The sequence below is a fragment of the Nannobrachium achirus genome (genome assembly GCF_963921795.1).
Source record: "Nannobrachium achirus genome assembly, chromosome: 4".
Lineage (NCBI taxonomy): Eukaryota > Metazoa > Chordata > Actinopteri > Myctophiformes > Myctophidae > Nannobrachium > Nannobrachium achirus.
This window is the reverse complement of record NC_137813.1, coordinates 61829121-61895999: the sequence shown is the minus strand read 5'-3', so window position 1 is coordinate 61895999 and position 66879 is coordinate 61829121. Positions and strand designations below refer to the sequence as shown.

The 66879-nt window shown below is 42.8% G+C and overlaps 2 protein-coding genes across 2 annotated transcripts; one reads left to right on the top strand and one right to left on the bottom strand.

The window, feature by feature from the left end:
• Positions 1-6489: 6489 nt before the first annotated feature.
• Positions 6490-9574, bottom strand: tmem100a (transmembrane protein 100a; the record flags this gene model as incomplete). Its single annotated transcript, XM_080723444.1, has 2 exons — positions 6490-7090; positions 9552-9574. 2 exons carry the CDS (start codon positions 9572-9574, stop codon positions 6490-6492), a joined length of 624 nt encoding a protein of 207 aa, XP_080579570.1.
• Positions 9575-18982: 9408 nt separating this feature from the next.
• Positions 18983-34639, top strand: pctp (phosphatidylcholine transfer protein; the record flags this gene model as incomplete). The annotated part of the gene is made up of 6 exons (XM_080724292.1): positions 18983-19120; positions 21139-21256; positions 26623-26702; positions 28078-28249; positions 31506-31573; positions 34514-34639. The coding sequence occupies 6 exons, from the start codon at positions 18983-18985 to the stop codon at positions 34586-34588; spliced, it is 651 nt and encodes a 216-aa protein (XP_080580418.1). The 3' UTR covers positions 34589-34639.
• Positions 34640-66879: the final 32240 nt, after the last annotated feature.

Here is a 66879-nt window from a genome sequence, read left to right as displayed (position 1 = left end):
GGCCTGGGGGCACACCTGAATCTAACACACTCATTATTAATTTGACGAGCTGCAGCTGGGTTGCTCACTAACCTGCCATGTGTTTAATCTGCTGTAGCTTGTAACCTGAACTGGAAAAACAAACTACAAAAGCAGTCTAGGGTTTCCTTCCTCTTTGTCCACTTACAACACAACAACTCGACACGTTAACATTTTGAACTTATTTATTTGTGTTTCTTTTTTCTGCACATGCCCCAAAATTCGGGAAGGCAGGGCTAAAGTGGTTAAGTAGCAACAACTTTTCCTTCAGTGCAGGGCTTTTGTTTTGTTGACAGGCCGGCCCCCCAGCAACTTGGCATTCCCTGGAATGACAGGCATGTGTTACTGTGTAAAGGCACAAATAAGTGACGCACGCAGGGGCAGCGTGAGGTGCCAGGCGCTCAGGAAGAGGCTATGGCGGCAGGCAGGGAGCACCTGTCAAATCTCATATCGCATGGCCCCTTTTTCCATCTTCTCCGTCCGTCTTAGCCCCGGCTTCTGGCTGAAGCCCAGTGTATCCTATACTTTGTCGCGCGACGGTGTCGCATGTCAAAAACGGCAGACACAGCGCGTCGCTTCCACGCCGCGTTGTGAGCTTGGATGTCTGCTATTTTTCGACATGCAACGATGGAGCATGATTAGGCTTAAGCTTCCATGTGGGGGGAGGGACATTCCTAAGGATAATTCATAAGCGTACCCTAATTGCCACGAAAAAGGAGTCGACACTGAAAATATGCTGCGGAAAGTATAATAAGTGCTGTACTTGAGCTCAATTTTTATGGGGGGGGGTTCTTTAATTTTAGTACGTATTTCTTATATAGGCCTACTTTTACTATAGCTGGCATCTCGGAAGCAAATATTATACATTTTACTCCACTATTTGACAGCCTTAGTTACTAGTTACTAGTTACTTTCCAGATTTAGATTCTTAATACAAAATGTGCATTAAGCGATAAATAAATATACATTATTATAGGTGTATAATGTACCAAGCAGCAGATAAAGTCATTAAAATCACCACCAGCTGCAATTTTAGTACATATGTCCATTTCTTATATAGGCCTACTTTTACTATAGCTGGCATCTCGGAAGCAAATATTATACATTTTACTCCACTATTTAACAGCCAAAGAGTTACTAGTTACTTTCCAGATTTAGATTCTTAATACAAAATGTGCATTAAGCGATAAATAAATATGCATTATTATAGGTGTATAATAATGTACCAAGCAGCACATAAAGTCATTAAAATCACCACCAGCTGCAACATTAAAACATACTAATGCATTACTAGGTCTGTGAAATGGACAGCTCTGCGCAACGAGTACGTTTATGCTTGGTACTTTAAGTAGCCTATATGTTGGTGTCAATCCTTTGGTACTTCTACACTGTGGCACGTTGCACAACGTTTTTAATTGAGTGAAGAATCACGGACACCCCTTCAACCCGCTGAAAATAAGTCGCTTTGAACGACTCACTCACCCAGCGTAACAATAATAATGTGATCTGACAGTCAGCTGTTGAGCGAGTGACGCCACGAGCCCAGGCACACGGAGGCGCCCCTCCGCTCCCCTCGCCCCTCCCTCCCCCCACCCCTGCGTCACGCAGGGACGTGCAGAGAATTTTAGAAAGGCAGGGGCTGAAATTTCTAAAAGGGCCTTTTTGGTGAAAATATCGAAAAAAGCAGACCTCCAAGCTCACAACGCGCCACGGTGCAACGCGTTGTGAGCTTGGAGGTCGGCTATTTTCGACGCTTGATTTCTACACAGAGTGAGAGGGCAATTATTTCAACATAAGATGCTGCATTCAAATTCAGAAGCGTTTGGACAAGGCAATTCTCTTGAATGCTGCCTTCAGGTATGGCATGGAAAGGGGGGCATTTGCTTTTCTTTCACCATAGTAAAACTGCATTCGTGGTCTGGAGAGGGCACTTTTTACAGACAGATAAAAGGGCATGGGCTCAAGTCCCCAAGTTCAGGAGAGTTTGGACAAGGCAATTCTCTTGGATGCTGCCTTCAGGTATGGCATGGAAAGAGGGGGCATTTGCATTTCTTTCACAATAGTAAAAACTGCATTCATGGTCATGGAGAGGGCACTTTTTTACAGACGGGTAAAAAAAGGGCAGGGGCTCAAGCCCCCTTTGATGTCTATGTGTGCACGTGCCTGGCGCCACGCGCTCCCCCATAAGCGCGTGGCAGGGGGGGTGAACTCCCAAAAGTGACAAAGTGTGTTGTAGGACGCTCCTCTGACGCAAGCAAACCATTTAGTTGTGGTGTCTGGTGTCACAGGGACGCATAGCAACGCAAATGCTGACTTATAAATATCACTTCCACGTCCAGGCGGTCTATTTTAAACACACACACACCCCGAGTCAAGCCCGAGAGTTCAACTTCCTTTTACCTTTTGGGAATGTATATGTCGTTGCTGGTGACGCGGGGGGGACCCATGCGAAACCTTGTATCTCCATTCAAGTTTTTACATCTTTTTTCTTCGTGTAAATTGGCGGTCAGAGGAGCGTACTGCAACAGTAGCGAAAAGAGCAGATCTACAAGCTCAGAACGAGTGGTTAATCCTGTCTGTGGGCTTTATACATATCATCGTTGTCGGGTGGAAACCTCTCCAAGTTTCAAATGTGTATGTTCTTTCGCAATACAAGGCCGTCGCACAAAAGTAGCGAAAACAGCTGATCTACAATCACACTTGTGTGCTTGTGATAAAAAGTTATACAAAAATCATTTTTAAAATGATAAATACAAAACAAACGGTTTTGGACATACAAGGTTTTCACCCGACAACGACGATATTGAACCAATTAAAAAGTATTAACAATAATGACTAAATAATAGCTACATTGGATTGGTAACACAGGGAACCTTTCTTTTTCCATTTTCTTGAAATGTAACGGTCTTGGACATACAAGGTTGCAACTCGACAGCGAAAATACTGAGATGTTGAATTGACCGTGGGTCAGGTGCCCCGGGCTCGCTTGATTATTTAGATTATTATACAAAAACCTGCGTATTAAACGGGGCCGGGAGTCTGTTAATAGAACCTGACAATCCAAATACACAGTGCTATTGTACACGCTGAGGGACGCAAATAGCAGAAAACTAAACAGATTATGACTTGTGTAGCAAGGGATTAATCAGGGTGTTTTCCTTTAGAGGAAAATGGACAATGGTTGGACATGATGAAACTTTATAATAACTAAACCACTGTTCATTTATAATGATATCTGATTTAAAGATAACAATATAATCAAACTACGTTAAAAAAGGACTGAATTTCACAGCCGTGAGTATGAAATGAGCAGTAATTTCTTGGACTAAACAAGCAACAAAAAGGCAAAAGGCAAGCATAGTGCATTTGTCTGCATACACATATAGGACCCCTCCCAAAGCAGAGGGATTTGAGTCCACCACTGCTGTGTCATAAAGAGAAAGACTGTTCCTTCTATTCGGCACAGAAAAGGCCAATCTACAAGCTAACAGCGCATCACAGTGCAATGGTTTGTGAGCTTATAGATCGGCTATTTTTGCTATGTCACACATGGCATACTGTCACTTCTCACCGTAATAATCCTGCACAAAGTGATCTTTGTACAAATACAGCTAGTGATTTTCGGAAAAGACTGAATTTTAATCTGGCTTCAGAATCTGGCCAAGACGAATGAAATTGCATCTTGAAATGAGTTTATTAAACCTCATCGCGTCATATTAACAAGTAAGTGTGCTGCCGGAGTACATACAGGCAAAATGAATGGTTACATTAAAACACAATACACTTCAGCGGTATGGAAATATACCACTGACATACAGTAAGTACAGTGAACATGATGTATGTTGGAGTCAGTGGCAGTTAACAAATTGTGCCTTCAAACTGATATGGGTGTAACAGTTCTCAACAGTCATGTGGATGATATGGTTGAAATGGTGAGCAATGTTACGAGAGAAAAATAACCATTTGGGGGCGAACATTCGCCAAAAATAGGCGATCAACAAAATCAACTTTGCTGTTTTTGGCCAAGGGATTTGGTGTAGAGAGAGCAAAAAAAGGTGCAGAACAAGTAAAGAGCCCTGGGGGACCTCGGTCAACAACGTGTAGTGTACACAGTTTTTAAAGGAATAGTTTAGCCAAAGAAATTACTTATTTTTGATCGATTACACACCCCACAAAGCCTTTTGTGGAGATTGATTTCGTTTTCGTCGCATACCTAAGCCAATCATTTGATGACCGGGTGGCTGAGTCCTGAGACTCAATTGAGTCTCCTGTCAGCCATCAAATTATTGGCTCAGGAATGAGACAAAAACGAAAAAAAACAATCTCCACAAATTCAAGGCTTCAAAGGGTGTAAAGGGCTTGGCCCGTTGCGTTTTTTCCGTTTGCTGCACGATTAAAACACACTGGATTTGGTGTGCAATGTAGTGTGGAATCCTCACTGCGGATCCGAAAAGGAGTCATAAAAGGAGTCAATGATTTTTTACAGCATGCGAAAAGACGAACAAATCGAACTTGGTTCGATCAAAAACAACAACAACAAAAAAATCATCAAATTCGGAGCAGGTGTGCATGCGGTCATAGAGAATCATTGGTTTCTTTAAAAAAAAATGGAAATTTCTGTGCGAAAGATCGCCTGTCTGCAAAGCCCTTTAGGCTTAGAAAATACGATTTTTTTGGACAAGCTACTCCTTTAAGTGGTTAGATGCCTGTAAGAGGCCATTCATTTCAAACAGCTTTGTCATCAAAGTGCATTAAGAGAATACATATTTAAGGGTAACTTACAGTATAAATGATATGCCCTCTATCGTTGTAGTGTCCACTACAGCAACGCTCCTATTATGTGCAAACTAGTCTCGCTTAGTCTCGCTGCATAGACCAGTGGTTATAGTCCAGGGGTCCTTGGGGATCCAGGGGGGTCCCCAGCTAAACCTGTTAATACAGCATCACAATCATTTCAACCCCTTTATCCAAATGTTATACGTTGGCTATTCAGGAATAGCAGATTCGCAAGCTCTCAGCATGCCACTTCGTGCCGTGCTGCGAGCTTATACGTACATCTGCTATTTTGAACATTTTGAACATTTTGGAAAAATCTTGAAAGTGTTTGGAAGATTATCGTTCAAACACAAATCATCTTCTTTTCTGTGGGTCTCTGGCACAACAGCTTTTCAAATTGGGGGGGTCTGAGGCCAAATACGGTATACCGTATATCAATTTGGGGGTCCTTGGCATGAAAAGGTTTGACAAACCACTGGCATAGACGACCCAGTCGCCAGAGAAGAAACATCGTCATTGTACGTTTCTGCAAACCAGGCCTCTCCAAGGCAGGCGCACCGTCAATGAGGAAACCCTGCGCTCCCAACCCATTCTAGCTGCATACTGATGGGCGGAGAATAGAAAACAACTTCACAGTTATAATGTGCTCCAAAAACAAACAAAATATATGAAATCTAGGACTGATTCCACATGGTCCTCATTTAGAAATGTTGACATCTAACATTGTGGAGATATATAAAAAAAAAAGAAAAAAAAGTCCAATTTCTGCATTTTCTTTTTTGGTGATTTGCAGAAAAGTACAATGATGTACACAGAACAGACTTCAAAACATAATGCTTTTTGCGTCCACGGGTCCTCCTCCACCCACCCAACCTACAAGTTAACATAGTTTAAGTACCATACTTCCATGGCAAGGCCTTTCCCTGTGAGGCGAACGAGTACGAGGCGACTTCATAAAGCGTATGTGCCGGATGAAAAATGGAAGAACGAGGCATGATTCATTGTTCTGGATTCTCTAATTTCCTTCTCCTTCCCTGCAGGCTCTTGAGAAAGAGAGAGAGAGAAAAAAAGAAACAGAAACAGTTCCTCCCGTTTCCAATCAGAGCCACCCGATACCGCAGGGAGATTAATGGGACACTTCCCGTTGCATTGCTTTGCACGGCGGTAATTCATCTTAATTGTGATACATTCGGTGTTGGCCGCGGGCCCGGCTCGCCCCAGCTGCGCCGCGTCTCTTTGACGGATCAGAACGGAGCGAACGCTGTACCATCCTCAAAGCTTTTTAAGATGTTCTGGCTCTTTGGTTTGAGCCTTTTCGAGAGTCTGTGGTTTAAAAAGAAACAAAAAAAAATAAGGCTCGCCGGGGTCAGCTGACGCCGCCACATGTAAGCCATCCGGTCCATGAGAAACATCTGCGCGCAGCTGCACAACTCCATCTGCGGGACCGACCCCCATCCAGTCACGAAGCCTGATCTCTAATCCGCCGTGCGATGCCGGCACTAGCCGAAAACAGCAGATCTCCAAGCTCGCAACGCATCGTTTTCGCAATGAGTCGCGAGTTTGTAGATCCGCCATTTTCATCCTTTTTTTTCCTCCTCCCCTCCCGGACAGCCAGCTTGTAGATCTGCTATTTCCGGGGGCCACGACGGACCTCGATCGGTGCCCTTCGCGTAGTTCAGAAAAGCGCGAGCGAGCTCAGGCGAAAAGGCTCCTCTGGTTGGCGACCAGGGCCGTCTGGCTCTCCCTCCGCCGCTCCTTCTTCCTCTCCAGCCGCACCCTCCAGCACGCCACGCTGGCCGCCAGCAGCACCAGGCCGGCCGCCAGGAGCACCAGGCCGAAGTAGGAGATGGTGGAGCCGTGCGAGTTGAAGCTGTACGCCACGGCCGTGACCACCACGCCGGCGATGAGCACCACCACGCCGAAGGGGACCGTGCAGCGGTAGCACGAGATCTCGGCGCCGCCGGTGGCCGCCGTCAGCTGGATCTCGTTGACCAGGGGAATGCTGCAGGCGGCGGACGCGGCGGGGTCGGCGGCGGGGGCGGAGAGAGCGTCCGGCGGAGGCTGGCCGTTGTTGTTGCCGTTAGCCGCCTTCTCGGCGAGGGCTCGTTCGGGGGCTGCTGCTGCCACCGGCACTGTCATGGCGTTCTTGTCGTTGGGTTCGTCTGGCATGGCAGGGACGACGTCACAGCATCCGACGTCTGTGTTTTCTTTGGTTGGTGCCGACTGGGCGGGCGCCAGCAAACCCCCGATTGGCTGCTCTCTCCTCGTCACTGGGTTACTGTCGGCGGCCTGCGGACTGTGTGGAGAGACATCAGCCAAGCATTACGTAACACTCAGGGGTATACAGTGAAATACATCAGCGCTGATAATGGTTGCCCAATTACTTCAGCACAGTTTTACGCAAAGACAAAAAGCTGTTGGGACACTTTCAACCTAGCGTCCCTACTAATGGGGAACTGCACATACTGTAAGTCCGACTGCCCATAAGTCCGGCATCTCATTACTCCGATGGTGGTTAGGGTTAGGTTTAGGCGTAGTTTTACTAAGGTTAGTGTTAGGGTTAAGGGTGCGACGTCAGTTACTTTATTGTATGAACACAGATCTCATCCGTGCTCATATTTTTTTCTTTTTCTGACTGACACAAACAGAGTGAAACGTAGGAGTACCGCTCAAAAAATGTAAACTGGGGGATCTTGAAATGTAAAAAAAAAAGGCGAAAAATGCTACTAGGCTACCATAAAAAAAGAAGAAAAAAACGAGAGCGAGAGAAAAAAGGAAAAAAAAGGTTGTATGGATGGCAGCTTTAAGTGGTTAAAGGACAGATGTTAATGGTTAGGACTGAACACTGTGTTTCACAATGCGAACCCCACACACGCAGAGCCTAAACGCCATTGACACCAGCCCACTTTTCGCGACCGAAAATAGCTGATCGTCAAGCAAGCCCCGCACAGCGCGCATAGCGAGCCGACACGAGTCGACACAACGTCGTACCACGACGCCGAAGGTTGTAAACGGTGAGGGGGATTGAGAGTTTGGATGCATGTGAATGACGCAGGAGCCCCTCAAGCCAGCACGAGCTGAGACATTCCCTGGAGAACGCCGGGCAGGGGCGTCAATTGGGTATGGCAGGGGTATATGCAGCTGCCATACCCTGGGTCCAAGGGGGGAAATAAAAGTTACTTTTAAATATAAATCCATGAATGTCTCTTTGTCTATTTGTGCTGGTTATTATGTTGTTAAATTACAGTAAAATAACTACAAATGCTACATTTAACAAAATGGTCACTTTAACAAGGTATTATAATTGTACTCTCCACGCTTGTATTCTCCCCATCTTGACAGAATGGTATATTCCCAGGTTCTGCAGGTCAGCTGCACAGGTGCAACGCATTATTGTTAATTGTGGCACGTTTACTAACATGCCAAGTTTAGCTGCATTTGAACAACCGTTCCAGGCTGCCATATCCAGCCCAAGAAACCGTAGAAACAGGGAAAAAAATTAAATGTACTTCTTAAAATAAATGTATCATGCCTGTTGCTAAGGTATGGCAGCATGATTTTCGCGCGTGTGCAAGACACCAGTCATGTTGCCATACCTTAGCTTTTTCTGAACTGACGCCACTGGAGCGCCGGGTTATGCCATTACAAACTACAGCTGGAAACTTGAGAGTGCTCCGAATCATCAGCACAATAGTTTCTTTGCATCGTTCTAACACAAAACTATGATTTTAGGATTCTTCGGTCAAATGACTGTGATGTGCATGCCAGGCTATGGCACTTGGGGAAAGTAAGGCATTTATTCAAGTAGGCTATTAAAGGCTACTTGAGTAGCTAAAATATTTTGAGGTGGAATTTTTCTGTATAGGTTAGCCTACTTAATATTAGCCTCCTAATTTGCTGCTACGCATGATTTGGATACAAAACATACATTAAGTCAGAGGTTTTCAACTGGTGGTCCAGGTATATTTCATGGTGTCCCTGGTCATCCATTCAGTAATGTATAAAGTGAAGTTGGACCAGCGTTGCAAGGCGTTGTGAGCATGTAGATTGGCTTTTTTAGCAATTTCTGTCCTAATATTTGACAATTTGGCCAATGTTTAATTTGTCATTTTAAAGGTATTACATTGTCACTTTAGAAATGTGCATAAACCCTCTATACACTTAAACTGTATGTTGGTTTGTTTACTGTTGAGTGAGAAAGATTTGGGGACCCAAATGGGGGTTGTAGATCTGTTGGGAACCACTGCACTAAATGACATGGTGACGTAAGACGACAAGTCAGTTACTGGGAAGAAGTCAAGCAATTCCACAGAAAGGGAGTTTGAATGTCATTATTAGGAAATGTGGCAGTTTAATGGAATGTGTCTGCTCACTCATAAATGTGTTTTAACATGGAAGGTTGGATTCATCAATTCCTCTTACTTTATCCAACTTGGAATTGATGGTTGGTTGGTTCTCAACCTTTTTGGAGCTCTGGACCACTAGCATATCGTCACTGTCGGGCAGAAACCTCGTATCTCCAAGTTTCACCAAGTAAAGCCCTGCTTCATCATACAAGGCTGTCGCACAAAAGTAGTGAAAACAGCCGATCTACAAGCACACAACGCCTCGCGGTGAGAGGCGTTGTGTGCTTGTAGATCTGCTATTTTCACTAGTTTAGTTCATTTTTAAAACGATAGATACAAAACAAAAGGTCTTGGACCTCCACCCGACAACGACGATATTTTCAAGCAATCTTCGAGGGCCCCCCAACCCACCTTGAACTCATCTCAGCCCACATATCCCCACTCAACACAACAGTGGACCCCAGGTTATTACCCGGTTATTACTATCCAATATAAATTATGATTGTCAAATTGACCATTCTCATGAGGAGGTTTTAACCTACAGTATATGTTTTTGTGTGTTAGGCCTACATACATGTAGGCTAATTGTGATGAGAGCTACTATTGTAATAGCCTACTTTTAGTTTTAAACATGACTTTAAAATCGAACAGTAGAGCACTTTTACCTCTTTTATTTTAACCATTATTGCATCAAATCTTACATTCCATGTCAGTGGATGTTAAGGAGATATATCACTTGCTCCTCTGTTTTGGATTATGGTCATTATAGGCAAACATAAAACAATAAAAAAACGAATACATTGCAAATACAGCAGATCTGCAAGCTCTTATAGATCTACAATGCATTCCTACATGCAGGCATAGTCTGTTCACAACCAAAACTATATAAACCTCACGTTATGTCAATCACGTTTGCACACTGCCGCACGTTTCGTATTTATTTTCGGACCAGGGTTGATTTTTCCCGATTTCCGCAGCTCTCTCTCCCTTTCCTCTCTCTCTCCCTGGCCTACGGCTATCGGATTTCCAAAACGCAACGAAAACACGCAGTGCAGTGTGCAACCACCTTTAAGCCCTTTGCACACAGGACAGTTGTGTTTTTTTTGTTTGCTGCGTGAATAAAACGCATTGGATTTGGTGTGCAATGCTGTGGATCCCAAAAGAAGTCATAAAAGGAGTGATGAGTTTGTTACCGCATGCGACAAGACGCACAAATCGAACTCGGTTCGATCGAGAAAAAAACGCACGGCCGCAGCCACTCGTCGCACGGCTAATTCGGATCCGGTGTGCATGAGGTCGTAGAGAATCATTGTTTTATTTTTTTTAAATGAAATTGTCCGTTTTATCCGTGCGGATAAACGCGCCTGTGTGCAAAGGGCTTAATCATTGCGGCCGTCAGGTCGCAAGTTACTATGAAAAGCTCCACTGGCTGTCTGTCTGTCTGTCTGTCCGTCCGTCACATCACATCATGTCACACTTTTGCCCCTACTCTTATCTCCGCCAGACCGCCACCGTTGCCCCCATCCATGCCAAACTTTGCACACACACACATACACACACACACTCCTTGGATGGCAAATCACAACCTCCACCCCTCATTTCTCACATGGCCCTCTTCTAGTTCCACCATCAGGTCGATTTTTGCAAAACACATTTTTGGACACTGCACCTACAGATTTTGGCCTAAAATCACGCAAAGATATCTTGCCCCTCGTTAAGCGACACCACAAGGTTGCTTTTTGCTGACACTTATCTCCGGCACCGTTGCCCCTATCCATGCCAAACTTTGTATACACACTTCTTGGCTGGCAAACCACAACTTCCGCCCCTGATTTCTCACATGCCCCTCTTTTCTAGCGTCACCATGAGGTTTCCGACCAGACGATTGCTTATCTCCCGATTAGGGAGTCTTAATGGTTTTGATATAGCTATTTAATTTATTCAGATTGTCTATAGCTATAGGCCTACCTATTCCATAGGCTATAAGCTATAGCAGCCTTGATTGATTGAAGACTTTATTAGAAGTTTGCATAGGAAAAGGGTTTCATTACGGTATACAGTTCACTGGTACAAGGTCTACTAAAAGGAGATCCTAGAAAAGACTAAGCTTATTTCCATAGGAAACCATTAAAGTATCTCATATAACATTGAATGACAGACGGATAGAACACTATGCAGTATATAGTCAGGGAAAAAAGATAAAATATCTCAAGTTAAACTTAATTAACTGCAATGAAAATAAATTACATTAATTAAACTATGAATTATTGATAGCCGGCATGCAGTGGTGCAACTAAGTAGCTTACATTAATTACCTAGTATACAATTTTGAGGGGTTTTTACTTTAGTGGAGTATTTCCAATTTTCAGTAGGCCTACTTTTACTTCTACATCAAATATTGTATTTTACTCCACTACAATTATTTGAAAACATAGTTTTGTAGATGTGTTGATTATTATTAAGCTACAAAACATGCATTAACCACTTCAGCCATAATAGGCTATATAGTAGACCTATGTTTATTTTTCCGGCCATTTGAAAATATCAGCTCTACAAGCTCATAATGTCTTGCTATGTAAAGACTGGTGACGCGAGGTTACTTGCTATATGCACGCATAGGCTATACATTTGAAAAGTTGTGAAATGGGACATTATGCATAATGATGAGTAAGGCTACTTTCTACTTTTGGTATAGGCTTTAGGCTAAGGCTACATTTTGATACTAATACATACATTTGTAGCCTACTTCGTTACAAGTAGTCTAAAAGTCAAAATGTAGCCTATACTTGAGTATTTCTATGCAGAATTTATCATTTTACGTATAGCCTAACATATTTGAGTATGCCTACCTTTTTTTCCACCATGCACTGCAGCATGACAGTGCGATTGAATGCCTAATTTATAAATGAAACCTAAAGGTTTACTGGTTATTTGCAGAAAGAAGGGAAAACAAGAGACAATGGCTTTGGAATAAAGAAAGAAGTCCGTTACCTCGCACTGCGTGTTCTCCATGCCGCGCAACAAAATCTTCATAAAAAAAGTCTCGTTCATCCAGTGATTGATGATCAAAAGCCGACTCACAAACACGAGCTTATATAAACATACTGTAGCCATGTGTGTTTGGCTTGAACTGAAGTCAATCAAGGCAGGTTGGTAGTAGGAGAGAGTCGTAGGAGGACTCTCTCTCTCTCTCTCTCTCTCTCTCTCTCTCTCTCTCTGTCTCTCTCTCTGTCTCTCTCTCTGTCTGTCTCTCTCTCTCTCTCTCTCTCTCTCTCTCTCTCTCTCTCTCTCTCTCTCTCTCTCTCTCTCTCTCTCTCTCTCTCTGTCTCTCTCTCTCTCTCTCTCTCTCTCTCTGGAATTTGACTCCCATTCATCGGGATTCATCGAGAACGGGGCTGTTTCGCTGCAGGCAGGAGTCTGGCTGCAGTGCGTGCTGTGCTGTGCGTCCTATATTGGCACCGGGTGGGGTGGTGACAGACAGCTGGTCGCCGCGCAACCGGTGGTTTTATTGTCCATTCTGATATGAAAAAGAAGGAGGGAAAGACGGGTCATAAATTGTGTCCGTGGCAAGACTTGTCTTTGTCCACTTTACTTGGCACTGGCCCTGCAGGCAAATTCTAGATTTTCTGTTTTACACACCATTATTGCGACCGTAGGTCGCATTTACTACCAAAACCTCCACCGGCTGTCTGTGAGTGAGTCAGTCAGTCCGTCACACTTTTGCCCTGCTCATATCTCCACAACCGTTGCCCCCATCCATGCCAAATTTTGCACACACACTCCTTGACTGCCAAACTACAACCTCCAAGGACCCCCAGAGCCCCAGGGACCCCCAGGTCCCTGGGGGACCCCCAGATGTAAAAAATGACCAAATGTGCTCACACGTCACACGTCACACTTTTTCCCTGCTTATATCTCCGCACCCGTTGACCCGATCCATGCCACATTTTACACACACACTCCTTGCCTGCCAAACTACAACCTCCAAGGACCCCCGGAGCCCCAGGGACCCCCAGATGTAAAAAATGACCAAATGTGCAAAAATGACCAAATGACCACCCCAACGGGGCTGCTCACGGGGAATTCCCGGGGACCACCGACTCCTGGTGCTCCAGAACGGATGCAAAAGTGGTGGCGCCCCCAGTGGAGGACCCCCTGCCACTGCAGCGCACATAAAATGCCGTAACTCGGGCTAGGAGCGTCCGGGAGAGCCGGGGCCGGTACCTATTCGTCCGCCAAGGCAACGCGGAGACCCCACCCCTCATTTCTCACATGGCCCTATTCTAGCGCCACCTTCAGGCCGATTTTTAAAACACATTTTTGGACACTGCTCCTACAGTTTTTGCCCTAAAATCACGAATATCACTACACAGCATGTCTACACTCATGTCATCAACATGGATCAGGAAGATTTTGGAAAAACAAATTTTAGCCCTATTTGTGGAGATAAGCCACCTACGGTCGCTTATCTCCCGATTAGGGAGTCTTACTGGTAAATATAAAGTAGGCCACTTGTTTTTATCATAAGGCCCATGCAAGAATGTCAAGTCTCTAGATTTTCTTCAGAATATGTAGCCTACTAGTAAGACGCCTCATGGGCAACATGCGACCTCGCCCTTTCGTGCTATGTCTTGGTCATCTGGCCAGTGATGTATATAGGCCCTACATATATCCAACATCGGACCCGTTGCCCATATAGGAGTACCCCTGGTAGCCTACCCATATATTGAAATCCATACTGTATGCAGATATGCTGTGAGAGCCCAAACATGCTTATGCCTCATTCACACTACAGATATATAGTTGAACGTTTTGCTTGGTAATTCAATGTAATCTCAATGGAAACCAGCTTTAAAGATGCAGCACACACAAAGAACAAAGCTTTGAAAGCTTTAAAGCTGGTTTCCATTGAGATTACATTGAATTACCAAGCAAAACGTTCAACTATATATCTGTAGTGTGAATGAGGCATTACTCAGTTATTTGTTGTGAAAGTCCTATGGCTATGATGTCTATGACATCTAGCATCATACATACGATATGCCCATACATGGAGATCCCTGTCTGTAGAACCAGCCACACAGATATGGACTGTCTTGGCCTTCTATGGATTCTGTTAGTGTGGTATGTAGCCGATGTGGCCTCCATATGGGCATTCCCATATGAAGTCATGTTAGAAATGGGCTTAATATTGATCATCAGGGATCTCCCTGTATGGGCATAAAAGGGATTATATAGTGTGGTTCCCCTGACATCACAGTGAAGTCAGAGTGTGATGTCAGAGCGGCAAACCCATTCTGTTAGAGTGGTTCCCCTGACATTACAGTGACGTCAGAGTGTGATGTCAGAGCCGGGAACCCATTGACCATATCCCTGCTCTGAGGATCTGACATCACTGTGACATCACATGTGATGTCAGTCAACTCTTTATGTGTTTCTGGTAATATTATTGTCCACTCATTTTGTACGCCTGTGGCAAAAAACTGAATTTTGACAAAAATGTCCACAACAAGCCAAAGTGGCGATGACCCCTGAGGGAAGATCTTTAACCCTTTCTAAATGAGACCAGATCTTCACACTGAAGTGGTGTGATGATGAATGAGGCACCTGGAGCCAGTGGCGTCGCCGAAATCTTGTCTGGAGACTCTGGAATACTGAAAAGCTTTACACTCAATCCTCAGTGTTAAAACCACATTCCATACAGGCTATTTGTCATGACATATCGTCGTTGTCGGGTGGAAACCTTGTATGTCCAAAACCGTTCGTTTTGTATTTATCATCTATAAAATGTACTAAACTAGTGAAAACAGCCGATCTACAAGCACACAGTTGTATCGGCTGTTTTCACTAGTTTTGTGCGACAGTCTTGTATGATGAAGCAGGGCTTTGCTTTACCAAAAGACGTACCCATTTGAAACTTGGAGATACGAGGTTTCTGCCCGACAGTGACGATATATTACCGGGGATTTGAAGGAGAAGACCATCAACAATTGCACAATCATGTAGTAGGCTATATTGTGTTATACCACTTAGCACTTGCACTTATACCCTCAATGACCACACATGTAATTCAGATAGCATTTTTTGACATGCTGAATAGGTGCCTTCGTCTACCGAAGTTTTTCCCCCCTAGATTACTATTTCTAAGCAGTTGATGTATTGATGCATTACTTTGCTTATTGTATAAGTCTCTCTGGATTAAGAGTGTCTGCTAAATGCCTAAATTGTAATTGTAAATTGTGTTAAAAAAATATTTGTTCTGGATTGCAGTTTCAATTGAAATTTCGATTGAAATGTAGACAAATGGGTCCATAACAGGGCTGTCATCATGGCTGTCACTGGCATAATTCAGAGAGTAGGCCCTAAAAGAGTAAATACAACATTTCAAAGCTTAAACAAACTCTTGTTTTAGTTTTCTGGGCTTATATGGAGACATTACGAATGGCCAACTTCATGTCTGATTTAGAACCTTCCCTTGCGGCAGACTTATTAAACAATAAAAGATTATAGGCACCGTTTATTTAAAATGTTGACAGTTTATGTCTATTTCTGTTTTCCAAAAAGGACACATATTAAAGTTCCAATAATAGCAAGCAGGCTACCCATCTTTTGTTGAGGTTCATGCCATGACTAATTGCCTAAATTGTGAATTTTACCTGCATGCCACTGTACTATATGAACTTATTTGAACTCTAATCTGACAAGATGAGAAACCCTGGTGTAATGCAATATCCTTTCCATTCTCATGACCTGAATAGTGATGGCAAAAAGCTTGAATAAAAGGGCCTGGGCCGTGTGATTTAGAGGCTACTATATCATGTAATCATGTAAGCTGATATCCTATTATGAGACACTGTCAACCAGGCATGGCCTCCTAGGCCTACACAATACAATCCTCTGTGTCTCTTCATCTAAACACCCAACCTAGGTTTGTTGTCTATGGTGTCCTATATAGTTTCAATGTGTTTGTTTTTTGATATTGTTTATACTGACTCTATAGAGGTTCTTGGTTTACCTGTGATCCTATGAGGCACTATACAACTGTCTCTCTGCATTTGATGGATGTGTCTACTTCGCTTATTGTACTGTAAGTCGCTCTGGATAAGGCAAATAGCTAAATTGTAGTCTACATTTTAATATAAAACTTAGAGGAACTCTGGGTTTGTGAAACACTGATGGTTTGCAGTGGTGAAAAGTATAACTACATTTACTCAAGTTAAGTATAAGTACAATTTTGACGTATTTCTTTTACTACTGGAGTATTTACAATTTTCAGTAAACCTACTTACTTCTACTCAGAGGCAAATATTGTACTTTTACTCCAGTACAGTTATTTGAAAACTTACTATTATTAGTTACTATGTATATTCTTATCATTACATTACCCACTTCAGTGTTTAGCCATACATTTCGGCCATTTGAAAATAGCTGATTTACAAGTTCACAGTGCTTGTAGATTATCAGACACGCTACATTTCTATACAAATCCATTGTAACAAACTACATTTTTAATTAAAACAATGTCCTATTTCGGGTGACTCATACTGCCCTCCTAGCAGGCCGTATTTTTTTCTTCTTTTTTCAATTACTGTTTTCATTTATTTTTTAATTGCGACCGTAGGTCGCATTTACTACCAAAACCTCCACCGGCTGTCTGTGAGTGAGTGAGTGAGTCAGTCACACGTCACACGTCACACTTTTGCCCTGCTCATATCTCCACAACCGTTGCCCCCATCCATGCCAAATTTTGCACACACACTCCTTGACTGCCAAACTACAACCTCCAAGGACCCCCGGAGCCCCAGGGACCCCCAGGTCCCTGGGGGACCCCCAGATGTAAAAAATGACCAAATGTGCTCACACGTCACACTTTTTCCCTATATCTCCTCACCCGTTGACCCGATCCATGCCAGATTTTACACACACACTCCTTGCCTGCCAAACTACAACCTCCAAGGACCCCCGGAGCCCCAGGGACCCCCAGATGTAAAAAATGACCAAATGTGCAAAAATGACCAAATGACCACCCCAACAGGGCTGCTCACGGGGAATTCCCGGGGACCACCCACTCCTGGTGCTCCAGAACGGATGCAAAAGTGGTGGCGCCCCCAGTGGAGGACCCCCTGCCACTGCAGCGCACATAAAATGCCGTAACTCGGCCTAGGAGCGTCCGGGAGAGCCGGGGCCGGTACCTATTCGTCCGCCAAGGCAACGCGGAGACCCCACGCCTCATTTCTCACATGGCCCTATTCTAGCGCCACCTTCAGGCCGATTTTTAAAACACATTTTTGGACACTGCTCCTACAGTTTTTGCCCTAAAATCACAAATATCACTACACAGCATGTCTACACTCATGTCATCAACATGGATCAGGAAGATTTTGGAAAAACACATTTTTGCCCTATTTGTGGAGATAAGCCACCTACGGTCGCTTATCTCCCGATTAGGGAGTCTTACTGGTAATCTTTCATGGGAAAATGAAAAATATAAAATACAATTAAAAAGTCAACATAGTCTAGACTACAGTATACTGCAGGTCCCACCACTGGTTTTACTTGCCAAACACGCACGTGCACACACATTATGATTTATGGTTATTTTTTTAACCATAAGGAACCATATATATGCCTGCTGCTTTGCAGTCAAAGCAGAGGCATGGTGATTTGTGGCTGTGTGGATAACATGAGGTGACAGTGGTAAGCCGGTATGGCCCCCAGGCACTCCACAGCAGGTCCATTGTTGAGCTGCTTACATGCATACTTTGTTTACACATGAAATATAGATGCTCATTATAGTAGGCTACTTCACACCTGACTCTGACATAATACACATACAGTGTATTTATAAAATATACATAAATAATAGGTTCATTAAAAAAATAATTATAGGCATAGGCAGAGAGAGAGAGAGAGAGAGAGAGAGAGAGAGAGAGAGAGAGAGAGAGAGAGAGAGAGAGAGAGAGAGAGGCCTATACAGTTCAGTATACAGCCAACATAGAGGCTATGCAGTAGGCCTAGTGTTTGCTTGTAGTTATCCAGTTATTAGTGTAGCCTGCCCTGCTAGAAAAAAATCAAACCTCGGTTCGAAGTGGAGCTGTGCATTTGAGCAGTTCCAGGTCTATGTTTTTGATTCTATGTGTTCAATAACTAAAGTAACTAAAATGACTCTTTTGAACGGTTCTTTGAAATGAACGGATCCCAGAGAACCGGCTCACTTCAAAGAGCCATAAATCCCATCCCAGAGAACCGGCTCACTTCAAAGAGCCATAAATCCCATACTGACTAAGACAATTTCTCACACTAGCCTGGACACACAAAGCCACTTAAAGGGAGCGTGCTAGCACAGCTCCAAAAACAGCACAAGACCAGCAGTAAGACCAGCACCAGCACAAACCAGCATGAACCAGCATAAACCAGCATAGTCAGCACAGACCAGCATGAAAATTGTGCTGGTCTGTGCTGGTTTTTCTAGCAGGGTATAAACTGTAGCTAACTAAATTAATCATGCATATGCCTACTATTACATTACTATCATGCTCCTATTCTGTTGACATGCTATGTGAATAAAATAAAATAAAATAAAATAAAATAAAATAAAATAAAATAAAATAAAATAAAATAAAATAAAATAAAAATAAACGTGGTTGGTCAGAGTGAAAGCTCTTGAGCAGTCAGGTTACGCAACAAGCAGTCACAGGAATGCCTCTGTGACGCACAGAGCACCATGCATGCAGAGCACAGCCAAGTCACATGACCACCTGCACTTGTGTGGTCACGTGACTCACACGGAGAGGAAGAGAGAGGGTGCGAGAGGGACGCACACACACATTCATCCATCCAACATGTCACTGTCACCGAGTGGCTTCACAGATGATGACTTCCACCATGCGTGTAAAGAGCTGGACGAGCCCCAGCTGGAGGGAGGCTGGGAGCTGTTCACTGAGACCATGGGCGTTCAGATCTATCGGCTTTTAGACAAGGTAAAACGTCAATGTGGTAGCGACCTGGCTAGCCATCGTCAAAGAAAAGGGAGAAACAGCGCCCTCTATGTTTTGATATTGTAGGAACACAGCCTCGGGACGTAGCCGATCTACAAGCTCACACAGGCTCTTAGCGCGTCGCTCCCGCGACACTTTGTGAGCTTGTAGATCGGCTATGTCGGGCAGCAAAGCCAGGGGAGTCGGCCCGGGACGAAATTAAACGAGTACGTAGCTAGGGTTTGACTGAACGGAACGAATCCCGGATTCCCGGTTACTGAATTATTAGGTGTTCAGGGAAATAAAGTAACCATTTGAACAGTGTCCACAGCTCTGTCTCCTTGATCACTGTCATTTATAATAACCCAAGGCTATTGGCAAATGGCAAATCATTTATTTATAATGCTCATCCATATGTTTTCTCTGATGGTGGCCTCCTATAGCGGTGAAAAACATGTGGAAATGTGTGACTGTTGAATGCAACTTTGTTAATTTGCTTTGCATTCAAAATACACATATGAAATTGTTGTCTGTCTGTCTGTCTGTCTGTCTGTCTGTCTGTCTGTCTCTCCCAGGGATATTTTGGTTCAGATTCTCGCAAATTCGCCAAATTTGGCACAGATGTTGTCCATAACATACTTAATCATTTTAAGATGGGTGCCAAGATGGGCACCCCATGGTACTGCCATAATTGAGCAATGCAATTGGTGTCCCATTAACTTTGAATTACAGGGAAAAAAAGCAAAAGAATAATCTGCTTTAACTGGTCAAACTAGGTGGTTTTCATGATTCTGAAATCCATTGCAAGCATCCGTTTTGCACAAAAAACATTCCTTGGGCTAAAAAACTGCCCTACAAGACTATGGTTTAGTGATGAAAAGTGATGAGTCAACACTTTTAACACTTTCGTGGTGTCCGTTTTAGCCGTTTTTTTTATGCATGTTTTTTTATGCAAAACGGATGTTTGCAATGGATTCAGAATCATGAAAAACCCCTAGTTTGAATAGCAAGTTATGCTACCCATATGCTACTTAAAGCAGATTCTTTTTTTGCTTTTTTTCCCCTGTAATGTAAAGTTAATGGGACACCAATTGCATTGCTCAATTATGGCAGTACCATGGGGTGCCCATCTTGGCACCCATCTTAAAATGATTAACCTGTATGTTATGGACAACATCTGTGCCAAATTTTGCGAATTTGAGAGAATCTGAACCAAACGGTCCTTTTATTGCCCTGGGGCCACTGACTATCTCTCTCTCTGCGTCTGCTCTGTCTGTCTCACTCTTTCTCTTTCACTCTCCATCCATCTCTCATCTCTCTCTTCCTCCCTCCTCCCTCCCTCCCTGTTGGGTCTGTAATTAACTCTTGACCTGCTCTACGTGTCTTGAACTAACTTGATGACTTGATTTCTTTTTAGTCATTATATTTTTAAATTTAAGCGTAATTCAAATTTGATTTATTATGAGCAAGTGCGAGTTCACCTTGATAGACACCATAGTTAGCTCAGAATTCAAAACCCAGCACAATCCTGATTCCTGAGAGGGGATTCCCGGTTCCGTAATCCGACCCGTAATACAGGCTATACTACAGGGGTTGACACTAACGGTTGCCCGTGGCAAGTAAATGGAACATTCTGGCAAGTGGAGTTTGCTTTCTGGTTGCCCGACGGGCAAGTGAGATTGAGTGGCCAGTGGGGAAGCAACTGTCTTTAGTTCCCTATAACACAAGATGTCTGTGGAATTTGAAATAAGTCATATTGTATAGCTAAATATTGAGGTGTGTCCATATGTCACAGACACAGAAAAGTGAAAAAGACAGCGTAATGAAACCTATCACGATTTACTTTTCGGGCAACCTTTGGGCTAGTAGAACTTGACCTGTACTTGTCCGACGGGCAAGTGCCCCTGAGAGCTTAGTGTCAGCCCCTGGCCTATAATAATGTTCCTGTGGTGTGGGATTAGCTGCATGCTGTGGGTGATTGTGGTAATAACGGGAGAGAACTGTGGTGTGCTTGTTTGCAGGAAACTGGCCTCTATGAGTACAAAGTGTTTGGTGTTCTGGCCAGCTGCACCCCAGACCTGTGTGCTGACGTCTACATGGACCTGGAGTATCGCAAAAAATGGGATTCATATGTCAAAGGTATACATAATATTAGGGATGGGACAGTTATACATTGTGTGGGGGGCTCACAAAACGTAAAAGTGACCCTAGACATGTTTGAAAGTGATTTATACCTTTAACATAACAACTGACGTAGTTGAAGTGCAGATTTATCTACTAACACAGGCTGTATCAGTATGACCAACTCGGTAGTGCTGTCGCCTCACAGCCAGAAGGCCCTGGGTTCGATTCCTGCTGGGGATGCTGTGGGCACTGGGGGGCGTGTTCTCTCCTCTGCGTCATCAGTGCCCATACCCTATAGGTAGGGTTGGCGAAAGGGCCTTTCTGTGTGGAGTTTGCATGTTGTCCCGAGGGTAGGTACCCTCACAAAAACATGCAGTAATCCTGGTCTCTATACTGCCTCCCCCTGACCAGCTGGAGGGGAAAGGAACTGGTTGGAATAACGTGTTCCTTCCACACGCTACGTCCAACCGGGGAAGCTCCCCCCTGTCAGGTGAAAAGAAGCAACTTGGACTACTCAAGGAAGCATGAGGTCTGTCCATTGCTCTCCCCAGGTTGGCAGAGGGAGTGTAGGGCCCAGGATTACATTAGACAATTGACGCAGGGTGAAAAAAGAAATGGGTTACAAAAATCCTGGGATAAAAATCTATATATAATGACAGAATGTCTAGACACACCTTCGTACCTTTGTAACATGGTTCTTATAATAGCGGATATAACCACTTGACTCTGGTCAACCAAGTATAGGGTTTTAAGTTTAGAAGACTTTAGAAGGCCTCAGGTCTAAATGGGAAGTCATAAGTCAAGTCTATAGAAGCAAAGCGCCAACTATTTCACCGCAGTGTAAAATAACCTTTTCATTTGTATTTTGTCTTCATCCTTAACGTGCTTCTCCATCGCATCAGTAACCACAAGGTAACCGTAGTGACAACATAGACACTCTCTGTATTAGTCATGTAGACTAGAGTAGTATTTCTCAAACCTTTACATTTCAAGGTCCCCTTAAAGGACAACTTTATTTTTTACAACAAGAGTTAATATTATTTTTAGATAGTCATTACAGAAAAGAAAAGATGAGAGTTAAAGTATTTTATTTTCATTTACTGCTTTCTATCGTCTTAGTGTGTTTTAATGATTTTGATTTGCATGCATGCCCCCAGGGTTGGGGGCTAAATATGTATTTTTAGACACAACAAGCCCATTCCCAAGATGCACCGCAAACTTTCATGGGCAGATGTGACTTATGGGGGCTGGTCTAAATAGTAACAAAGAAATTGCCGCCTTATTGGGTCTAAAAAGACATATTTAGCCACTTGTATGCATGCCCCCAGACCCACTGAAATCAAAATACTAAATCGCTAAAACAATAGAAAGCAATAAATGAAAACATTTTAACACTCATCTTTTCTTTTCTCTAATTACAATTTAATATGAACCCTTGTTGTAAAAAAACAAAGTTGTCCTTTAACTCTGTCAGAGTTACAGACTTGTTGTAAGGCTCAATTTAGACCCCCATAAAGGAACCTACAGAAGTCCCTAGAATCCACTTTGAGAACCACTGGAGTAGGATGTCTTTGGGTTTAGATCAGTGCTGGAAGTACTTTACTTGAGTACACGTTTGAGGTGCTTCTACTTATACTTTATTATTTCCATTGTTTCTTGTTACTATACTTCTACTCCACTACATCTCAGAGGCAAATATAATCTAATACATAATAATAATTGAATTGTGCCCACTATTATTAATTAATTGTTGTTTTTCCAAGTAAGCGTGCACATAAATTTACTATTTACTCCATTACGATGACATGACCGCTTTAGCTACTAGTTACTTTCCAGATTTAGATGATTGAAACAAAACATACATTGAGCAATACACAATATATTATTATAGGTTAATAATTAAATTCAGCCCCACATTTACCGGCTGCATTAAAGTGATGAACACATTAATGCATTACTAATAACAATCTAATAATACAGTATGATCGTGAAATGGACCATTCTGCATTCTGAGTACTTTTATGTTTCGCACTGTTATATGCAGTATGTTGATGCCTGTACTAAGAAAAAAGAAGGAGAAAAAAAGTACTTCCACTACTAGTTAACTCATTCTGAGCCCAGGACATTAACGGATTAGGGGGTCCAGAGTGCCCCCTCCCGGCCCCATTAACGGCCGCTGTCTTATTTTGAAGGCCAGAAGTCTAGACCGGAAGTACTTCCGGTCTGACGTCATCGGATCGTGCGCCGGAACCGATGCGTGTCCACGTGGAGTTGTGTAATGGCCGACCGGGAGCTTTTATAACTGTGTAAAATAAGCGAGCATCTGCCTCCATCCTAGCTTCTAAAGTGTAGTTTTGAGATAATGGACATTAAAGATGAGATCGGCCGTCCACCTCAATGTTATGGGATGACTATTGTGTGCTCGTGGAGCCGTGATGATGACAAATCAGCGCGGATTTCGTCTCCGGAGCGTCGGCCATTGTACTAGGTATTTTTACTCGCCGTTACAGTAATATATTACTTTTCCCGCGACATCGCGTGGATGGCACTATAGATACTCTATTACTTTTCCCGCGACATCGCGGGGTTGGCTTTTAATGAGTTAAAAGTGTTCATTTTAGTCCTAGTACTCAGGAGTAGTTCATAAGAATAAGAATAATGTAGCTTTGCACTACTCTTACTGTATTTTCTGGTGGTTGCTTGTAGAGTTTTACTCCTTTCTCCCCCATGCTAAATCCCCAGTCTTAGCTTAGCTCTGAGAGTGACCATTACGGAGTCTGAGCTAAACTAACAGGATTTTGCCGTGTGCTGTATGGTTGCATTAGCTCAGGAGGTAGAGTGGTTGGCCTTGGAATCAGGAAAGCCTGAGGTTCAGACGGTGCCTGGTTCGATGCTTGAATGCCAAGTTAAGGCCCATTCCCACTGGGCCAGATAAACAGATACAAATATCTTTCTCCATTCAAGTGGATGGTAAGATACAGATAATAAAAAAAGAAAGATATATATTTTTTATCTGTTTATCTGGCCCAGTGGGAATGGCCCTTTATGCTTCGCGCAGCGCTGCAAAAGCCACAAAGCATGAATTGGCTTTGACACTTTGTGCCAAACCCAATACCCTGGCCCTACCCTTCCGTTTTGCAGGAAGGGTTACCCTTTTGCACATCGAGGCTAGCCTCCCTTCTATCCTTCCTTTTAAAAGGGACATGGTGCAGACTTCAGAGGTGGGGGAGAAGACTTCACTATCCAAAATGGGCGTCGGACCCATGAGCACGGCATCGGCCGAGGTCTACTTTTTAAAGTCGTCCCAAGTCTGTCTGCTGTCCTTTTGTAGAACCATGCGGGACGCTGATGTGTTGTAGATGACTAACAGCCCCACACACATGCCTCTGTGACTCGTGAGCCGGGGGAAGATCGTTTTTGTTTCCTAAGTGGAAACACATCCTTGGCTCCAGCTCTTGGATGTCTGAAATCACTTGAAAGAGGCTTGTGTTGAAACTGAGAGTACATCAGTTTCATTTGACAGAGATCATCTGAAACCTGTTAACAGTTACACTGGGCCCCCTCCCTAGAGACCACCAGTGTGTTTTTTTCTTTCTGTTTTTTTGTCTCTGATTTGGAGCGTGGAGTGCAAAGAGAGTTGAGCGCCCTGTTAGCCAGTGTTGATTTCATGGACTAAAACTATGACGAGAAATGTTCGTTGTCTACTAGGGCTGTCACGATTGTGACATTTTACATGACGACTAATTGTCACTCAAATAATTGCGATTAAATAATTGTGTTTTTGTCGTTGACAATTACATTTCTGTTTGGCTTTTAGGCTTTGAATTTTCACATGGTAGATATGACACATAACCTAAATATACAAAGAAATTACTGACACATTTGTCAACTTTATACTTAAAACAGAACATTGATTGTGGAATTAGCCGATCTGCAAGCATCGCAACGCGTTGTGAGCTTGTAGATCTGCTATTTACACTATTTTTTTACTTTACAAAAAAGTATATGAAAATCTTTCAACATGGAAACAATTATGACGATTATGAAAAATAATTGCGATTATACGATTATGTAATAATTGTGACTGCCCTATCGTCTACCTTCTTTCACTGATGAAAACCTAAGATCAAAAGAAGATATTGTCATTTTTTTCAACAAATACAAAATAGACTGAAATGTCAGGGAGGGACTGGTGGAGAAGAGATGCAGTAGAACTAAAAGACAAGTCATTTTATGTTTGGTTTTGCTCGGGTGTTGCACTCTGAAAATAGCAGATCTACAAGCTCACAACGTGTCGCAGCCGTGACTCGTTGTGAGCTTGCAGATCGTCTATTTTCAGAATCAGCCTGCAACCAAGTGTAAAATCTGCCATCATGACGCCATCAAAGCACCGCCAAAATACATTTCTGTCTAATAAAATCGTATGATATTTAGGCGACTAAAACTAAAACTTTCCACATGACTAAATCTACATTTCCTGTTAAGTTTTATTAAATGGGTTATGCAAATATAATGTACAATCTTTGGAATAAAGCACTATAATGCACCATAATCATTAAATAAGATCTTATATGTTCTTAACACCTTCTAAGCCAAGGGGAGCCCCTTAATGTTAAAACCGTACTATATCGCACATCCCCCCAGGGACTCTCAGCCACGTCGCACATTCCCGGACTTTGTCTTTAAAACCGGAATAAAAGCTTTTGATCCGAAAATCGGCGATCGTCTAACCTTCCCTAGTCACCACTCGTGCACTGATGGCTCATGCAGACCGTGCATGAAGCAGAGGTGACGTCAGTGCCTCTCCTTCTCCAAGGCACCTTCCACCCATCCGTTTACTGTCTACACACTCGAGCTCCTCCTGCAGCCATGCTTGGGGCTATGCTAGCGAAACTTTTCAGGTCTGTTCTTCAGTCACACATGGACTATTTGCGGGGACATTTACGTGAAAGGATCGCGCACGCGAAACGCACGGGGACATCGACGATCGGCCAAAACCCCCATTCTATCCCAACGGAGATCGAGAAAATCATGGTGAGTTACTGGCCTGGGGGGAAAAAAAAAAGAAAAAACAGCGGCGCTGTTCAAGATGGAGGGGCTGCGGGGTCATGTTTATAAACATAATATTATGTCTCAGATCACAATACAATAATAGAAATTTCACGGCTAATCTACCAACCCCCATTCTATTTCGGACTGCAACGTGTTAACTATGTTCAGAAATTGTGTGTTTGTTTTTGTTCAACAAAGTACATGGGGCTTAAACTGGGTTCTCTGCATCTGTTTTCTGTTTTGTAGCCTCTAATCGTGCTGTGATTAAAGTCCACCGTACATCTGATGTTACAATTGCATTGTTTTCAACCATATGTTTGTGTGCGCAGAGCTGTATGAGAAGGACTTTGATGGGCACCCAGCAATCTACTGGGAAGTGAAATACCCGTTCCCTCTGTCCAACAGAGATGTATCCTTCTGGTGCTAATCATTTGCATGCATGCACATCGGCACCACATCAAATACAATGTTACATGGAGGAGATCCTGTTGTGCATTGGTTCTCAAAGTGGGGTCCGGGGACCCCCAGGGGTCCTTGAGGGAAGTTCCAGGGGGTCCACAGCTAAATGATAGTTAGGAACCAAATGGACCCTTATGGGTACTCAAAGAGTGTACAAATGGACCATAAAGGGTCCATTTGGTTCCATTTGTACACTCAGAGTTAAATCAACATTGATTTTACAATATAAATTGGGATCTCAGAGATAGAAATACCATTAAATGGGGGGTCTGTAGCCCAATGCATCAAACTGAGGGTCCTTGAAATTAAAATGGTTGAGAATCACTGCTAGAGATGTACAAATCTCTTATCTCTTATGTGGGGATCCCTGGCATATCTTTTCAACTGGGGGTTCGCTGGCTAATAAGTGTAAATTCCGGGGTCCTTGACATGAAAAAGCTACCATTGCTGTTGAACACAACATCATAATTACTTTTTCTTTGACTTTTTTTTTTTAAACGGCTACAGTGAATTGTAGTGACAAAGTGAGTGCATGGTTTAATAGACTTGCAATGAGCCAAGACTTAGCTTGCTCCCACAGGCTGAATCAATATAGGGGTGAGATTGTCTCCTCAAGAGGTAACTGATCCCTTTACACAGAGGGGAGGGCGCGGACCACATTTCCATCTCCCCGTCTCCCTTAACTCAGTGATTCTCAAACATCTTCAAACTACTTCTAGGTTGTGCCAGGGACCCTACATGAGGAAAGAGGTTTGCTGTTCCATTAGATTTGGTCAAGAATTCTATGGGAAAGTGACAGTGGAGAGAGTGAAAGCTTTGAGATGGATAGTTATTCTTATGTCCAGTATTCCAGGGGTCTTCAACATTTTCAGGCCAAGGACCCCTTAGCTGAGAGAGAGAGAAAGCGGGGACTCCCAATACATATTGTATAAAATTGTCTCAACCAAATTAGATGTTTGCTCGGGCCGGGACCCAAACTAGTGTAAACAACAGATCTACAAGCTCACAATGTGTTGCTTCGTGCTCCGTTGTGAGCTTGTAGATTGGCTATTTTAACTACTTTCTTTTTTTCTAATTTAATGGTATTTCTTCGATTTTTGTACATATTTATTAATGAAATTACTTTAAAAAAAAACATTGCATTTATATTCATGAAAATCTTACCTTTTTGGGGAATGCTTTTTGAAAATAATTTTAAATAATAAATAAAACTAAATGTAGGAAACAAAAAGATTAAGGGACCTATAACAATGTCTCCGCGACCCACAAGCGGGTCCCGACCCAGTGCTTGGGGAACCAGTGGCCCTTAACGTGTCCAACCTCAGTATGTGTACATGAGGGAGCGGCGAGACCTGGACGTGGGCGACAGGAAGATCCGGGTGGTGCTGGCGCGGAGCTCCTCGAGCACGGCCTGCCAGGAGAAGAGCGGTGTCATACGGGTGAAGGACTACAAGCAGAGTCTGGCTATGGAGAGCGACGGAGACGCTGGCACTAGAGGTAAACTCCACCAGGCACCAGGGCATTCACCAAATATTCGAATATCAAAGTCACTATTCGACGTTGTTCACCAAAGTCGAATATTCGCTTATTTTTTTATTTTTTTTATTGTTTTCTCTTTAAAAAAATCTATAGTTTATAAAGCTTGGCGAGATAGGAAGTCATAAGAATGAGTTGTCAATAGCTGATCTACATGCTCACAACGCCTCGCAATGCGAGGCGTTGTGAGCATGTAGATCGGCTATTTTCACAATGTTCGCCTCTTGCTTACTTAATATTTGACAGTTTGGCCAGTCCTGTTGAATATTCGTCTATTCGAATACTTTGAGGTTGAATAATTCTAATACTAAAAATCACTATTCGTGAATGCCCTACCAGGCACGTGCACGCATAGACATGAAAGGGGTCTTCAGCCCCTGCCCTTTTACCCGTGCCCTCTCCAGACCATGAATGCAGTTTTCACACTGTGGTGAAAGAAATGCAAATGCCGTCTTTCCATGCCATACCTGAATTGCCTTGTCCAAACTCTCCTGAACTTGAATGCAGCATCTAATGTTGAAAGAATTGCCCTCTCTGTGTAGAAATACAAGCTGTACGTATTTACAGTATTGATTTGATTATGCTTAATTTCATGTGGTATCAAGTATCGAAAATAGCCGACCTCCAAGCTCACAACGCGTCGTGACACGTTGTGAGCTTGGAGGTCTGCTATTTTCAATATTTTCACCAAGAGGCCCTTTTAGAAATGTCAGCCCCTGCCTCTCTAACATTCTCTGCTCGTCCCTGAACTCCACTTACATGGAGACAGCGGCACTAGAGCTAAACTCCAGTGGTGTAAATTAACCCGGTACTTTTACTAAGTGCTGCGCTTAAGTACGATTTTGAGGAATTTGTACTTTACTTGGGCCTTTCCAATTTCCAATACTTTTACTTCTACTCCACTACATCTCGGAGGCAAATATTGTACTTTTACTCCACAGCAATTATTTGACAACTTTAGTTACTTACTAGTTACTTGGTAAATTTTGATTGTTATCACAAAACATGCATTAACAGCGGGAGCATACACGTGCAACGCACCGGAAATTACTGATCAACAAGCTTACAGCGCTGCCATGTTTGGTGTGTGACGCAGCATACAGCCATGGGGCTGCTAAAGTCAAGCCCCTTCAGTAATAATGTATTTTAGTTTATTAATTTAAGATTAAACAACATTTCAACTGGTCAAACTAGCAACAGAATACATGTTTGGAAACATCTTCCATAAAACCCAAATGGTCTGAGATATTTCAGCAAACGCCAAACATTAAATCCTCAATCTGCGATATCTTCAACTGGTTGGCATGTGTAGAACAACAGGAACAAAATGCCAAAACATGATTTTACATATTGTCCTATTTGTTTAGGAAACAAACGCTTGTACTGGAGCTCCTAGCAGATCTACTAAGATCACAAGTTAAAGAGGTGGTGCCATGATCCCCCCCCCCTCCCCCCCCTATAAAACATGATTATCAGGTATTATGATTATACTAGGAGGACGATTTTTTCCAAAAACGTATACAGAAAGAGTTAAAATTGGGTTTTTATGTGGCCACACCCCCAGTTAATTAAGTATGCATGGATGTCATCGTGGGTGCTGACCCAGCTGAAGTTAGCCACACCCCACAGTGTTGGGTGAATGGTAATTAGGGGAGGAGTTGATTCTGTGATGTAAAAGTATCTGTGTTTTTTAACTGACACTTTTGACCACAAGGTGGCAGCCTCCAAGAGAAAACAAACAAATACCAAGAGAACACATAATTGCTCATAAAAACCACACCAGGGGGTCCAATGATGTACTTTCAACCTCCTAGACGCATGAAAAACAGAAAAAGTACAAAACTATGGCACCACCTCTTTAACGCTTCGCACTGCAAGGCGTGAGCTGGTAGATCGACTATTTTCCAAGAGTTGGTGTAGAGGGGGAAAAAGAGCAGACCAAGCACAGAGCCAACGGTCTAGTTGACTAAATATTGAGGGTTTAAAAGGTCTGAAAATACACATGCGCAAGAATCCAACATAGAAAAGATAATGTGTCCCAAACAACAACGTCTAAGAAGCTATATGAAAATCTATGTAAAAGTTTAATCTGCAACATAACTTTATACAATATATAGTGGGGATCCTTGCTTCATCTCTCTCTCGGCTAGGGGGGTCCTTGACCCGAAAAATGTTTGAAGACCTCTGGCCTAACGAAACATTTCAGTCGTGATTTATTCCTCTCTTTTCTTTACTTCCCCTCCTTGCTTTTGCTACCAGGTACTTTGTTTTCCACGGCAGTTATTCCATCGATGGTGCTGGTTGCCATAGTGTTGTACCCTCTGTGTACAACACTAAATCACAAAGGCAACTTGTCTGGAAGCAAGCTCTATTTCACCCGCTGCATTCCAACAAGAACAGATTATGAAATGGGAAGTGCATTTATCATTGTACTGTACAACAATTGTAGTTTAAAAGTTGTAATGGTATGCAGGAGGTTCCATGCACTTATAGCTGCATTTGGTGATAAACGAAATAAATTTGGTGATAAACCTAAACAAAATGTATTCACACAGGGAACTTGGAATCCACTTGTCCAATGTGGATCTGGGACTTAATGTGACCAGCCTGGAATGTTGGTTGCGACCGCCAGGTCGCAGTTACTATCAAACACATTTTTGGACACTGCTGCTACAGATTTTGCCCTAAAATCACGCAAATTGGTACACAATATGTCTACACTCATGTCATCAACATGGATCTCGCCCATATAGCACCACCATCAGGCCGACACTTTTTTGGACTTCTACACATTTTGCTCTCAAATCACGCTGCAACCTGACGGTCGCTTATCTCCAGATTAGGGAGTCTGACTGGTCATCTATATTAAACCTATGATGTAGTGTGATGATGTGTTGGACCTGTTATATATTGCTGATTCAGTAAGGAGAATCAGAATCACAGACTTGATTGTCACACCGTAAAAAATACTTCTCAGTAGAGTAAAAGAAGGGTGGCATTCATTTCCCAGGGCTCCTCAGACTTGGAGTTAAAAAAAGAGCAAAAAGAAAAGAAGAACATGAATACATATAATAATAATAAAAATATACATGAGCTCCTGGCATGGCAGCCTTGCCTCTCTGTGCCATGTGCCATGGAGCATCGGCAATTGTGTGATTATTGTGATTTAATGATGTATGACGTACATTATGTAAATGAACTTGTGCTTTTATTTCAGTTTTCCTGAACTACTTTGATAACCCCGGGGGCATGATTCCTACCTGGCTTGTGAACTGGGCAGCTAAGGTGTGTATACCAAACATTATTGGCTCAGGGCAGTGGCACCCATACAAATAACCTTTTCATCCACTGCACCCCTGAATTACAGTGTAACTTTACTGTACCTTACATTTATCTTAAATTTGTACATTTTCCCTCCTGAGATAAAGTATGTCACAAGGACAAATTTAGACTTTCCATTAGGACAGATTGAAAATAACTTTTACACTTAGCGTTAAACCACTTAAAAACCTGCTTCCCTATTCTGGGGGGAACATTCACCATTCGCCATTTTCACCCTTGAGACCGTTGTCGATTAAGCATGGCTTAAACCATGCTCTGTGTGCAAGGTACTGAAGACTACTGAATGATCTTGTAGTCCGGTGGTTCTCAACCTTCTCAGGCAGCGGCCCCCAAAAGAATCATATCTTAACTGGGGACCCCCCATCCTGACGAGCACTAAGAGTTGAGGCATTACATTTTGTATTAACACGGTTCTATAGTGAAAATAGCAGATCTACATGCTCACAACGCCTCGCATCGCGAGGCGTTGTGAGCCTGTAGATCGGCTATTTTCACAATGCCTCTAATATTTGACAATTTGACCAATGTTTAATTTGTCATTTTAGAGGTATTAAAAAGTCCTTAAATTGTCACTTTAGAAATGTGCAGATACCCTCTATACACTTAAACGTTGTTACGTTGGTTTGTTTACTGTTGAGTGAGAAAACAACGTTGCACATTAACACATCGGATGCCCACGTGGTGTCTACAAGTCAATTTCTTTGATGTCGCTGGAGGCCCACGACGCGTTTGACGCGTTGTACAGTAAACTATACTGTACTGTAGCTACTGCACTTGGCTACCGCGGTGATGAAACAAACTCCATTTCCCAACATGCAGCGCACAATTACGTCACCCGGACGTGCTGTGTGTCTCGTTGACTTCCTGTTTAGCGGCTGCACAAAAATGCTGTTTTCTCCGGATTCTCTTCCTTTTTGAGCGGTGGTCACAACGCTCCTATACGTGGCCGTGTGTGTGGGTCTGTCTGTCTGTCTGTCTGTTTGTCTGTCTGTCTCCGGGTATGTAGCCTGCAGTAACCTTTTCTGACCACACAGGGGCGCTGTTGTTCAGGATAGGCCAGGCATAGGCCAGGCACACTCACACACAAACACACACAGGGGGCACACACACACACACACACACACACACACACACACACAGGGGGCACACACACACACACACACACACACACACACACACAGGGGGCACACACACACACACACACACACACACACACACACACACACACACACACACACACACACACACACACACACACACACACACACACACACACACACACACACACACACCACCGCTCAGTTCACACGAGTGTGATTTTTTCATTTTTTTCTCAAAACGGCAGCCTCTTCTACATGCCGTAACACAAACACTGTGGCTTAGAAATGATAAAAAACGGTCCTGACTGAAAGAAAAGATTTTCGCAAAATAAACAGGACATACTCGGATTACATTTACTCGGATTACTTTTCTCGCCAGTACTCTCGCCGGTAGGTAAAATGACGCGTTGCCATGGGCACCAGCAAATTAAGATGTCAAAACCACGTGGGCGTCCGATGTGTTAAGTTAATGCTCTGGTGACCCCCCTGGGGGTCCCGACCCATAGGTTGAGAACCACGAGGTAGTCTACAGCGCTCTGTCCTTATTGCTAGCAGATGTGTGCAGATGTGTATCTTAATGATGTCAACGGCTCCTCTCCCCCGTTCCCCTGCTGGGTGTGTCTGCTGTCGTCATGTTCAGGGCTGTCACCAACCCGACAACCCTTTAGTTGATGATGGATTGTCACACAAGTAATTGGGCTCATTATTTTAATTGTGGGTTTGACATTGAACATTGGAGCATATCAATTAAAATCCTGTGTCTGTTTGGCTTTTATTTATTGTTGTTTTTCTTTTACAGAAATTGCAAAAATAATTGACCGGAACCAACTACCAATAATCCAAATACATAACATATTATAGCCAAAATATAATATATTTCTAGACATATTTAATAATTGATTAAAAACTTTAAAAAGAAAATGTATAGTGGAAATAGCTGATCTGCAAGTTCACGATGCATCACATTGCGTTGTGAGCTTGTAGTTAACACAATTGGTGCCTCTTAATCTGAAGGTTGCTTGGTGCCTCGGTGCCACGCCGTTTCCTCCATAGGCCGCCGCTATTATTTTGAAGGGCTGGAAGGGGGTTGTTTTTGTTTTTTTGGATTATCACTTGACGGCAACGATTACGTCATCTAGTCACATGACAGTGTGGGTCCAGAAGGGAAACATGGCTGCGCGCATCCCGTGTCTAGAGTGTGCAGAGTGGAGCCCCCTTTTTGTATACAAATGTCTTTTATGAGTTATTGAAGTTTCTTTATGGGCCTCTCAATGGATTTACTATGGAGGAGCTTCACTTCGCGTGCACGCCCGACGTGCGTTGTAAACAAATCGCGGACATTGCCGATGCGGGCGGGACGTACAGTAAGTGATAATATCTTTACTGTATATACAGTAAGATTCACAGTCCTCACCGTCAACGGCGCCATGGTATTAACCCTTTCAATGACGGTGAGGACTGTCAACGGCAGCAGAACAGTTAACAGATTGGAAAAAAGTCGGACTATTATGCACAAACGATTGCCATCATCTCAAATGATTTGATCAGACGATTATGTACAGTAATAATTACGCCAGGCCTGCATATCGTTGCAATATCGGGCAAAAATGGCCGATCCACAAGCTCAAAACACACGTTTTGAGCTCGCAGATCGGCTATTTCTTTGCCATTTTTCTTATTTGAATCCTGAATAGTTGAAGTTTTGGGGGTTTCTACCGGACAGCGACTAAATAGCACACCACCCATGATGCTCAGTGACGGGAGACGTTGTGTTTTCCAACAGACGGGCGTGCCGGGTTTCCTGACGGACATGCAGAAGGCCTGCAACAACTACGCCAAACACCTCCAGAAGAAATGAATGTAAGATCACTGGTTCCCAAACACCGGGTCAGGACCCATTTGTGTGTCGCGGACACATTTAATTAACACTTTTTTCTTTCCCTCATTTTGTTTTTAATTATTATTTCTAAACATTTTCAAAGACGTTCCCAAAAAAGCAATTTGTTTCATGATTACCAAACGATGGTAATCATGAAATCAAATCAACACTGTATGATGTCATTTCACGGTTAAATAAAAGAAAAACCGAAGAAAAATCCATAAAATAGAAAACAAATGTTTAAGAAGTTGTGAAAATAGCCGATTCGCGATGCGTTGTGAGCTTGTAGATCTGCTATTTTCACTAGTTTGGGTCACGGGCTAAGATGTTTGGGAACCACTGATGTAGATGATGATGGATAGGGTCACGCTGAACTTAATTCTTTATGGAATTATGGCGTTCTGAGACGCATCGGGTGCTTGTGCTGCTTGTTAATGTAAAGTTATGTACTGGGGGGCATGAGCATGATGCAGGGCTTGTAATCACCTCCACGTCGGTTGTCCATTACTCCATTTGTGCTGTATCGGTTGATAACGTATATTGTATTTTAGTTTTTTTTTTTTGTTATTTTTGGAAAAACTAAAACAAACACACTGAAAGGCATTTGGTAAATGTGTTAGATTTGTTTTGTAATTGTTTAGACATTGTTTGACCACATTAACATGTTGTCAAAGCATCCCTATTCTGAGGAGCATTGCTGTACAATTTTGAGGTATTTGTACTTTACTTGAGTGTTTCCACTTTCCAATACTTGTACTTCTACTCCACTACATCTCAGATCCAAATATTGTACTTTTACTCCACAACAATTATTTGAGCACTTTAGTCACTAGTTACTTTGCAGATATAACTTATAATATTACAAAACGTACATAAACCACTTTAACCCTTTTTAAATCTTGGCTATTTGAAAATAGCCAATCTGCTATTTAGATCAGCTATTTTCAAACATTTCGTACTTTTACTTTTGGTACTTTAAGTATTTCTATATTGCAGTATGCATACTTTTACTTAAGTACTTTTTCCACCACTGCTGGGGAGGCCCGGTCCACCACCAACGTACTATAAGTATATGGGATTACGCGGTTAATAGGATTGAGATATAGGAGATACATCGAATTGATTATGTCATGTTTGCCGAATTTCTGGATGGACTCAACTGGAGTTGGGTTTAAAGTAGGGCTGCACATTCAGGCATTGACACTAAGGCTTGCCCACCTGCCCCCGGCAGGTAAATAAAACGTCAGGGCAGGTGAAGTTGGCTTTCAGGTTGCCCGACAGGGCAAGTGCTCATTTGACAAAAACACAACACGAGATATCTGTCTAAACACCTGAAAGTGGCCAGTGTGCTGTGTTTTCTGGTCTGGAATGTAAAATAAGAGCACTATTTACCTATCATGTGCTGTTTTTGCTGTTGCTACATTTAAAAATATAAAATAACAAGTGTGAAACCATAGACATATTCAATCATAGCTAAAGTATTTGGTATTTGGATTTGGAGGTATTGATGTATGACATTTTATCGCACAGCCCCAGAAAGTGAAGAAATAAGTGTTAAATTGAGCGGTAATTAAAATCGCACCTATCATTTTATAATGGACAATTTACTTTTCGGGCAAGTGGGCATTACCTTCGGGCAAGTAGAACATGACCTGTACTTGCCCGATGGGCAAGTGCCTCTGAGACCTTAGTGTCAACCCCTGACATTTTGTGACTTTTATGTTGGCAAGCATGAAATCTGGCATTAACTTGAGACGCTGTGTTTGGTCAGCTGTTGCAACTCGCTGTGTCAGCTTTTATCGATAAAGCATCTTTCTGAAACAGAGTTTAGTGCTGCCCGGGAAGCACGTTCAAAAGGCGCACACTGCGCCACCCTAGCGCCTGAACAACATAGGGTTTCTGTTAGATACAACTTTTGCAGGAAAGGCAAGTCGACAGAGGTTTTGAGGCATGGTTTTGTTAAGTTTCCCTGTGTTATTTCAGTACCCCTATATTGCCACAGCCCGAGTTTGCAGAGTTTTCCCGTTTAAAAAAAAATGCCTAAAATGTATTAGGCATGATCGCAATCGCGAAATTGCATGTTTAGCCCCATAACAAACACATCTTTCAAAATGGCAGCCATGTTTGTTTACATTTGAAGACTTTGAAGGCTTCTATCTCATGAATGCCTGAACGGATTTCCAAGCGTACTTTTTAGTTTGAAAGCTGTGAAAAAGTACTACACATATGGTGCATGGTCTAGGCATGGGCGTGCACTAAAAATGTATCCATGCACTAGAAATTTAGGAACGTGGCAATGAGGAACTTGGGGGCCATTTTGAAAAAGCAATGAATTGGGATGATCACTTTAGCAATAATTGTGCAGCCTTATTTTAAACATGTAATCTTAGGTGTGTAGCTGACTGAACAATCATGTGTTTTTATGTATGGTTTTGCACTGAAATCAAGCCACTGGAAATTATAAATCTGTTGGAATTATGCGTTGCAATTTCCTTGCTCGGATTAAAACTCATGGAGTGTGCATGGAGCCACCATTCATTTCATAGGAAGTCGTTTACTGTTTTCTCAACAATGTATTGTTAATCAGGAATGACTCATCTTATTTTATGCAAGGTCTATGTTGTGATAAATCATCTTGTTTTATTTTTCATGAATTATGAATGCATTGTAATTGCACGGTAATCAGTTTATTTTAGATTGAAAAGTATATACATTGTGCTATTAGTATTTGTTTTCCAATTAAAACAGTACACCTGTGCTCCTATTGTACGGATGTATGTGGAAATTCTTTCTCTGATTGGGAATGGGATTATTACTGTGTAATAGAATGGAAATAAAGTGTAATATGAGATTCCTTACTGTGTTCAGTTTTTATTAAAGGAAGAATATGTTCTTGTGTCTCTCTGTCGTATCACAGGTGGCCATTCAGTGTTTGGCAATGTAAACATTAGGTTTGCTCTTACCAATAAGGCCCAATTGAATCGAGTAACATGCATGTTGTTGTGCTGCCAATCACCACGACATATAAACCTAACCTACACTGCGCCCTTGTGGTCAAAGTGAGCATAGCTATACACAGACACAATTCTCAGTACTTTTGATGACTACATGGCCACCAGCACTCCATAGAAAAGGATGCCGGTTCATTTTTATAGTGTTCCTTTTCCAGTTGTGTCATCATCACTAACAATTTAACTTCTGTCTATATCCTGACTGAGTTCTCTTATCCTGATTGGATACAATTGGTATCCCAACTTGAAGGTGTATTTTCTGTTTAATAAATAGCTGGTGAGAAATGTCACAGCTTGTCAGTCTATGGGTTTGTTCCCTTGGCACATATCACAGGTGACATCACCGGTGATATCACAGGTGACATCTCCTATCTAAAAGTCCATATATGGGTATTCCCCCATATCTGTGTGGCTGGTTCAGATAAGGATCTCCAAGTATGGGCATAACAGATATTGTATGTTGTGATGTCATGGGAACCACTCTAACAGAATCCCTTTCATGACCATATATGGAGATCCCTGATGTCATCAATATTAAGCCCAGTGTCTCAGTGTCTCAATATAAGCTTTTGATCTGAATGGTAATCTACACATACATTTTAGTTGATTTTATATTGAATCAATGTTATGGAATCAATCAATATCGATTCAACCATCATCTAAATCAGAGGTAACCATAATACTGACAATATACTCTTCCTGTAGGATTATACTTCTCCTCCTTTCCGGTAATGGAATGTACAGATGAAATGTCCTCTTATGTTTATGACTACTTTGGAGATGAATAGATCTCTCTTCTCGTTCATTCTAGTAAACATCACCATTCATCAAATGAGACCAATAACCCACACAAGAGCTGTACTGCTTTATTTTTTATTTTATTTTTTTAAGTTAACACAGCATTTGTGGCAAGCAATGCTCTGTACCTTCCCTGCCAGAAAGTAAAAGGGACTCCTGGGGGAAACTCTACAATTCAGTAATATTTTTGAAACAAAATTCAGAAGTAGATCAATATTAAATCAAGCATAATATCATGAATAGGTATTAGTGCAAATAGAGGGGCAGTAAAGCAGGGGGAGAAGAAGAAAAGAAGAACAGAGAATTGGTGTTGTTTTTTTTAGGTGAATGTGACGTTGATTTTCATTTCTGTCTTTGAAATCCATTCCTGTGTAAACTCAAGTTTAAAATCATTCTCATTCCATTTGACCTGATTGGCGGAATCCCATCCCTTATCAAGCGTAAGCTCAGAGGAACCCTTTTTATCAGGTTGAGTGAATTTAATGGAGCCAGCACAGTCCTCTCCAGGGACAGCTGCCTTGATGTGGATCATCGTGGAGGTCGGTTCCCCTGAAACAGTGGTATGTTTCAGGTCGATGGGGGTAGCTGTCAGACCCTCTGGGTGGTAAATGGTGCATGCCTCGATGGTGTTGCCCATTCTACAAAAGAGAACGACAGATGTACTGTAATGTGGGTTTAATTACAAATGTTAAATGTGTTAGCGCCACCATCAGGCCGATTTTTGCTAAACATATTTTTGGACACTTCTCCTACAGATTTTGCCTTAAAATCACACAAAGCGGTACAGAGTATCTCTAAAGTCATGCCATCTACATGGATCTGTCCCATTTTCCATATTCCCTCCTGCTTGGCTACCATTGCCTTCTAAAGTTTGTGTATGCGACCTGACAGTCGCTTATCTCCCGATTTAGGGAGTCTAATGCCTCATTCACACTACAGATATATAGTTGAACGTTTTGCTTGGTAATTCAATGTAATCTCAATGGAAACCAGCTTTAAAGGCTGGATTCCAAGGACAGCCGACATGCCCAGTCTTTAAAGCTGGTTTCCATTGAGATTACATTGAATTACCAAGCAAAACGTTCAACTATATATCTGTAGTGTGAATGAGGCATTACTGGTTACTAATGTATCTCTCCAAAAACGGTTTTAGAAAACATACTATAACAAGTGCCTCTGAGGACACTGTGAGACGGGATTAAGATAATATTGAACTTCCTATCTCAATTTAATGGTAGTGACACACAGGGGAAATATATTTAAATAATATAATACATTTCATTGTAACCTCCAAGTACACCCGAGTGACACATACAGCTGTAAAGGAAAATAGTCAACATTTTGTGTCAACCAAATTCATGCATTTGCTAATATAATGCTGCATGGTTTCAAGTTTTGGCCATTCGCTCACATCATGAAAGTCAGTGCGGGATGTGTTTTCTTCAATATACTATTCAGAATTGTATTTTCTCTGAAAAATACAAATTTAAATCTCATTTTCTGAGTTTATGAACTCGCAAATTAGCAATTTTCCAACTTCACTCCACTCTCGCAATTATTCTTCCCCCATTGACTCCACCTGTTGGCCACACTATGCTGTAGATAGAAAGAAAGAATAAAATCCCTATTCATATTGTCCATACTGTTCCATAGCAGATCCTTTTATTATTATTATTACTAGAAGCTAGTCGGCGACCTGGCCAACTCGGAACAATGTAAATAGGGAAACGAATGCCCCGCCCTTTAATGCAAACCCCATTATACCTGTTTTCATAGGACCCGTTTTGACCATCTGTCTGCCTGTGTCCATTTATGCCCATATATGGAGATATCTGTATCTGTCTGTCTGTCGGCGTCCATTTTATGTCCATATATGGAGATCACTGCAGTTATAGTCTGGGTCCATTTTATGCCCATATATGGAGATAGCTGTCTATCTGCGTCCATTTTATGCCCATATATGGAGATCTCTGTATCTGTCTGTCTGTGTCCCTTTTATGCCCGTATATGGAGATCTTTGTGATTCTGCGTCCATTGTATGCCCATATATGCCATATATGGAGATATCTGTTTATCTGCGTCCATTTTATGCCCATAGATGAGATCTCTGTCGCTTGTTCAAACAGATGGTCAAAACGGGTCCTATGACAACAGGTATAATGGGGTTTGCATTAAAGGGGGAACCGGCACTGTGTCTGCAACACAGTCGGAGGCACAGACAGATACAGAGATCTCCATAATGGGAATAAAGGGACACAGACAAACAGATGGAGGAGGAGACAAACTTAATGCAAACCCCATTATACCTGTTGTCATAGGACCCGTTTTGACCATCTGTTTGCCTGTGTCCATTTATGCCCATATGGAGATATCTGTATCTGTCTGTCTGCGTCCACTTTATGCCCATATACTGTATGGAGATCTTTGACCATCTGTTTGCCTGTGTCCATTTATGCCCATATATGGAGATATCTGTATCTGTCTGTCTGCATCCATTTCATGCCCATATATGGAGATCTATGCAGACACAGTGCCAGTTCCGGAAAATCCTGATGTCAGACATCAGAATCCGAACCTTTCGTGCTGGTTCCAGAAAATCGTGTATCGGGTCGGGTCGAGGCCGAGCACTGCACTACCTGCTGCGGTGGGGAACGCGCGTGCCGAATTTGAAATAGGGAATTAATGCCCCACCCTTTAATGCAAACCCCAATATACCTGTTGTCATAGATAGTTAGTTTACTGCCAAGTGGAGAAACGCACGTTCATCACTGCATCTGCGCGGCGAAACAAGGCCCAGGCTGCAACAGGAGGCGTAGGACTAATGCTAGGCTCTCTAGCGCGCAAGGCCCTCCGACGGGTTCACAAGCACACCGAAAGGATCCTCATGGCTGAGTTCGCAGGTAACCCAGTGACAACAGTCATAGTGGTCTACTCGCCCACTAACACGGCAACACCTGAGGATGTTGAGGAGTTCTATGAGGACCTCACAACAGCAGTCCGAGGTGTCCCAGCGCACAACTTCCTGGCAATCCTTGGCGACTTCAACGCCAGGATCGGACAGGAGGATGCACCATTCCCATACCATGAGTCTACCAACCGCAACGGCGCATACCTCACAGCCCTTCTCATGGAACACCAGCTCCTGGCAGCGAACACCATGTTCAGGAAGAGAACAGGGAAGAGATGGACCTTCCGAGACCGAGCCTCAAGGCCTGGGGAGCTACCTAGGCTATATCAGTTGGACTATATCCTAGTGAGGCAAAAGTGGAGGAATTCCATCCTGAACGCTGAGCCATACAGCACGTTCAGCTCTGTACGCTCTGATCACCGTGTGGTCTCCATGAGGGTGCGACTGAGCCTCAGGGTCCCCAAGCCAAGCCCCAAGATTCGGCATGACTGGAAGGCACTCACGACCAATCCGGGCCTCCAAACCAGGTACACGGAGGAAGTCAGGAAGCGCTTTCGGCAGCTGGATAGGGGAGAAGAGCCCAGCCGTGAATATGGGAGATTCATCACAGCGAATGAGGAGGCGACCAGACTGTGCGTGCCAGTGCTGAACAGAGTAAGAGCACCACCACGGTCCAGACACCCGAAGGTTGTAGCAGCACGAGGCAGGATGGAGGAAGCACGACTCAACTTTGAGCGTGAACCAACAGAGGAGGGTCGCGAGACACTGAACAAAGCCAAACAGTCTCTCTTCAGCACCTACGACACCATCAAAGGGGAGGAAGTGATGGAAAGTGTGCGAAGAGTGCAGGCAGCGCAAGGTGAAAGGCAATACGGGGAGGCCTGGAAGGTAATAAATGAGATGACAGGGCGGAAGAGGGCCAAGGAGGGCCAGGTGGAGGGACACAGCCCAGAGGAGAGGGTGGCAACATGGTTCGACCACTTCCAGAGGCTCCTGGGAACATCAGTGGAAGAGGGAGAGGAGGAAAATATACCGACAGTCCTCCAGGGCCTGAACATCGACGATGGACCCTTCACAACCAGCGAGCTCGCCAGGGCAAAATCCACCCTGAGAGAGGGAAAAAGTGCTGGGCCTGATGGCATACCCCCAGAGGTCTTGAAGAACTGCGACCTAGACAACCTCATCCTAGACTTTTGCAACAATGCTCTACAGCACAACAAGCAACCTGAAATATGGTCTCTGTCTAACATCATCCCGGTGCCTAAAGCTGGAGACCTCTCAAAGCCAGACAACTACAGAGGCATCAGCCTGACATGTATCACTGCTAAGGTCTTCAACCGAATGATACTGAACAGGATACGGCATGCCATCGACCCTCACCTGAGAGAGAACCAAAATGGTTTTCGAGAGGAGAGAACAACCGTAGCACAGATCCTGGCATTAAGGAGATTAATAGAGGAGGTGAAAAAGGACAACCTAGCAGCTGTACTGTGCTTCATTGACTTCAAAAAAGCTTTTGATTCTATCCACAGAAGCAAGATGGTGAAGATCCTTGAGGCCTACAATGTCCCTCCCAACATTCTCCGGGCTATCGAGACCATGTACGCAAAAACAAGGGCCAAAGTGGTGACCCCGGATGGCAGCAGTGAGGTGTTTGACATCCGAGCTGGTGTAATGCAAGGAGACACCCTAGCCCCCTACCTCTTCATCATAGTTCTAGATTATGCGCTCAGGAAAGCCATAGAGGGACGAGAACAAGAGCTTGGCTTCACGCTAACACCAAGGAGGTCAAGGCGGCATCCCGCAGTAGTTCTGACAGACCTGGACTATGCGGACGACATCAGCCTGCTCTCCGACAGCATGGAACAAGCACAAGAACTCCTGAACAGGGTGGAGATAGAGTGTGCCAAAGTTGGTCTCAGGCTAAATGCTAAGAAAACTGAGGTTATCACCTATAACCTACCTGATCACTCACCTCTGACAACAACAGAAGGAGCTGTGTTGAAGGAAGTCAAGGACTTCAAGTACCTGGGCGCATGGGTCGACTCAACTGAGAAAGACCTTAAAGTAAGGAAGGCACTCGCGTGGAGGGCCCTGAACGGCATGAACAGTGTATGGAACTCTAACCTCCCCCGCCAAATCAAACTTAGCTTCTTCTTTGCAACGGTGGAGTCTGTTCTCCTCTATGGCAGTGAATGCTGGACCCTGAAGCCAACCCTGCAGAAGTCTCTAGACGGGTGCTACACTAGAATGTTGCGTGCAGTACTCAACATCAACAGGAGTGCACATGTTACCAACAGGAGCCTGTATGAGGGAATACCAAAGGTAAGCGAGAAAATTGCCACCAGAAGAATGAGACTAGCAGGACACTGCCAAAGACACCAGGAGCTTCCAGCCAGCAAATTGGTACTGTGGGAGCCAACACATGGGCACCGGTCGCGAGGACGTCCCACAAAAACATACGTGGACGTACTCAAGGAAGACGTAGGGACACAGAACACCAATGGGCTGGCCAGATGTATGGAGAACCGAGATGACTGGAAACAACGATGGAGGGCTCGTCTGAGGACGACCTAGATAGATGTCATAGGACCCGTTTTGACCATCTGTTTGTCTTTGTCCACTTATGCCCATATGAAGATCTCTGCACACACAGTACCGGTTGCGGAAAACTCTGATGACAGACATCAGCTCCGCATACGGGCATTCATTTTATTCGCATATGGAGAACGCGCGTGCCGGTGGGACGAACGGTTCTCGAGATACGCGGATTACATACATGTACATACACACTCACAGAGATTTTTTGTTGACTCATGTGGCGTACGTGATCTCAGAGCCTTTTATGATGTGATGTCACAATGAGTCAGCGCTTGCGCCGATTTCCTCCAGAACAGCCTGATGTCAACAATCAGCCCGCATAAGGAGATTCCGAACGTTGAGATTCCGAACGTTTCACGCCGGTTAGGGAAAACCGCGTGTCGGGTCGGGTCGAGGCCCGGCACTGCACTCCGTGCCACGGCGGGGAACGCGCTTGCCGAATCTGAAGCCGGTGGGACGAACGGTTCTCGAGATACGCGGATTACAGACAGACACGCACACACGCAGAGACTTCTCGCATTTATAGATAGATTATTACCCTTATGACTTTTTAAACAAGTTTATGCAAAATATTCAGAATGAGAAAGCTTACCTGTCAATGCTTCTGAGTTGGAACTAAGTTTGCGAGGAAAGGTTCAGCAGTCAAGTAGAGATGCTTAAAATTTCAATAACAGTTGAAGTCTTGACAACCAAAATGGTGCTGAAGGTGTGCACAGAGTTGATGGGTGCTGCAATTTATTCAGAGAGCAGCATTGCATGATTGGTTCTCTGAACCATCCAATCAGCGGGAGGGGGAGGCGGGTTAATTTATATTGTGACATCCAATCAGTGAGTTGGAGAGGCTGGTTTTTCAGCTGGCTTTTTATTTCTCCTGCAACGGTGTATGTGTGCCCAACAGCAGAGATATATCCTGTTGCATTATTGATTATGAGTCTTCATGATACTTCTTTATGAAAGTTCTTCAGTTAATCTAAATAGTTATGCAAATAGACGATAAAACTTGGAAACTGTTGGCATAAGGTCATATGTTTCCACCTTATCTTTTGTTTCCACCTTATCTTTTATTACACTTACTTTAAACACAAGTCATTCATTAGTTGCAAATGAGTCCGTTGGCTATCCATGTTGGGTTTAGTAATAAAAGGCGTGCCCCATGTCTATACTATACCTTGTTTGGCACTATATTGGCCTGTAGTTATACTCAGTGGTGTAAGTACATTAACTCAAGTACTGTACTTAAAGGGGCTATGTCACCAAAAGGGGTACTGTCACCTTAAGAAATCATCTTAAAAACAATTTAATATTTTTTTGATGTCATTGTGGGAATGCGCGATAAGCCAATCAAATTAATTAATTGACTGTTACTTACTGTATATCTGTACAATGTACATTCTCTTCCCATCGCCCGCAGGGCCGCTCTCGCAGCCCCCAGAAAGCAACTTCTCTGCTCCCTCAGGGCTACTGGGCTAGCACTAAAGCTAAAGCTAAAGACACAAATGAATATATAAATCTGTGCATACAAAAATTATATCTCCACCCAAATCTGGTTGTTACTTCACCATTGTTCATGTGAATATGCTTGTTTATGTTTAATTGTTGAATTGGTGGATACGGTAAAATTCACCGAGAGGGGATGTTGCCTCTCACCGAGCAGTAGGGCTCTAAATGCGGGGGCTTGTCACCTTTTCCCCCACTGCCCGTAGCCCCCGCTAGCTCTGTCCTCACACACTCGCTTGCGTCGCATTGCACGCACACGCACACACTCGCTTGCGTCGCATTGCACACGCACACACACGCACACACACACACACGCACACACACACACACACACACACACACACACACACACACACACTTGAAGAAAACGGGGAGAGCAAAGACAGGCTGTTTCTGACCGAGGAGAAACCATTTTAACAGAGGTTTTGAAACTATCTGTCTGTCTGTCTGTCTGTCTGTCTGTCTGTCTCTTCTCCTCCTCCTCCCCGATTCAATAAGCTCCCCGGCCGCACTAGAGGTCTGGTATTGGTAGGCGGGCAGTGGAGGTGGCTTCGGTGCAGGCAATGGGAAATTTTGATTTGGAGTGTATTAGGTAGACCACGTGACCTACTGTATAATACTATGATAATTTCGGGGCGTGACAGCGGACTTTTAAGTCGAATTTTGAGGTCTTTTTACTTTCATGTCTGAAGTATTTTCAGTTTGATGCTAATACTTATGTACTTTTACTCAACTAAATTCTGATTACCAGACTTTTCTTGTAAGGGCACGGTCACATACCACTTCTATTCTACCTATGAGGGCAGTTTCTGCCAATGCGTTTCAATGGGAATGGTTTGCTGCCTTTTGCAGATTTCTACAAAAACTTCTCCATTCCCATTGAAATGCATTGTGTGGTGTGACTGTGCCTTAACAGATTATTTCTATATTGTAGTATTGATACTTTAACTGAAGTACAACATTTGAGTACTTTATCCACCACTGATATTTCTATATTTTTGTCCTTTACAACAGGGGAAAACTCACTGGGCAAAGACCCAGATCCCAAGCCACCATCTACCCGATCCCGGCATTTTGTCAGGTGAGGAAAACCTGAATTTGTTTAGGGTCATCTGGATGGAATCCAGCCCCGGACTGGCCGGTCTGGCACTTCTGGCGGAAGCCAGAAGGGCCGACCGTCTCTGGGGCCGCAGCCGAGCCCTCCCCAAAAAGATTTCGGCCCTATTAGAGACAACTGGGCCGGCCCGGTCCATTATACATTGTCATTAAGGGGGGGTGGTGAAGTGATTGTGACTGGTAGGGGGAGGTAGAGACTCCATTCCCCCTGCTCAAGTGGTTTGCTCCGTACGTCAACGTAACTAGTTAAAAAAATGGTGGCGGGATTTACGTTAATAGAAGATGGGACCAGCGTTCAACCGTGCGTGCAAATTGCGGAGAAAGTAAGAGATAAAAAAACGAAAATATCTGGAGGCAGATGCAGCCCAGCAGCAGCCTGCTGCAAATAATGATTTTGTCAGCAAGGGCGAGGAGGCGTCGCTACCGGCCTGTAGTGCTGTCTACATCGGATGATCTACCCACTCGGGGACGTGGAGCTATCAGAGCCCGGCGCTGGACAGACTGGAGGTGGAGGACAGTGCATTATAATTATTATCCCAGAGGAGGAGTCGCCGGCGCTGACAGTGACAGATAAAAACAACAACGTGGAAGTGGATGATGGCGTTGGAACGGCAGGGGCCCAAGAAGGAATAATGATGATGATGAACACAGAGCTTTATGGCAATGGAAAAAGAGACTCTTGTGTGTTTGGATAAGGACTGCATCATCGACCTGGTCCGCTGGTCGCGGAGACACTGATGCGACGGATGCTCATTCAATAAGGTAGGATATATAAACATGTAGTTTATTATTCAATTGCATTGTGCTTTGGTCAATCTGTTGGGCACTTGGGCTTGTCTAAGCAGCTCTCCACTGTGCGTCTTTACGCACAGTGCCAGCACTGTGTTGGTGTGTGTGTTGTGTTAAGAACAGTGATAGTGTTTTTGGTTGCATGGTCTTTGCATGTGAATTTGATGTATGAATGTGAGTATTGCAGTGGTCAGTTATTACCGGCTGGTTTTGAACATTTGTGGAGTGTGAGGCTGTTGTGTGTTAGGTGTAACAACTGTATGCATGTAGGCAATGAGTAGATCATTTGATTGATGGATATCAACGTGGCCTTTACATGGAAAATAGTGTCCTATGTGTATGTTGGTGAAATATAAACTTGTACAATGGTGCAATAATAATTAGCATGGATTATTATACACAAAAAAAACATCTACTATTTTAAATTGATCTAATTAGGATGCAGTCATCCAGAAGCTTGGCAATGCAAGAATGATATTGTTTTGTTCTATATATATTTAGAACATTCTATTTTTTTAAACAGTAAAACTATATGGCCAAAATGTCAAGCGTCTTCATTCAGTGGGCGTGGTTTTGACATAGGGCCGTTGAGGACCTCAAATGCCAGGGCCGTTTTTTTTGCTCCCCAGTCCGGGGCTGATAGAATCTATAGTGCCATTTGTGGTTCATCAGTTTGCTGCTGTGGTCTTTGGCATGTCTGGCATCATTATCAGTCCCACAGACTGAAGCATCCAAATGTCAGTGTCCACTCTTCTTTGTGACTTTTTATTGCCCAAAAAGAGACGTGCTGAATGTAAAAAATGAGTTTCATGCAGTGATGCAACCAAAATGCTAATAAATTAGGTAATATTTAGGATATATAATGGCTAAATACTGCTGTGCTTCGATGTTTGCCACTGCTGTCACACTGTCACAGGGGCGGCATAGCTCAGGGGTAGAGAAACCGTCATTAGACAGAGTTAATGTCGAAGAGTCCTTGCCATACCTTAGCAACAGGCATGATACATTCATTTTAAGACATTTTATATTTTCCCCCCGTTTCTAAGGTTTCTTGGGCTGGATATGGCAGCCTGGAATCGTGCAGCTAAACTTGGCATGTTAGTAAACGTGCCACAATTATCAATAATGCATTGCACCTGTGCAGCTGACCTGCAGAACCTGGGAATATACCATTTTGTCAAGATGGGGAGAATAAAAGTGTGGAGAATATAATTATAATACCTTGTTAAAGTGACCATTTTGTTAAATTTAGCATTTGTAATTAATCTGTAATTTAACAACATAATAGCCAGCACAGATAGACAAAGAGACATTCATGAATTTATATTTAAAAGTAACTTTTATTTCCCCCACTGGACCCAGGGTATGGCAACTGCATACCCCTGCCATACCCAATTGATGCCCCTGAGAGAACACTGGTCCTCTCCCTGCCAAAGTCCTTCTCCTAGAGGCGCCCAGAGCCCTGTGCACAATGGGCATACTCAGGAGGTACTGTGCCACACACACACACACACGCACGCGAGCACACATACATGCACACACTGAACTTAGTCCAGCAGCCAACTTCACTGATGACATAAATGGTAAATGGTAAATGGTGCATTTATATAGCGCTTTTAATCCAAAGCGCTTTACATAGATTGTGCATTACATTCACCCATTCACACACACATTCATACACCGGTGGCAGAGGAAGCCATGCAAGGCACCAACCTACTCACCGGAGGCAATTAGGGGTTCAGAGTCTTGCCCAAGGACCCTTCGACATTAACTCAGGGGGAGCCCGGATTCGAACTGGGAACCCTTCGGGATTTATACCCTTCGTGCTCTAATACCAGTTTCTCTACCCCTGAGCTATGCCGCCCCATTGTCACTACGTAGTGACATCATTGTCACTACGCACTAACACACCTCTGTGTTTTGCATGTCCTCCTGGTGGACTTTGGTATTATCACTCAATGCCTGGGACACTGAAGTGATACAATAGTGGTGACATAATAATCACCATGGGAGACTGCTGGATGGAGGAAAGCTAGTCCCTGCCCACCGTGTTCGAGGGAGGGTAGCCGGACGGGTAGGGTGATACTGGTCATTGTATTCCTACGGGCTGGGGCGGCACCTGTCAGCAGGGAGTGTTGGGTGGGAGGAGTAAGACGAAGGCTCTACGTCCTCCTGGTGGGGGCTCCTCACTGGCAGGTGAGTCAGTAGGATACAACAGCAGTGACAACACAGAAATGTGTGTGGGGAGGAATCAATTGGTATAATGACTAAATTGGGGCAAAAAAGGGGTAAAAAAAAGAATTGGCTAAAAACCCTCTGGGACTCAAATTATGACAGAAGAAGAAAAAAAAAAGAGTGAGGAAAAGAAACACATAAAAAGGCAGCCCTGGATAACCATAACAGGTGTGTGACATTGATTGTACAAATGGAACCAAATGAACCCACTCAGTGTTATGGGGGTCCTTTGCGAATAATACATTTGAGAACCACTAGTACTAGTTGGCACTCCTAATAATGTGCCATAGAGTCACAGTAAATCTGTGTCATACAGTACATAATTATTCTGAAGAAACCCTGGAGACTAGACATTCAATATATCCCTGAATGAATATTAGCCCAAGGTTATAGAAATCCATCAACAGTGTGAATGAAATCAATAACAAACAAAAACAGTGAGACAAATAAACACAATATAGGTGTAATAATAACTTCAATATGGGTGTTTGTGTCACTTTCATCATTCCTTATTACTATGTCAATTAGTCTGTGTTGTGGATGAGAATTACAAACCTGCAGCTGTTTAGGTGCTGAGTGGAGAGAACCAAACACACACCTCCATCCACTGAGAATGGATCATGAGCTTTTTTATCTACTGTAGCGCCTCTCCTGGAGCACTCCATCATCGCAGCTCCAGTTACGCTGCACATCAGCACACGCAGAGGTGGAAAAAGTACTCACATTTTGTACTTAATTAAAAGTATCAATTCTGCACTGTACCAAAAGTAAAAGTACTAAATGTTTGAAAATAGCAGATCTACAAGCTCACAACGCGTCGCGGTCGTTGTGAGCTTGTATATCGGCTATTTTCAAATAGTCAAGGTATAAGGCTAAATTGGTTTATGCATGTTTTATGATATTATAATTTATATCTTCAAAGTAGCTAGTAACTAAAGATTTTAAATAAATGTATTGGAGTAAAAGTACAATATTTGGATCCAAGATGTAGAAGTAAAAGCATTGGAAATTGGAAATACTCAAGTAAAGTAAAAATACCTCTAAAATGGACTTAAGTACACTACTTAAGTAAATGTACTTTGCTACTTTACACCACTGGGCACATGTGCAATACCCCGGCACAAGGCTGTGACAAAACCCTGTAAACCTTCCTCTTTTTTAACTTCCTTGGTCAGAAGTAGGAAGTAAACAAACAGTCCTCCACTACCTTCATACATACAGGGTGAGAGATTTATGTTCTACTTGTTCATTTAAAGTGTTTTATGACTAATTCTGTTCATGTTGTTAAAGTTAATGTTGTTTAAGTGTTTATCAAAACTAGAAACCTTCTGTATCGTTTACAAAAGTTTGTCTGAACTTAACAAACAATGGAGCATTGCTTACTTGGTGCCACAGCAGCTCAGTTTAGAGGTCTGCATCCCGTTGTATGCACACAACCTGACGCAAATATTGTGGCACGGGCGGTATTTTAATACCTGCGTGCGGGAACGGTGAAAATAAAACCAGCGGGCCCCACACTCACACCTCCATTTCGAGGGGTGCGAAGGTCGCATGAGCAGACTCAGCGCCGTCCGAGTTATGTCACGATATGGACAGAATAGTAAATATTATTGTCCCCCAGTATCCATGTTGTCAAAGATAATACAAAAAAAGGGGGTTTGGCCAGCCACTCGGTAGCTCAGTGAGTAGTCTCGCGTAGCCAGACAACTATTCCACAATCTCCGAATGCTATATAGAGTCTGGAACGGCATCTCCCGAACGGCGAGTATCGGAAGTAGCCACTGCTGCACGGAACTGTAGTCCCCTGGTAGTCCCACTGGAAACATAACAGAAGCACACTTGCACAGACAGAGTCATTCGAGCTGCATATTCTTGTTATTGGTGTCTAGTTTAAGAAAACATTTGAAAACGTAACACCAACAACACCAGAGAAAGACAAACTAACGCCAGAAAAATATTGAAAGGAGACATAACACTTCCAGTAGGACTTGTTATTGCTACTGCACCAAGGGAGCGGTTGTGTCACATCGGCTTTATCTCGCACTCATCGTTTCTATTTCCGTGCCCCAGACTGTTGACGGGAGCATTTCCCAAATCGCGGAGTCAACAGTCTGGCCACGCGAGACTACTACTCAGTGAGTAGAGCAAGGTGACCACAGGTGGTCCAGGTTCAAGTCCCACTCAGGGGAGATAACATGACGCCGAAAGTGTTCCTCCGAGTCTCAGGCGCGACGCTGAAAGCTTCCAAAGCGTGTCAAGGGTGTGACGCCTTGGGGGTGAGAACGGGTTGCTCTCCCGCAATAAACCAGATATAGAACTTATTTCTTTAGAAAGATATGAATATGTCTACATGCAGCATACTGTATCATGTGAGTAGATCATCTCATTTGTCTGTCTGTCTCATGCTGGTTTACGTCGCGTCACAAGACTTTCACGTAACGTTGTGGGAGCAGAGCTTGTAGCTTCAATAAAACGCTTGCTATGTAGTTATCAGGTGCAAACGAGATCGGCCATCGCCGGTGTCTTTTCTCTTTACTAGGCTATTATTTATTTTGTCTTGCACTTGCATGAGCGACTACTGGACGTGCAGCATATCTATTTGATACATGAACATCTGCCGTCATAGTTCTCCATCTAATCATTGCTTTTAAATGCGCCAAAAAATATTAAAATGGCACTGTTAAATATGATAACTATTTAATGTGCAGCACTGAAACACTTGCATTTTAGTGTTCTATTTATTTGGTCATGTCAGAGCCCTGGTCATGTATATAGGCCTATTAAAAAATATATAAAAAATCACACTCGTGTGAACTGAGCGTGTGTGTGTGTGTGTGTGTGTGTGTGTGTGTGTGTGTGTGTGTGTGTGTGTGTGTGTGTGTGTGTGTGTGTGCGCCCCTCCCTTAACATGTGTGGTCAGAAAAGGTACTGCAGGCTACATACAGACACGGACGGACGCATACCCACACACACGGCCACATATAGGAGACGGTGTGACCACCGCTGAAAAAGGTGCGCACCAAGCAACATATCCAGGTGCTCCCCTGAGTTATGTGCACCCCTGTATATAACTATTTAGGAGCGGTATTAACTCATTCAGAGCCCCAGACATTAGCGGATTATAATGTCCAAAGTGCCTCCTTCAGGTCCCATTCACTTGCGTTGTCTTATTTTGAAGGCCAGAAGTCCACCGCGCAATCACTTCCGGTCTGACGTCATCGGATCGTGCGCCGGAACCGATCCGTGTCCACGTGGAGTTGTGTAATGGCCGACCGGAGCTTTTATAACTGTGTAACATAAGCGAGCATCTGCCTCCATCCTAGCTTCTAAAGTGTAGTTTTGAGATAATGGACATTAAAGATGAGATCCCCCGTCCACCTCAATGTTATGGATGGGACTATTTTGTGCTCGTGGAGCCGTGATGATGCGAAATCAGCGACGGATTTCGTCTCCGGACCGCCGGCGATTCTTCTCGGTAATGTACTCGCCGTTACAGTAATCTATTACTTTTCCCGAGATATCCCGTGAATGGCACTACAGATACTCGAGTACATTTCGCGAGACATCTCGCGAATGGCACTAGATGAGTTAAGAAAACACTCCCTCACAGACCAATACCTCAGCTTCAACAGACCTGATGCCACTCATGCCTTGTGCTCATGTATTCAGCATGTACTGTTTTCTGATCTATTTCGTTGACTATAAAGTTGACAGGTTTACTAAAGACCTAAAGATGAGTCAGTGTGTGAAGAGAGAGGAGGCCAGACCACAGTCTCCAACATCCAGCTGTAAAGGAAAACCTCCTGACTTCCCTATGAAGAGTGACCGGTCTAAAGGAAAACCTCTTTTCTTTGACTTTGGACAAGTTGTGCAGTAAGTACTGGGAGTTGATGGTAGGTGTTGCACTTCACCTCAGCATTCCATCTCCCAGAGTTGTATAGTGCATAATAACAGGATAGACTCCATCTCCCAGATGATTCCGATGACTTGTAGCTTGTAGATCAGCTATGTAGCTTGTAGAATCCCCCCGCCCGCCCCCCCCCCCCCCCATGGTAATTTGTGAAGTATAGTTTTTGTTTGCATTGAAACCTATTTAATTGAATGTACATTTTGAGACCAATATTATTATTATTATAGCTCTAACAGAAACAAAGATATGGGGTCTGGAGTCAGCCCAGCTCCTCATCCAGACATCTGTCATATCAAAACTTGACCATTGTAACTCTCTCCTAACTGGCCTCCCGGCATGTGCACTTAAGCCTCTCCAACTGATCCAAATCTTCAACCAAAAATCCACTCGTTCTAGACAATTTGCCCTCCTGGCCCCCAAACTGTGGAATAATCTCCTTGTTGCACTTAGAACAACAGACTCACTCCCTAGCTTCCGCCATGGACTGAAGACTCACCTCTTCAGACTCCACCTTAACCATAGCACTACCGTAACACTCCCCTTCCCTCGATGACCACACATGAAGCTAGATAGCATTTTTAGGTTTTAGAAACGTTTTTTTACTGCTTAGGTGCATGGTCTACCTATGTTGTTGTTTTTTTCTAGATTGATATTATGTTGATGTACTGACATATTATCTTGCTTATTATTTTTGATGTATTAACTGCGTATTGTAAGTAGCTTTGGATTAAAAGCATCTGATAAATGCCTAAATAGTAAATTGTCTTATATAATAGTGGTTCATTGTCGGCGGCCATTATTTGTATTAATATTAAAAAATGAAGGGTGATCTAACTTGTCTCTTTGGATAGATTGTTTCCTATGGCCTTACAGTACTTCCATACCAAGGGGGACATTGCATCATGACCTGAAGTAAAATGTGTCTTAGTTCCTCCACTATGTAATTTATACAGAACTAACTTGACTCTCATCTGTTTTTCTGCCAGGACAAAAAGAACAGCAAAACCATCCACTGATGATTACCACTGGTACTGTAGATACTGTGGCTACAGAAACACTGCTGAAGATTTAAGATGCTCAGTCTCTTTCTGCAGTATGACGAAGATCATATCCACAAAGTAACACTGGCTCTCTGTCTGTTGTTTCTTTCTGTGTGAACCTCAACTGATAGACACTATTAATTAATTTGTGTTGACATGATTTATAATGTAGAACTGTTCTACCAGAAGCATAGCTTTACAGAAGAAAATGCTTAAACACTCAAATAATGGCCATTATACAGTTGTTGATGATGATAATGATGGTTTTATGTCTTTATAAAATATGTTTAAAGCTGATCAACTAATCAAGTAACCACATAATGTTACATCCATTTTTTTTTTCATTATTTTGTTGTTGTTTACACCAGGGGTTTTCAAAGTGGGTGACGGGGCACCCTGGGGTGCCGCGACGGCAGTCCAGGGGTGCCGCGAGATCATTTGACAATATTTGGAATTTATTTGGACACTTGAAAAAATATTTAGTATCATTTTAAACTTGAAGTACTAAGTTATTTTCAGTCAGTTCTAACCAAAATGGCTGTTATCTCAACGTTTTCCTCGCAACATAATCACTAAAATATTGTCACTGTCAGGCAGAAACCTCGTACCTCCAAGTTTCAAATGTGTACGTCTTTTGCCCTGCTTCATCATACAAGACTGTTGCACAAAACTAGATGCGAGGCGTTGTGTGCTTGTAGATCGGCTGTTTTCACTAGTTTAGTACATTTCATAGATGATAAATCCAAAACGAACGGTTTTGGATATACAAGGTTTCCACCCGACAACGATGTTATGCTATAAATATAAGGTGCTGGGAGTGAAAATTATAATGTAGGGGTGCCTCGGAATCGGATTAAAAAAATATTTATGGGGTGCCCTGAGACAAAAAAGTTTGGGATCCCCTGGTTTACACTATAAAGGGCCACACACAAGCACGCACGCGCGCGCGCACACACACACACACACACACACACACACACACACACACACACACACACACACAGTGAGTTAGGTCATCTTTCCACCTTTATAGTTACATATGATAATAGAACATTATGGCATAATATCATAATGATAATGTGTTCCTCATTGTTTCTCCCTCCTCTTTCTATGTCTCTCTGCCTTTTCTATTATTGTCTTTCTCTCAGCTGGGACTCCATCACAGCCCTCCCTCTCTCTGCAGCAGGCATGAGGAAGTCTTGGCATAAAGACTTCCCACAGTGGGACCGTGACCTCTGTGTCCGCAGGCTGTGAGTGTTCGTCACACAGAAAGCAGAACCAATACAATGTGTTCTCACCATCTTCTTGACCCCAGACCAGCTGAACAATTATCACTTATTGAATGATGAGTTGAATCTGATGTCTGACTTGTCTCTTTCATTCTCTGTATGTTGGTGAGCAGTGTACGGGACATGTCAATAGGAGACCCAGCTGTTAAGGACCTGGTGACTGAAGCTCAGAACATAGAGAAAAACATATATGTGTCAGCTAACAGCTGGGTAGGAAACCTAATATTCTCTCCATGACATGTATTTATTTATTTATATGTTCTAATGACTACATGCGCTACAACATTTAACTGTTCATCTTTCAGTGACATTTAAAAAAAGTAAACAATACAACGTGTTCTTAAAATGTTTTAAAATGTGTCCAAATTAGGGATACCAAGTAACCAAATGAACCCTAGCAGGATGAACATTTGATGAAAATAGCCGATCTACAAGCTTACAATGAATCCCAATGCAACCTGCTGTGAGCTTTAAGATCAGATATTTTAGGCAAACAGATTTGGCATTGAGATTGGGCCTAGTTCAGAGCCCTGGGGGACACCGTTCAACTACATGTATGTATAAAGGGTGGTTATCCTTGTTGTCGGGCAGAAAGCTTGTATCGCCACATTTGACTCGCTTTGGGCATACAGAGATTGGATGGCCCTCAACCAGGTCCCCCTCATTCCTGCAACACCTCCCACAGAACTTCCCGGGGCTCCGGTCATATGCCTTCTCCAAATCCACAAAACATATGTAGACTGGGCGGATAAGCATGCCCCCAGGCCCTCTCCAGGATCCCTGCCAGAGCAAAGAGCTGGTCTGTTGTTCCACGACCAGGACGGAATCCACAATTGTTCCTCTTGTATCTGGGGTTCGACTATCGGCCGGACCCTCCTTTCCAGTACCTTGGAGTAAACTTTCCCGGGGAGGCTAAGCAATGAGATACCTCTATAGTTAGCACACGGCCTCTGGTTCCCCTTTTTGAAAAGTGAAACAACCACCCCGGTCTTCCACTCCCTCGGCACTGTCCCAGACTTCCACGCAATGTTGAAAAGATGTCTCAACCAAGTCAGACCCTCAACACCCAGAGCCTTCAACATTTCTGGAGGAATCTCATCAACCCGCAGGGCTTTGCCACTGTGGAGTTGTTTAACTACCTCAGTGACTTCCTTCTGGGAGATCGACACAGATACTCAGGCCTATATATTTAAATTGAAAAGGTTTCCTCAGGAGTCTACTCTTGATCTCTCTACAGATATACGAGTTCATTGTGAGCTTGTAGATCTGCTGTTTCCACAGAATGTTTGCTCCAGAATAGGGAAGCTAGGGTTCATGAGGTTAACAGTGTTACTTATACCTGGTGAGGTTCTGATCTGTTTAGTCTTTTATTTTGGAAATATAGGAAGTAAAAGTTATGTCCAACCAATGTTAAGGAACAGTCTGTTAACATCTTGATGTAGTTTGACTCTCATTGTCTGTTGATGTGTGAAATACAGGAGTTATACTGGAAACTGATGGATGAGAAGAGGTCTGAGCTGGAGGAGAAGAGGAGGAAGAGCAGAGGTAAGATTCTAGCCTCTGAGGCTCCCTACAGACAGTCAAGCACAAAGTTGTTTCAGAGTCATGGGAGGAGGCGGGGGGCAGAGACAGCACAATTTATTCCGGATGGAAGTCACATGGTTTGAAGTCTGATGCGAGTCCTTTGGTGTTCTGTGGTTGCACAGAGCACCATCCAACAAGCACAGAACACGCACAGAGACAGTTGTAGGCAAGCAGTGGGGGCAGACAAGCTGCACTTGATGAGACAGAAGGGCAGGGTTCAACTGCCAACCAATAGGAGAGAAAGGCCATGATGCAATCCCACACAGCTGTGTTCACTTGTAGTCTACTCCACAGCCAAGCAGAGTCTGTCTGCACTGCAGTGACATGAAACCTCCATTTCAGAACGAAAAATATTATAAATAAATTAAAGTTAAGTGTGTGTCACAGTAAACATTCGACAATAACAATGAATATTACAAATATTTCTTTACCTGTCATACATAGTGACAATGATGCCAACACAGATGCAATTGATCGAATGTGCTATTCATAATAAAATGGAAGCTTTATACAGTGGTGGAAAAATTACTCAAATTCATTAGTTAAATAAAAGTACCAATACTGAAACATACAAATACTTTGATACAAGTAAAAGCCTGGAATTCAAAATGTATTGAGTAAAAGTATTAGTGTTGGCATTAGAATGTACTTCAAGTGCCTAAAGTAACTTTTTTAAATAGCAGATCTACAAGCTCACAACGTGTCGCATGGTGGCACGCTGTGAGCTTGTAAATCCATTTTACGTGTCACCAAAAAGCAGCAGGTAGGCTACTCTGCCTTCACCCGATGACAACTCCAAAAGAACTACATGGCCAAATACCATTATCTGCTTCCTCCTCAAGCGGAACCGCCCACTTCCCGCAAAGCATTGTGGGAAATGTATTATTTTTTGGAAGAGACTTTGATGCAACTCTGACACGCACAGAACTTTGAAAGAACTTAGTGTGTTCCAGTGTGAGTGCAGCCTGACACACCCATGCATGTGCGTGCACGCGCACACACGCGCACACACACACACACACACACACACACACACACACACACACACACACACACACACAAAGACACACATACTGTGTTTAAACGAACTCCAAGTATGATGTAAGAACAAAATGGCCACTGTGTGAATATGTGACTGAACGTGGCTGAGTCATCTCGCATGCCTCAGCTTTACACCAGAGCTGAAATGACGTTTTTTTTTCTCTCTCTCTCTAAAATGTGATAAAGCCACACTAGCATCTCATAATATCAGGCTACATTTCACTTAAACGCCAGAGCTTAACTCTGCATGTAAATATGACAAAATGTAATTAATGTGAAGAGAAACCGAACATTTTGTGTTGGTCTTCCCGGAATTAGCCTAGACTGGCTAAATAATGTAGCCATTGTGTAACTTACCCACTCTTTGTAGCCAAAATACGGAAATATCAGGGCTCCATTACTTAGCGATGCAAATCAGATTATTTATCCCGTTCATTTTAATGTGCAATGAATGTCTGTTGGTTGTTCTTCTGTAGAGATGAAACCGTCTGGTCAGATGGAGATGAAGTCCATGGATCAGACACCTCCCCTTCCGGCTGGTGACAAGGTTATTATATATTTTTTCATTTTCTTTTTTTAAGCCATATGTTACTGTTAGTTGTAGTTTTTGTAATACAGTATGGTCAGAGGGCAGGATTAAAAAAATATCAGAAAGAAATATTGTGTTTAAAAAATAAATAAAAATAAAACCCATTAAATACCTACTATATTTCTAAAATTATTTTGTTACTCTTTATGTAGGCCTGTGTATATTTAATATCCTCGGATATATTTAATTTTCTTTATTTTTAGGGAACTATTCCTTTGCATGGTGAGATGGAAGAACATCCTGTTACAGAGTCCCTGTCACCTCCACATCCTTCATTGGAGCTCCAAAATGAAACTGATCTTAGTTCATGCTTCAGTGGTTTGAGGATAGAAGAATCCTTCTCTCTGCCTCGTTCTCACAGCTTACCCTCACTGATTCCATGTTTAGAGAACAAGACAGGTTTCAGAGCAAAGCTTTCACACAGCTTAAATGATGTTAGACTACTGGACAAAACACAGAAAATCACACCTGATATCATTGTTGTAGAAAACCAGGAAATGTACAGGTTCCACTCTACCCAAGCAGGACTGTTCCAATGCAGCGTGACCGACCTTGCGTTTAAGATGGAGGCAGAGGGAGATGTGACTTACAGGACAGTCCCATGGTACCGAAGGCTTCTATCCCAGCTTGACAAGAGGCCTGCAGGACCCCTGTTTGACATAAACGGTTCTCAGGGGTCTTTGTATCAGCTACACTTTCCACATTGTGAGATCCTCTCCACGGGTGCAGGCAAATTCTTGTCTGTTGTCCATGTAAAGGATGATGATAGCTTTGAGCTGATCAAACCCCATACGATCACAGAAACCCATGTCATCATAGATGTAACTGGGTTATCTTTCTTTGGTGTCATCATGGAGAAGTTGTTCGGACCCAGTCCTGTCCAGGCATTGGTGTCACTGTTTTATACACCACCAATTGAAGATGATCCCAGTTCAATTCTGAAAGTGTTGCTGCTGCCTCAGAACGTTGGACTGGATGAAGTGAAGAACAAAAGGAGGGAGATAAATGGAGAAGAGATTTACATCGAAAAGCCTTCCTGTGAACTAATTCCAAATCAAGAATACACCCTCTCCACTTACCCTCCAGATGATTCCATTATAATTGAACCAGACAAGGCAAAATTTAAAGTTGATGAATCATCATATCACAATTACATTTCAACATTTGAAGTGACATTAGAGGCAAAGTTTAAGCATGTGAAGCTGCATCTAAGACACAGTAACACGTCTGACTGTGCATGGGAACGCTGTGTAAAGCTTTCAGCTCCGGGTCTAAAACAACAAGTTCAGCACACACTGAGTCATGAAGTGGAAGACAAACTGCTGTCTGTGCGCAGCAGATTCGTCAAGAACGTTTCAGATGCCGTTCTCGACGATGTCCTGGACGAACTTTTAGGGAAGGGGGTGATAAGCCAAGGAGAGTATAATGAAGCCCGTGGGGAGAAAGTGATTAATGAAAAGGCACGTTGTGTCATCGACACAGTGAGGAGCAAAGGAGCAAGTTTAGAACTGATATCCATTCTAAGTGAAACCGACCCATTCCTCTGTAACGATCTTGGCTTGATGTGAAACTGTACCGATGTAGTTGAGTTGGACACACTGAAGTTGGATCTTTTTATTTAACTGTTATCTTTTTTACAACATGATGATCATCCAGAGCAACTTGAAAGTAAACGAGCAATGACAGGTGCAATGCCTTGCTCAAGGACACTTCAACAGGGTGCCTGGTTACGGCATGGACACTGACACTGTTATTAAACACATGATGTTACATGGACACTGATTGGCCGTTATTAAACACATGATGTTACTGTACATGGACACGTATTGGCTGTTTCAGAGATTAAACACATGACGTTTCGACTATGGCCTCAGGACACAGATTTGACAGATGCCTTTAAAAAGTTTTAACTTGTGAAGTGGAATCATGTGTCTGACTCTGAAGTTTATTCAGGCACCTGATGATGGTCATGGTCACGTTAAGTGGAGTGTGTGAACACGAAGGAAAGGTATAGCCCGCACTCACTTTTAAGAGTCTTTTTTTATTTCTTTGTTTCATCAGCAGCAGCAGTCATCATCACAGACGTGTTTCGGCTCAAGCCATCATCAGTGAGTGAACAACACTGATGATGGCTTGAGCCGAAACGCGTCTGTGATGATGACTGCTGCTGCTGAAATAAAAAAAGACTCTTGAAAGTGAGTGCGGGCTATACCTTTCCTTCATGTTGTACCTGATCCTGCACCCTAAGAAATGTAAAGCTATTTAAAAGAAGAAACTGATTTGAGTAGAGCGAACCTTCCTTTGTATCGAGTGTGTGAACACTTCACCAGCAGTGTGGTTATAGGTAGGGAGCCCCTCAAGGACTTTCCTGCATTACCTGCTGTTGAAATAGCTACAGCAAAATGTAAATACACAAGCCTACATGGTCCTTAACAAGAGATAAGACCCACACACAGTGGGGCTTTGAACATTGTATGTTTGGACAATGTGCAGATGTGCTCTCATGAGAAGCAAGAGGAGGATGCCTGCAAAAAGCCATTTTACTCCCTATTCCCCCTCATAGGGACGTTTTTACTCCCCTCTCCCCCTGATTCAGGGAGGTTTTTGTTCCCTGCTCCCTCTAAGGTTTTTGTTCCCTGCTCCCTCTAACCAATATTGTTTAGACCTGGTCTCTTCATAAACCCAGACCATATCTTCAACACCGTCTACAGGAAAAGAGGGAGCTATGGTACAAATACCATGAGTGGTTCAGCGTTTAAATAAACGGCGTTAGATAACGCCGCTATTTTTTCAGTAACGGGTAATCTAATTAATTACAATTTCCATCGTTACAACGCCGTTACCGTTACTGACAATGAAATGTGCTCCGTTACAAGCGTCCCCAAGCTGTCACGATGGTTGTGTGTGTGTGTGTGAGAGAGAGAGAGAGAGAGAGAGAGAAAGAGAAAGAAAGAGAGAGAGAGAAAGAGAGAGAGAGAGAGAGAGAGAGAGAGAGAGAGAAAGCCCAGTGTGTCGGTCTTGCAAAAATAAATAAATAAATGACTCACAGAGTTGCAAGAATCCACACCAGGAGCTCATTAAGTCATTTCCAGTCCCAACAAAATACTCTGTGATTGTTGATAACAGCTCTTCTTGCAATCATTATAAGCATAGCATCCTTAAATCCTTACGCAGAGATTAAATGTCGATGTATAACTGCCTAAACCTTTGTTTAGTTTAGTTTTCTTTGCGACAGATCTCCCCTCCTCTCTGTCAAGCAAGATGACATGAGGTGTTTTTCCCCCTTGAGAATAATAATAGAAGGCATCAAAAAAGCAATATAAGGTATTTTTTTCCTTGAAAAGAATGAAAGGCAGAACATATTGTAATCTGTCTGAATCGATTTGTTTTACTCTAATTTACTCTACTCTAAAAATATTTATATTTACTTACTAATACAAATATTTTTAGTTAAATAAACTGAAATCTTTGGATTTCTTTTTTGTTTTTCTTTTTTACTGTACCGCAACCGGCTTGTGAAACCTGCTCCAAAAAACGCAAATAGTTACTTTTCCTAGTAACTAGTTACTTTTACAATAGAGTAATTCACTTACTAACTCAGTTACTTTTTTGGAGAAGTAACTGGTAACTATAACTAATTACTTTTTTTAAGTAATTTGCCCAACACTGTCGAACACATTATCAGAAAAACCTGGCCTAGACTCCACAGATCCAGCAAACTCCCACCCAATCTCCAAACTCCTCTTCCTGTCAAAAGCGTTGAAGCAAAAAGGTGACTGTGCCTTTTCAGATTAAAGACATGTTTGTTCCCCTGGTATTTTAAAAGCCTAATGCCCCAATGCCTCCACAGTTTATGTGTTTTGTTGTGTAGGCCTACATTTTTGATAACACTGTAAAACACTATAAAATCAACTGTAAATAAAATAGACTTGACATGACACACCTGCTGCCGCACCTGTAGAATATAATCGTATCACTGTTAAAATCAAATGTTTTTCCTTATTCATTCATTCATTTATCCTCTTTACATACACATGATTTGGTCATGTCCCAAAATTATAGTGTTCTGGTTAAAGATTCGAAGGGAGATAAAGAAGGTGTTTGATCTAAATATGTACCTCAATCCAATAAGCATTATACTGGACCTGTCTCTGATTATGAAGTGAGACACAGATACATATGGGACATATACATATAGGAATAACTCTGTATGCCGCACGGCTCTCCATTTTACAAAAATGAGGACCCCCCCCTGACATTAAATTATGGTATGAAAAACTCATGTCAATACTACCAATGGGAAGGTTATCATATATAGGGGACACTTGCTGAGTTTGTTAAAGATTGGTTGCCGATTGCAAGATACCTAAAAGATGAATGGAAAAAAGTAATATGGCATGGGAATGATGAATACATGAGTATATTCTTGGAGTAGACACAACTGTTACAATGTATTTGTTACTGTAATGGGGCTGGGACTTCGATTGATTGTATTCAATTACTTTACTGTAGAGAATTGGGGCGATTATTAAAAAAGAAAAAAAAAATGTATGTTTGTGTGTGTGTGTGTATATATATACAGGTGTATATATATATATATATATATATATATATATATATATATATATATATATATATATATCGCTGGACGGGTTCCAGGTCTCGCTGGACGGGTTCCAGGCAGGCCGACCATGCCGATGCACCGGTAGACCCCGGGACATACAAAGGGAGTGGAAGTCGATTGTTTCTTTTTCTTTTGTGATTGAATCCCAGCCCTAACTGCAAAGGCTGAAACAATTGTTGGATGCTGGCTTGTTTTTGTTATTGTTGATTCTGTCTTGTTGGATTTTATTTATTGTCAGAGTAATACAAATATTGAAAGAGAGAATTATTTCAATATTTTTTTTTGTCTTTTATTGATGCAGTAAAGTAAAGTAAAGTAAAATAAAGTAAATACATTGAAGCAAGTTAGCAGCTTAAATCAAACCAACTGTTCCAACATGTCACTGTTAAAGTCAACACAACACCTGAGAGTCACTGTCCACCTGCTGTTAATGTTACTTGTCTTGTGTGTGTGTGTGTGTGTGTGTGTGTGTGTGTGTGTGTGTGTGTGTGTGTGTGTGTGTGTGTGTGTATACTGTATATATATATATATATATATATATATATATATAATCTATGAATATAGGGGACACACACACAAACACACAATGATTTTATGTGACGTTTGTGTGAAGCAATAGTGCGTTTAGCCTGCGTGCCTGCAGGAATGCATGCAATCTATATGTTCTTCAAAGGGTAGCCAATTTTTTGCAGACAGCGTGCGTAGAGTCTCTGCATTGGGTGTCATCCCAACGGCGTTGATCTGTTAAATAAATACAAAGGCAATGTTAGTAAGGGAGGGATAACGTCTGGCTCAGCGCTCATTATCGAGATGTAAAATCCCAACAATATCCTGCTTATTACACGGCTAATTAATACATAAATTAATACATTGACTGAAAACTAAAAACAAAGCAAAATATTTCCTTGCTTTATAAAGTAGTGAACGTATTCCACAAGTGTTGCACTGGCCGTCCGCAAACAAGGACCATCCATATTCGGTTTCTGAATCGTCTATTTCTCACTTCAAATGTTTTCAAAAACATTCTTGAGAGCAACGGTTGGTTGTAAGTGACACTGTGTGTTTGTTTACATGGCTGTCATGTTGGATAAGGCATAAAACTCACACAGTGCACCCAGGTGCTCTGAGCCATTGATTAGGCATCGTTATAGAGCTGATTTCAGCAAATGACCAATCAGAATCAAGCATTCAACCAAGCCGTGTAATAACGTTGCTTTTTTTTACAGTTAAACATTATGTTCTCAAAAAGTTTTTAAATAGACAATGCTAAACACTTTCAGGGAGATGAAGACACCTCTGCCACACATCTGGGTCTAATCACCCTCAGGGGTGTCGCACCAAATTCTGGGCCCTGGGTACAAGGATTCACTGTGGGCCCCCCTGAATGTTCTTCATAGGGGGATTAGGGGGGTTAACCCATTTAGACTGGGAACACATTGTTACGCGTTATTTTGTGCTTTAACTATTGAAAATAGTCTTTGAATATTTCAAATCTTTCTAAGGTTTTTTGAAAAACCTATGTTTCCCATCTCAAAATGTTTAGTTCCAGGGACCCCCCAGAAGCAACATTTGAGTTACAAATGTTCGCTTAACAAATACATATATTCAAAGATTTGCACATATTTTCATGACTTTTCAAAAACAGCAGATCTACTAGCTTGCAGCGCGGCACTCGGTGGGGGCTGCATTCGGTGGGGCATGCATTCCCAACTTGCACATTGTGTCCGAGTAGGCATTGATGCTTAAATGAAATCTAGAACAAGCACCCCTGTGAAGGCTAAAGAGAAGCAATCGTTTTAACTTGAATTAAATTCTGCACGTGTGACTTACTTCCATAGTTCATGTGAACGCAGTGCTGCCCTCCTCTCCCTGTCCAATTGTTAGGTTCTCCCCTAGCCCAGTATGCGAAGTCCCATCGGCTACCGTCACTCCACAGCCAAATCCTTTCCTAGAGGACAATATATCATCACAGCAATTCAGTACAATACAATATGTCACCATTAAGCAACTCACAGATGATCTTTATTGCGAACGTAGGCCGTACGTTGCAGTTAACTATGAAAACTGGCACATCTTGTCCGCGTATCTCTGGCTGTACATCACGCCTGACACTGTGGATCTATGGGTTTGTCTGTGACATCACGCACTGGCTTGATGTCCCTTTTATGCCCATATATGGAGATCGCTGATTTCATTACGAGTCACACTTGCAAAATTACGTTTGGTAATGCCCAATTTGACTATCATGCAGGGGTCTCCATATATGGGTAACTGGTCCGATATACATCACTGGCCAGATGGCCATGAATTGTCGAGACCTCACCCTTTAGGGCAGTGTTTCTCAAATGGGGGTACGTGTACCCCTAGGGGTACGCAGAGGTACTACAGGGGGTACTTGAGAGAAAATTGAAAATAGAAACATGTCTTTTACTGTTATGTTTAATGATAAAACACTGACATATGTATGTGAATGTGCTGCTCTGAAAAGCTTTAAACCAAAATAAGTAAAATTTTGACTAGCACAACTGAATAGTTGAATAGTTACTGACTAGAAAACAATATGCTCTTTTTATTTTCTACATATTGATATAAAACTGGACTTTTGATGTCAGTATTTTCTTATCAAAATGTTGATGTTGATTTAAGGGGGTACTTGGATCCGGTAATCAGAAAAAAGGGGTACTAAAGCCCAAAAAGTTTGAGAACCACTGCTTTAGGGGGTGAGGTTGCATGTCGCCCTGAGGCGTCTTACTAGTATATATACTGTGTGTGTGTGTGTGTGTGTGTGTGTGTGTGTGTGTGTGTGTGTGTGTGTGTGTGTGTGTGTGTGTGTGTGTGTGTGTATATATATATATATATATATATATACACAATAGACACAATAGACCACATTCTGTGTTGTAAATGTATGTTGACATACAGTGTAGCAGAGGTGACATCAAACATTGTATTAGAGATTAATGTACCAATTGTGCATCTGAGGCTCCAATCCATGTCCAAGGATACCCACGAGTCTTGGAACGAATCAGGTTTTGGACAAACCTTTGTTCAGACCAGCTGTGAATGGATGCCAGGTGTCCACCCTGATACATACAGCGTCTCTATAGAAAGATATAAACAGAAGACAAGGAAGAACATTATTCAAATTAATTTAATATCGGGGAAAACGGGGTAAGATGAACCACTTTTTGCTCAAGTACCACTTTTTGCTCAAGTTTCCTTGGAAGCAAGAAAAAGT